At 38.8% G+C, this 72,089-nt stretch overlaps 4 protein-coding genes, 1 long non-coding RNA gene and 4 pseudogenes across 6 annotated transcripts; 5 read left to right on the plus strand and 4 right to left on the minus strand.

Annotated features, from left to right (window-relative positions):
- The first annotated feature begins 11,635 nt into the window (after window positions 1-11,635).
- Window positions 11,636-16,134, plus strand: LOC149099762 (uncharacterized). The gene is made up of 2 exons (XM_089277851.1): window positions 11,636-12,099; window positions 14,284-16,134. The coding sequence occupies exons 1-2, from the start codon at window positions 11,751-11,753 to the stop codon at window positions 15,282-15,284; spliced, it is 1,350 nt and encodes a 449-aa protein (XP_089133977.1). The 5' UTR covers window positions 11,636-11,750; the 3' UTR covers window positions 15,285-16,134.
- A 3,531-nt stretch (window positions 16,135-19,665) lies between these two features.
- On the minus strand, window positions 19,666-21,974 carry LOC110062095 (uncharacterized). The gene has a single exon (XM_020768951.2). It carries the CDS (start codon window positions 20,575-20,577, stop codon window positions 19,699-19,701), a length of 879 nt encoding a protein of 292 aa, XP_020624610.2. The 5' UTR covers window positions 20,578-21,974; the 3' UTR covers window positions 19,666-19,698.
- An 8,257-nt stretch (window positions 21,975-30,231) lies between these two features.
- Window positions 30,232-34,796, plus strand: LOC149099763 (uncharacterized). The gene is made up of 5 exons (XM_089278392.1): window positions 30,232-30,451; window positions 30,700-30,735; window positions 31,083-31,136; window positions 32,689-32,756; window positions 34,197-34,796. The coding sequence occupies exons 1-5, from the start codon at window positions 30,370-30,372 to the stop codon at window positions 34,314-34,316; spliced, it is 360 nt and encodes a 119-aa protein (XP_089134518.1). The 5' UTR covers window positions 30,232-30,369; the 3' UTR covers window positions 34,317-34,796.
- A 625-nt stretch (window positions 34,797-35,421) lies between these two features.
- LOC149099764 (uncharacterized) lies at window positions 35,422-36,975 on the plus strand (annotated as a pseudogene).
- Window positions 36,976-37,678: 703 nt separating this feature from the next.
- LOC149099765 (uncharacterized) lies at window positions 37,679-38,836 on the plus strand. Its single transcript, XM_089276908.1, has one exon. It carries the CDS (start codon window positions 37,679-37,681, stop codon window positions 38,834-38,836), a length of 1,158 nt encoding a protein of 385 aa, XP_089133034.1.
- Window positions 38,837-42,757: 3,921 nt separating this feature from the next.
- On the minus strand, window positions 42,758-47,685 carry LOC149099766 (uncharacterized). 2 transcript variants are annotated; one of them, XR_016203651.1, is made up of 5 exons: window positions 46,741-47,022; window positions 46,517-46,640; window positions 44,601-44,728; window positions 43,958-44,161; window positions 42,758-43,628 (listed from the first exon to the last, which is right to left on the minus strand). It is a non-coding gene; the product is annotated as an uncharacterized LOC149099766 (long non-coding RNA). The 2 variants fall into 2 exon arrangements; XR_016203652.1 differs by lacking the exon at window positions 46,741-47,022 and adding an exon at window positions 47,029-47,685 and having other exon boundaries at window positions 43,958-44,728.
- Window positions 47,686-51,163: 3,478 nt separating this feature from the next.
- LOC110062076 (uncharacterized) lies at window positions 51,164-53,657 on the plus strand (annotated as a pseudogene).
- An 894-nt stretch (window positions 53,658-54,551) lies between these two features.
- On the minus strand, window positions 54,552-56,641 carry LOC149099767 (uncharacterized; annotated as a pseudogene).
- A 2,800-nt stretch (window positions 56,642-59,441) lies between these two features.
- On the minus strand, window positions 59,442-60,869 carry LOC149099768 (uncharacterized; annotated as a pseudogene).
- Window positions 60,870-72,089: the final 11,220 nt, after the last annotated feature.

Below are 72,089 nucleotides of genomic sequence, written 5' to 3' on the forward strand. Positions count from 1 at the left end.
TCTTATGTAAATTACCCATACATGCAAACATAAACTTTATTTCTGTTCGGAATTTTTTTGGAAATAGCACTGTTGTGCTAGTATCTCCAAAAAGCACTTAATCATTAAATAGAAAAACTAATACATTTAAATGAATTTATATAAAAAACTAATTCACAGTGATTGTCTATTCTTAAATTATTTGAGTTTGTGTTTAAACATAGAAAGGGTGTCAGCCTTCCGAGTAGTGTCCTGTAGTTTGTTCCATGCATTAGAGGTGAGATGACGGAAAGAGTTAAGACCAAATATTGCTGTCCTAACAGCAGGTGGCTTCAGTTTAGCATAACCTCCTAAAATATAGGAACCGATTTCACGCACCTGTAGATAAGTTTGTGAAATCGATGGTGCGGCACCGTGTAGGCATTTATGCACTGTAACTAGCATGTTCTGTACTCTCCTTTGTTCCAATGTAACGATATGTAGTTTGCATAGTAACTCTTTATACAATCGTGGACAAAAGTCCTTGGGACACTTACGTAATTTAGTGAATTATCTGTGGTTTACTACTGAAGTTTGAAAAAAGCGCTGCTTTCCTTTTAAAAACATGTTACTGTTCCCCCTCCCCACCCAATACAATGTTGAAAATCAGGAGAAATTGCAGCTAGTAGTTTTCAACATTGTATGGGGGGGGTGGGGGGCGAGGTTAGGCTGGTGAAGTAGTATTTGTGTCTGGCGTGTGCGCAAAAGCATCAAAAGTGCAAATTTCTCCCAAGACTATTGTCCATGATTGTCTGAATTTCAGTTAAGAAATAAAATGCCCCTTTTTGTGCTTTTTCACATTCTAAATGTTTTTTCTCAACTCTGTGAATAGATTAAGAGCTGAGGAAAGGGGCTTGGGCATCATGCCACCCAAACCCACAGAACTTGAAAACTTGATGGAAGAAATTGTGGCACTTGAAAAAAACAGCTGATGCAGAAACAAAAGAGGACTACGAAAGTGTGAAAGGAGAGGCTCAAATAGAGAAGGCAAAGGCCACAGATATGAGACTTAAAGCGCTAAGAAAGCGTGGGGGATGATGAAGAGACATTCAGGCAAAAATGATCACAAAAAAGTTAAGTGAAGAGAACAGAGAAATGGCAGCGAGACCATGTTATTCCTGTCCAAAAAAGTGGGAAAAGATCAGGAACTTGAACTTGTGGAACTCCAGCTGAAAAGAAAAAGCAACACGATTTGGATGCAAAACATCTACAGGCAGGTATTGATCAGCAACAACAAAGTGAAATGATGCAGCTGATGCAAGACCAACAACAGCACCAGCAACTCTTGCCATCACAACAACTAATGTTGAGGCAGCAAGAAGACCAAACTGATGAGTTTGTTGGACAAACTTGTGAACAAATAGCCACTTAATTCACTTGAAATTCACCAGTATTGCTGGTATAACTGTCGTTTGATTTTGAACTGTGCAATTACAAACCAGCTTGTATATCTTATTAACTTTTGTCCTTGCTTTGACAAGAGTATTTCAACAGTGGCACCACATTTTTCTTCTTCTGAGGAGCCCTCCCTAGTTATTTACTTTAATTATTGTTATCTCATTGGATGGCAGACTTGTTGCTGTAAAAATTGCTTTTTATATTTTCATAAATATATTTAGAATAAGTATAATTTCTAGAGGTGAATATAACAATCGCACATTCTGATTAGTAGAAAAGCTCATCATATGACGATGCTATATTCACCCCGCTAGAGCTTAGTTGCTAAGCTTGCCATCTTTGCCATCTCGGCAAGTAAACATGGTGGACAGTTGCTGAATGAAGTTTCATTTATTTGAAAGACATCACTCTAAGTCCAGGATATTTGAAAGGATGGAGAATTTTCAAAATGACTGCTGTCGCCCTAGGACCAAAAATCTTTTCAAGAACTTGTATTCAAGGCTTTTAAGAATCATAAACGTAGTGGTACGTCAATTGTTAGCATGTCAGATCAACTGAGCAAAATTTATTTTTCTTCAAACTAAAGGCTTAAGCTACTCATTTTTAGGCAAAGAAAATAACTGTGAATGAAATCAACAATGATAAAACAAAGGTGCCAGATGAATTTATTTTTCGTAGTATTTCGCTAGTTTGTTTTGCCACTGAACTCGATGATCGATGTACATGTAAGCTTATTATTAAAACTACAGCTACATGAACGTGTGTGCACACAAACAATTGCGTCTGTGTTTTTATGTTTTTGTCTGTTATTTTGTAGTCCTTGATATTCACATCTGAAAATTATACTAAGACAATTACTCACCTCAGACTCAGTGACCATAGGTGAAAATTCACCAATCTTAAAAAAAATTTCCAGCATTTAAGAGCCAATTCCTGTAAATACTGAGAATGAGATGACAGTTGCCAAATTTCGGATTTCCTCATATTTTGCCCAAATAACCTCTATAGTAAGTTGTTTTTGAAAATACCATTCAGGGGTCCTGAAGCACTTTAGTTTTTTTGAAATCAAGGAAAGTCTGAAAATCACCATTTTAGCTGCCTGCCGCCGCCGAAAATGGCTGAAAATTGGGCATTTTCTTTTTTGCTCATACAGATCAATGTGATGATACCTATTAATATACTTTGAGTAGCTCATAGTGCATGTCTTGCTGTTTCTAAAGCATTAATTTGATTAGCAAAAGCTCCAAGTGTTATAATATTTTAGGCCGATACAAGTACCTTCATCGAAGCTCGTGAGCAAGAGGGCTAATTTTAGCTAATTTCAATACCATCAAAAGCCCACTGGTACATTGAATTTGAAACTAAAATTTTCTGAAAGCCCATACTCCATATTATGTTGTGTAAAAGTCTCTTTCGCGGCCCGAAAAAAGTACCCTGTCAAGAGCAATAAACGTGTGGTACATTTTGAGAAATTCGTCATTCATGAAACCAACATGGAACTTGGAAAGCTACCTTCATCAACAACAAAAATAAGCGAATGGAAGCCTTTTTCGTCAATAAAGATGCTTGCAATCTGTTTTTTTTCCTTTTAGATTGACCACATGATTAACTTTGGCAAACATTTGCAATTAAATAAATATGGACGCTGCTTTTGGTACATTGTAATATTATGCAAATTTATTTCGATAACCAGCACGTGCATATCGCCCGAAACTGATTTTACTTCCACCTACTGTATGTTTCTTTTTGAAGGTTACAACTGTAGCACTCATTATTCGTTCAATATTGGCAGTTTTATGTGGAAGACCCACAGTTAAAAAAAACATTTCAAACATGGAACTTGAGTAATCATTCAATCGATTACAGTTGCATCCATCATGTTTGGTGTAAATATTTGAGCACAACCATTTCATGTAAACAGGCACACTACTTTAAAAATAACCATCTCATTGCAGCATTTCTTGAAATCCTGGTCTGAGACCAGGTAATGATAACAAAGTGCGAGCAGTTGGCGAAACCTCATGATCAACTGTCGCAGAGTTGTGGCATAAATATTACGGCAAGATAATTCGACTGTTGTATTTCTTACCTGTGGCTTGCAATTCTAATGGGTACAATTGCCCCTGCTTCTTACCACCAGACTTATAGATGAATCATTCGTTTCCTGTCACCTAATATGGCACATACCTCTGAATAAAACATACTGTGACATCATTTTGCTTCAAGTGTTCCAACAGTCAACCGCCACTTATGAAACATACAAAGTAGCAAGACAGAAAAGGCACAAATGTTTCTTCGCCAATTGCACTACGCTCTCCAGATTTCTTCCCTTACAAAATTTCCAGACTTTGCCCCCTTTGAAAATTCCACGACTTCGCCGTTCTGTTAGCCAGTACGAATAACTGTTGTGGCGTTAGTTGAGTAAGTACTTGACTTTTGTTTGGTGGTCCCAGTTCAGACAAATCAGCAAATGTGGGTTGCGTGACAAACACATGACAAACGGCCACTTGCGAAGTGAGTGAAGACCGTGGCGAGTGAATCCAAACTGTTTGCTTGTGCAAGTAAGGTAGTTCACATTGTCAGTCTAACTAAACATTTTTGGACGAAATTGGAAGATGTAGGGGGGAAGGGGGTGTTGTTTAATTCTGCGAAAGGACAGAACTTGACGAATCACAGAGCCACAGGTCCTGTTATCACGGCATGTCTACATAGATTAATGGAAAGTATTACCACATTCACAAGAGTTGTACAACACACCTTTCCTCTCTACCTTAAAAATACATGTTTGTCATTGTCGTTTGTCGTTTACACAACATAATATGGAGTATGGGCTTTCAGAAATTTTAGTTTCGACTTCAAATTCAATGTACCAGTGGGCTTTCGATGGTATTGAAATTAGCTAAAATTAGCCCTCTCACTCATGAGCTTCGATGAAGGTACTTGTATCGGCCTAAAATATTATAACACTTGGAGCTTTTGCTAATCAAATTAATGCTTTAGAAACAGCAAGACATGCACTATGAGCTACCGAAAGTATATTGATAGATATCATCGCGTTGATCTGTATGAGCAAAAAGAAAATGCCCAATTTTCAGCCATTTTTGGCGGCAGCAGGCAGCTAAAATGGCGATTTTCCTTTCAATTTTTATTTTCGAAAACAACTCACTATAGACGTTATCTGGGCAAAATATGAGGAAATCTGAAATTTGACGACTGTCATCTCATTCTCAGTATTTACCGGAATTGGCTCTTAAGATTTTGATGGGTCATTATAACCACTCTTTATCACTTGATGCTAAAATCATGGTATCAAAAAACTTAAATGTTTGAAAACTTTCAGGTGGTTCTGAGGTAGCATCCAGTGATAAAGAGTGGTTATTATGACCCATCATAATGTAATTGCTAGAAACTGTTTTGAGCCACCTTAACTGTTATTTCTACTACATAAATACCCTTAATGAATGTGTGCCGATTTGCTTGTCTTTCTCTACAAGTTTGTGGTTGAATGATTGCCACAAACTTAGTTATTTTGTTATCGCTTATTCATTAGTTATATTAATTAGTTAGGGATTAAGCGGTCCCTGGACACTGCTTTCTCGTCTAATGAAAACCTTGTGCTTGTTGGTTAAAGACAATCCTTACTATGTCTGGACATAGTGAGCTTGGCAGTCTGTTAATTCCTTAAGATTCAGCTTTGCAATCATGCATTTCATTTTCACTTTCATTTCATTTTATTCCTTCCATCACTAATACATTGTTTATCTTATTTTAGAGTCACTGCTAAATTACATAGTGATGGAGTCTAGAAAAAAGCAAAAAATTACTTGTAGTTATAGATCCCTTTGAAATTGAGGTCAACTGCAACTTAGCTAGCTTATCGTGTCATTATGATAGACTTAATGATGAGAAATAGAGTTTATGCCAATTTTGAATTCTTCTCATCTGCCATTATTGTTATTCTAATTCTCATGAAAGTAAGCAAAGAAGCCATAAAATTAATGTACATTTTTTTTTCGGGGATAGTTCGCCACTGCTGTTTTGTCAATTATATTACTTTTCATCTTTCTCTTAAATAAATGTAATGATTTGATTTTATGTGTTTTGCTATCTATACTGTTCCATATATTTGGACCTTTGGTAGGCCAATGAGTATTGTCCAAGTCTCGATGATTTACATGGTCATCTGGATGCCGTGTATCATAACTACGTATTTGGGAATTAGCTGGGAAAAGATTTGTCATATTTTTAGGAAGCTGATTGTCATAAAATTTAAACGTAAAAAGAGATATTTCTAGGTCTTAATTGTACTCTCTCCATACTTAATCTTTAAGCTTACATTCCTCAGTGCTGCTCACAATTCTAGACAAACTTGTTCGATAATTGTTGGTCCAACTAATGTTACAATTGCGGATATATGGGTAAACAAGGGAGTAGTATAAAGTGTTGATTACTTTTTCAGTTAAACATTGTCCCTCCTTAAACAAGATTGCAATGTTTTTTTATATACATATGTCTGAATTTATGAAAACCGTGTTAAAGACTTTGCACCAAAATAGCGGGCATGTTTTTGGAAAATCGGTCAGACTGGATTTGCAAAAACATAGCCATAGAACTTTACTTGTCACTGATAACCTTGATACAATTCTGTCCTAGAGCTAGCTTTCCACAAGGCTTATCATAGCTCAAATAACAGGAAATAACTCTCCTGTATGCCTTTTGAGGCCAGGAAGATTAAATTTACCGTCTTTTTGTTGAATCATGAATTGTACAATTTAATTAAGAGTGCTTTTAACATGAAATTGGAGTCTAACTCAACACGAACGTACAGATATCAAAACCATGGTGGAGAGCTAATCTATCGCTTTCTAAAGGCCTGCATTGTCCTAAATGGACTGAACAAGAGCTTCCTACATTGAGAATCAATTGAACCTCAAACAAACTAGGGCATAGTTAGCAGTAAGTGAACACTCAACAGTTGTCGTTACGTCAATTATTGCCGGAAGCCACGCAAATAAATTTCTTCCACGCTAGCGAATCAGACAGTTCTGATAGTTAGCTAAGCTGAGAACGCCTAAAATTGATAAAACAATGAAATTCTACTGACAATCAGCGCTTGACCTCATGTTCTTCTCTCTGCTTGTGGCCATGTTTTGCTCGCAAATAGCAATGTCCCAGATGTACTTCAATTTTGTCGAGAGCGCAATGGCACACCCAGATTTCAACAAATGTTTTTGTCTTAAGCTACATCAAAGTTCAGAGCAAATGACGCCAACAGCAGCTAGAAATGTCTAGTCCATTGCATGTCGAAGCCCTAAATTGATGTGGCTAAAGATTTTTGCTGTCTAAAGCAAGCACAACATTATCGCCACAGGGCAAACGGCCTACTGTTACAGGACTAAATGTGACCCATACAGTTTACACATCTCAGGCCTGCCTCACGTACAATAATGGATGACGCTTACTAGCAAATTGTTAGAATTGGGCCTTCATTGGACTTAATGATGTCCTCAGGCAGACTTCCTTTAGACAGCAAATACAGAATGCTAATCGGCTGCTCCTTGTCAGAGTCACTGCATGAACTGAATTCAGATGAGTGCAGCCTGCGCTAAACTTAACACAAATCGAAAAGGGGGTGGGGGGAGGTGGTGGTCGATAAATAATGAAAAAAACCCTAAATAAATGAAACATGTGGCAAGGAGTTTCTACATTTCATGCTAGGTGAGATTTACAAGCTGCCGTCATAGCAAAAGCAAAAAAACAAATTAAAAAAACAAATAAATCAAAAAACATGATTCAGTCTTTAACACCGTTTTCATAAATCCAGACATATATATTTTATTAGTTATCAAACTGATGTGAACCTAGAAACTTGCATTTGCTAGCTCTGTTTATGATGCTTTAATCTATCTTAAGATTGATGGTCTTCGTTCTGAATATTTTTCCTATTTGAGAATAATAATATTTTTTAGACATATTTAAAGATAATTTATTTGCTTTGAACCAAACTGAAAGCTTTGCTAGCTCATTATTAGTCACTGAGAGTAACTGATTCAAACTTGTACTATTACAGAATATGTTTGTTGTCATCAGCAAATAATGTGAAAGAAAACACTTTACTTGAAGCAGTTATGTCATTAAGGTAAATCAAAAATAGAGGAGGGCCAAGAACAGACCACTGTGGAACCCCACATGCTATGTCCATCATTTGTGAGTCTATACCATTGTATATGCTACTGGAGCTGAGATTACTGCGGCTGCTGGCACCAGACTTACCCTCCAGTGGATCCTTCATTTGGTGTTGTGGCCTTGACTGTTCTGCTCAGCCAAACGGTAAAACAGGGGCTTATTTTAGATGAAAAGTGACTGAGCTAATGTTTAACCGGCTTGGAACCGTGGTAAGTACATTTTATAGTTCTGTACTAGTGTGCGTAAGTGGTAAGACCTAGCTGTGAGTTATTCAAGCAGTAAAGCACACTACCTCTTTATGCCTTTATAGGGGTAATACAAACGTGCTTATGCTTAGGAGAACATGAGGAAAGTTTTAAGTGGGTTGTTACCGCCTATAAACCCATAAAAAGTGGGGTCTGTTGCTCTTATAAAATAAGTATGGAAAATGTTTGTCATACTGCGTAAAATTCATCATACGTTTCAGATCAAGTTGCCTCTTCTCAACAAATTCCTCAGACGACGGAGTAAAACTTAAGGTAATCAGTTTTACATAGCTTATAAGTTGCTCAATAGTTGTAATCAGTCATCTGATGTTTCATGGGATGTTTGATCTCACTTAATGTATTCCAGGCAATAAAGACAGTAGTGTCTGCCAAAAAATTGAGTATATGTATTGAGTTCTGAGTGATTTGATATGGACAGAACGAGAACGTTCACTGTACTGAGGATGAGAAAGAGTTGTCTCTGTTCTGTTCTTTACACTCACTTACAAACTCTCACTCTTCTTATCAAAATGTTTCCTTTGGATATCTATCTATGTGACAACAAATGTCTTAAAATCTTTCATGTACACTTCAACCCCTATTAAACGGCCACCCTTGGGAGATGGATAGTAGTCATGTACGAGGTGTTTGCCACCTAATAGAGGTAAAAAAAATAGAAAAGCCGATACTAAAACACCTCACGAGTACATATGAGTACATACAAGTGACATATGAATAGATATAGATGCATAGGGATACAATAGTAGTGGTTACACACACCTTGGGTTTGGGGCCTTCCGGAAGGTAAATGGCTTGGGTTTGGTTCAGCTCAGGTTTCATGTTACCCTTGGGGATGTGGTTACACAGTAAAAGACACCCCTCAGGGTAAAATATAATTAGACATGAGTCAACTGACCTTGCAAATTGGTGGGAAAAGTGTGGATCAACATGAATGACACAAATCGAGATCTAATAAGCTTAATTTCAGTGATTCTCCTGCTTATTATTCGACAATCCTCCATAAATATAACCATCCAGCAGTTTTTTGTGAGAAGACACCAAAGAAGGCGCTTTCAACTAGGCTACCTTCAAGGTTTGTCGCCATTTTATTTACATTTACGACCTCATCACGAACTTGCTCGCCAGCCAAGAAGAGCTTTGTATTTCCACGACCACAGAATTGGTTTCAGCAACTTCTAAATAACAATGCACTGGATCACTGGTGGAAGGAAAACCTTCAGGTTTCTTGCGATACCTTTGAATAAGTATGCCAGCTTGTTGGACTGGTGCTCCAGTGACAAAACACTAGGACGCGAGATGCCATTCCAGTTCCAAAGCGCATCGGTGCAAGCCTGTGGCAACGAGCTACTGGAGAGTGCTACCATTCGTGTGGACTGATGGTTGGGTTGGCAAAACTGACTCTCATAAAGTGTTGCCATGAATTTGTTCAAGAAATCTGCCAACATCAAGATGAGTTTATCAAGTTTCCATCTACTGCAGCAGAGATAGCTAAATAAATTGAAAGGCTTTGACAACATAAGTAAATTACCTAGTGTAGCTGCAGCAATAGATGGAAGCCATATACCTATTAAGGCCCCAAAAATTAACCGTGAAGACTACTTTAACTGGAAACATTTCTACAGTTTTTTTAGTACAGAGAATAGTTGATGCCTCTGGCCTCTATTTATCCGTTGCCACTGGTTTTCCTGGAAGTCTACACAATGCTTGGATGTTACATTTAACTAACGTTTATTGGGTTGCTGAAGATGAGAATATTCTAATGGAACCCACATTTGACTTAGGGGGAACTGTAGTGCACCCACTTATCGTGGGAGACACTGCTCATCCAAACAAAACCTGGCTTATACGACCATTTAAGGATACTGGTGGGCTAATGTGCGACCACAGGAAGTTCAACCGAGAGGTATCCAAGGCGAGAATTGAATGGCTTAGTGCAAGACTGACGTAAGTGACTTTTTTGGGTGAAAAATAAAATATTTGCCTGCGAATAGAATTTTTATGTTTTATCCCTCTGGTCTTTTGTTGGTTACAGTCACGTAGCATTGCGTGACACAGGGTAGGGGTGGAGGTGAAGGTCAATACATCGCAACCCCTCTAGGCAAATGGCTTGCTTAGTGACCTCGCTAGCAAGCGTGGTCGTGCATTCACTCAGTTTTTATCAACGAGCGAAGACACTCATTTGAACTCTGCGAAAGTACGGTAAGCATTTTTTCATTTTGCACATCGTTTAGGCATTCTTTAGTTTTCGGATCCTTTTGTTTCGTTTCCGTATCTGTTTTTCTCCCATTAGGAACGTACAATTCTTTCGCGAGTTCAATTTCACGCTTGTTGTCATGGCGAGCGCCGTCCCGAAAGTCCTCATTTTGGGCCATTCATTTGTGAAGCGACTACAATCCGACTTGCAGGCTCCTTTCGATGCTTGTGCGGATAGTAATTTTCACCTTGAGGGGACTGCTACGGTGCATTTGTTCGGTGTTGGTGGTCGAACTGTTGAAAAGCTCCGTCGCTATGACCTCCACGTGGTCACGCGCCTTGCTCCAGATGTAGTCATTCTGGAGGTCGGTACGAACGATCTTTCGAACGTAAGACCGGAGGTTGTTGGTTCGTCCATAGAGGAGCTTGTCAGGTCGCTTTTGGACGTTTTTTCGGTGAGTATGGTCGGAGTTTGCCATGTCATTCCACGCGGCGTTTCCTTCACAGATTGGGAGGATTTTCTTCAACCCGCTGCGATTCTGAACAATTATGTTCGTGTTGTGTTAGAGCCCTTTCCCAACGCTTTCTGTTGGACTCACAAGGATTTTTCTAGTCCCCATAGGGACTTGTATTTAGCGGATGGCGTTTATGTTAATCCTTTGGGGCAGTATTTCTTATATCAGAGCTACCGGGGCGCCATACTGCAAGCTTTGGGTCGTCTTAGGTCTTAGGCTGCATGTATTTCATCATACCCCCTCCCGCCCTTTTATGACATTAATATTGTTTTGGTACTTGTGGCACAATCGATTATTGCCAACCATGAATGCATGTGATGTAGCCTCCTTCATTGATACTTCAGTTGTTTTACTGGCCTGTGATGGGTATCTATAAATGTATCTATCATTTTTGAATGGTTTTTGACTTTTATAAGGCTGATGTTAATGTTTACCTCTGAGGTTTCACCCTCGAGGCCTGTTATCATTATATACCTTTGAGGTTTTGCCCTTAAGGTTGTTATCGTTATTTACCTTTGAGGTTTTCCCCTCAAGGTTTTATATTTGCCTTTGAGGTTTCGCCCTCGAGGTTGTTGTTGTTATTTACCTTCGAGGTTTTGCCCTCAAGGTTTTTATTTACCTTTGAGGTTTTGCTCAAGGTTGTTATCATTATTTACCTTCGAGGTTTCGCCCTCAAGGTTGTTATCGTTATTTACCTTTGAGGTTTTCCCCTCAAGGTTTTATATTTGCCTTTGAGGTTTCGCCCTCAAGGTTGTTGTTGTTATTTACCTTCAAGGTTTTGCCCTCAAGGTTTTTATTTACCTTTGAGGTTTTGCTCAAGGTTGTTATCATTATTTACCTTCGAGGTTTCGCCCTCAAGGTTGTTAGATCTTTGCCTTTGGGGTTTTGCCCTCAGGGTTGTTATAATTATTTACCTTTGAGGTTTCGCCCTCAAGGTTGTTTTATTTTTGCCTTTGAGGTTTCACCCTCAAAATTATTTTTATTTTTGAGGCTTCGCCCTCTGTGTCTTTTGAGCATTTATAGGGCTTGCTGGTGCGTCGACTCTTTGTCTGACATGGCTTGTCCCTGCCCTTCACTTATTTACATTTTATTTATCCTTTAACAGTTTCTAAGCTTAATTTTCTTGTTTAGAAGAGCTTCAGTTTCTGCCATTATGTGAGTTCTCTTTGCAGTTATGCCGCCTAAACGTTCAGTCAGGCTTTCAGCCTCTACTGCTAAACCGCAAGCTGCGAAGAAGCAGAAGAGTGGCAGACGAACATCTGTGAAGTGCTCAGGAACCGGGGCAGCCCATTCAGAACCAGAAGCTCCCGTGGTGTCTCCGGAGTCAACTTCCATACTTCCCCCTGAGTTGATTGACCAACTTGTCAACAGGGTGGCTGACGAAGTGTCGCGTCGGATGGATGCCAACAACAGTGTTGTGCCCCCTCCAGATGCCCTAGCTGAGGTTCCCTTCACAGACCCCTTAACTGGAGGCAGTTCCCTTGTCCAGGGCTCCATCACAGCTGTCCAGAAGAGCCTAACAGGTGAGACCATCAGACCTGACCAGTTGTTTGTATCATCCAGTCTACCACTTGATGCTCGTGTCTCCGATAAGATCAGGGCCAAGATATGGAATGAGGAATATATTGATTTTGGAACCCTTATTGCAAATCCTCAGTTAGAAAATAAATATAGTGTAACAGTAGATACATGTAATGCTGAGAAGGGTTCCATCCCCTCTCTCTGCCTGGAGCCAGTCTCCAAACCAAAGATTACGACCATTGAAGCATGGAATAGCTGCTTTTTAATTTTTGTAGGGGTTTACACCTCTAAGTACCCAGCCGAGGCCCCTGCCTTGATGAAATATGGCGAGATCATCCAGGACTTGGCGGCCAGGGGTCACAATTGGAGTTATTATGACCAAAACTTTCGTTTTCTACGGCAACGACAGGCCTCTTCCTTTCCTTGGGGGGTTTTGCATGGGGAATTGTGGCTTCGTGCTCAATCTCCTATAACCAGGAGGCCACAACCTGAACATGCTGCTAAGCCCCGGGTGCGGGCAAATTTGCCTAGAGTTCCTGCCGGTTTTTGTTTTAAATATCACCGGGGCCTGGTTTGTCCAGGCTGTTCTTTTAAGCATTCCTGTTACAAGTGTTCAGGGGACCATAGGGCAACTCAGTGTAATTTTCGTCCCCCAAGTAAGCCAGCCAATAATAACACCCAGTCTGCCAAGTCCAAATCTCCCAACGCCAGTAAAAGTTGATAGGTTGATTTCTCTGCTGTTGGGGTACAACCATTCCACTGCGGAATTTCTTTACTCTGGTTTCAGTTTCGGCTTTCCAATTCAATTTCAAGGCGAAAGAGTGTCTTCAACAGCCAAAAACCTTGTTTCTGCTTTTCTACACCCCACGGTTGTAGACGATAAAATTAACAAAGAGCTTGATTCCCATAGGTTAGCCGGTCCTTTTCATTTTCCTCCACTTCAGCCATTCCGTATATCCCCATTGGGAGTTGTGCCTAAAAAGACCCCAGGTGAGTTTCGTTTGATACACCACCTGTCTTATCCAAAGGGCTCCTCAGTCAATGATGGTATTGACTCTGAGCATACTAGGGTTTGCTATGCTACTGTTGATGATGCAGTTCAATTTATCAAAATGGCAGGTCCGGGATGCTTTTTGGCGAAAACTGACATTAAAAATGCCTTTAGGATTATACCAATTTGTCCAGATGATTACAATTTGCTTGGTATGCAGTGGAGGGGCTTGTATTATTACGACCGGTGCATGCCTATGGGATGTTCTAGTTCTTGTCTCACCTTCGAGACTTTCAGTTCTGCAGTGGAATGGATTGCAAGACAGAAATTGAACATTGATCACATTTTGCATCTTTTAGATGATTTTCTGATTGTAGCCTCGTCAGCTAAATTATGTCAAGACCAATTAAATCAGTTTTTGAGTCTCTGTTCTTACTTAGGCATTCCCATGGCACCTGAAAAAACTTGTGGCCCTGCCACTACCTTGTTATTTGCAGGTATTGAATTGGATTCCATCTGTTCAGAGGCTCGCCTACCTCTTGACAAAATTCACAAAAGCACACTGTTGATTTCAGAATTTTTGAAGCGTAAAAAGGCATCTCTGAAGGAGGTCCAGTCATTGATTGGCCTATTAAATTTTGCCTGCTCGGTCATCAAGCCAGGTAGAGCCTTTTTAAGGAGCCTGATTGACCTTACGGTAGGGGTCAAGTTGCCTCATCATCTTATTCGGCTTAATAAGGAGGTCAAAGAGGATCTAAAAGTTTGGCTCTCATTCCTGGCTGAATTCAATGGCCGGTCCTTTTTCATTGATGATGCCTGGCACAGTTCTGGCAAATTGAGCCTTTACACAGATGCCTCAGGTGCAATTGGTTTTGGTACAGTTTTTGGTAGCAGATGGTGCTGTGGGAGATGGCCACAAGCTTGGGCTTATTGTAATATTGCTATCTTAGAGTTTTATCCGATCGTCTTAAGTTTGTACCTGTGGGGACATGAAATGAGTAATCAATGTGTCTTGTTCTTTACCGACAACGAGGCACTTATTCATGTTATCAATAAGCAATCATACAAAGACAAACCATTGATGAGTTTTGTTAGGAAGCTGGTTTCTATTTGTTTACGACATAACATTGTCTTCAAGGCAAAACACATCCCCGGAATCTACAACAATTTAGCGGACTCTCTGTCTCGATTACAGGTACAGACTTTCAGACGTTTGGCTCCAGCTCATATGGATCAATGCCCCACAGAGATTCCCCGGTTTCTGCAGCCTCAGAACTGGCCACCATAGTCTCAACCCTTGTGAAATCAAGCCTTCAGCCATCGTCCCTTCCTACTTACAAAAGGGCTTGGAAGCTATATAATCAGTTTTTACATTCAACTTTTCATGGGGTTCCTATGGGAATTCCTATTTCACCCCCTAATTTGGCACTGTTTATTGCTTATTTGTTTGATAATCATTATGCTCCATCGACAGTTAAAAGTTATGTTTCTGCATTGGGATATTCCCATAAGCTGTCTGGATTTCCAGACCCTTCTCAAGCATTTTTTATTATGCAAATGCTCAAGGGTTACAGTAAACTGGGCACCCGTCTGGATAGCCGGCTTCCAATTACTCTTCCAATTTTGCACAAAATCATTGAAGCGGCTTCTAGATTTTCATGTTCCCGGTATCAAATTTGTCAATTTCAAGCCATGTGCTCGATTGCCTTCTATGCCTTTCTGAGAGTCGATGAAATGACTTCCACTAAAAGGCATGGTCCTCAACCTTTACAAATCCATCAGGTAGTGAAGCTGGTGAATGACTCCAATGGCATAGTTTCATTAAAGCTTACATTTCATGATTTTAAACACAATTACAACCAACCCCCTTTTTCTATTGTTATCACTCGTGCTCCTACTTTTTGCCCAGTCCAGTTGATGTTAGATTATTTAGCTCTGCGGGGTAATAAACCCGGCCCCCTTTTCATGACATCACTTGGTCATCCAGTTTCTCGTACCACCTTTACCGACCAACTGTCTTTAGCGCTTAAATTCTGTGGGCTCAACCCGGCACGTTATAAGGGCCACAGTTTTAGGATTGGGGCTGCTTCTTATGTTGCGGACCGGGGTTTATCTGATACCCAGATACGGGTTTTGGGCAGGTGGAAGTCCAATGCCTTTCATAAATATATTCGCATTCCTTCGGTATCAACCTAGTTCCTTTTGTTGTAAGACCTGCAGCTTACACTGTCTTTTTATTCAGGAAATATGACACTGATTAGTATGAGTACATGTAGCTGTTTCGGTCATTTATAATTATGGTTCTGTAATAATTTCCTGGATATACGGGACTGATTAGCAAGGGCAGCAGTTCCTGTATCTTGTGTGGTTTAAAACCTATTCTCTAATGGTTTATATCCAATTGATTAGCAATGTTCTTTAATACTGCTTGTTCAGGATTTATGGCACTGATTAGCAAGGGCAGCAGTTCCTATATCTCCTGTTGTTTAAAACCTATTCTCTAATGGTTGCTATCGAATTGATAAGCAGTGTTCATTAATAATGCTTGTTAAGGATTTATGGGACTGATTAGCAAGGGCAGCAGGCTCCATATTTTCCTTCTTTTTGATTCAGTAGTTTTGACTAGTTTCATCGTTTAAAACCTGTTCTTTAAAGGTCATACTCCATTTCTTATTATGTTCTTGTCATAATGCTTGCTTGGGATTTATGGGACTGATTAGCAAGGGCAGCAGTATCCATATCTCCAGTAATTCAAGGACTATATTGGACTGATTAGCAAGGGCAGCAGTCTCAATATTTTCCTATATAGTGAATAAGTATATTTGACCAGTTGTGATGTTTTTATTTTTGCCACTTTTTGTGAGTGCTGTATTTCCTGGGGTGGGGCAGCATCATAATTTTCATTATAATGCTTTTGGCGTTTTGGTTGCCCTCACCTTTACTGGGCCAAAATATTTCTAACAGATTGTAAATTTTTGTATGAATTACAAATTGATTATTTTAATAAATCCGGCTTTGGGCTTTCCCTCAGCCATTTAACTCCAAACATTTGTGTGAGAGTTCAATTATTATTGGTCAGTAAATGAGCTCAGTTAATACAGCGCTCAGTTGATATGTTAATACCAGAAGCCCAGAGGGGAAAACATAAATAAAATATTTGCCTGCGAATAGAATTTTTATGTTTTATCCCTCTGGTCTTTTGTTGGTTACAGTCACGTAGCATTGCGTGACACAGGGTAGGGGTGGAGGTGAAGGTCAATACATCGCAACCCCTCTAGGCAAACGGCTTGCTTAGTGACCTCGCTAGCAAGCGTGGTCGTGCATTCGCTCAGTTTTTATCAACGAGCGAAGACACTCATTTGAACTCCCACCTCCTCCCCTGATCCTGTCCACCTTGTTTATGTTTATACAGGATGTAAGCCATATGGTTTGGCGTTTTGGTTGCCCTCACCTTTACTGGGCCAAAATATTTCTAACAGATTGTAAATTTTTGTATGAATTACAAATTGATTATTTTAATAAATCCGGCTTTGGGCTTTCCCTCAGCCATTTAACTCCAAACATTTGTGTGAGAGCTAAATTATTATTGGCCAGTAAATGAGCTCAGTTAATACAGCGCTCAGTTGATATGTTAATACCAGAAGCCCAGAGGGGAAAACATAAATGATTTTTTCGTTCAAAAGCGCCCAAATTTTTGCATGTGGTCTCAAACGTAATAGGAAAACATTGCCCTGTGTTTGTATTCCTTGTTTTTTTCGCCTGATGTACAAAACAAAGTGGAAAGTTTACTCGCTCAAAGACGGGATCTGGAAATGAATTTCTTCAACTACGTTGTGACGTAAGCTTGCGTTTGCATTATTTTGGCGCGCAAGACAACGTCAAGCTTTCGATCAGACAAGTTGAAACCTCACCTGTTGCATGAAGTCCGCTTATTTGACTCATATTTGCGCCCGCCTGGCGGTGAAAGGACTTCATTAAGCCCGGAAACCCGTTAAGTCACTAGCATATCTCAAAGAAGCGAGATGTGCTGCTGTTCCAAGATCGCTAAGCGGTCGAAGGCACACTGAAGCCAGGCGAGGAGTTTGAAAGCACTTCTCATACCAAAAAATGAGTCGATGGCGAGAAGTGGCCCATTTGCCAAATGTTGCTGTGCAGAACGTTTGGAAATAAAGAAGTGCTTTTAGACTCTAAAAAAATCTGTTTAGTCGGCCCGTAGGCCTTGCCGTGTTGAAGTTGCTCAGGGATATCCCATAATAATCTTTAATGCATCTCAATAGGTCTTGTCAGTCGATCTCAGTCGGCAATGGAAAACGTGACAAACTTACATTTCGCTCAGCCAACGGAATATTAATTGAAACAGAATTGACGAAAAAGATTTTTTTCACTGAGAAAAGTAATGTATTACTTAATTTAGACAAAAATACCCCTAAGCCCCGATTCTTTCCAGGAATAAATGGCCAATGTTTTCATGTAAGAGAAATGATTGATCCAAAGTCGCGATTGTTGACCATTGTTGTGTTAGTGTGACAGTTGACCTTTTGGGAACTGGGGCAAACAAACGCCAATCATATTATGGACTAGCGGCTTTCGATTGCTTGCCTTTATTATCATGGAATCCCAATGGAATGATTCGTTTGTGAGGTTAGAAGATGGCGAGAGAAAGAGACAACAGTGTAAGTCTTTTTTCTTTAAAAATGCCATTCCTTTTGCTATATATTTTCCGTTTGTTTTTGGTTTTCCCGCTTAGATTCAGTTCAGTGTTTTCACAAATATACAGGGTATTTAATTATCGCAGAGACGGAGCAATTTCAGATTGACTCAGCCGTTCAAGTACTGTAATTCGGAAAAATCGTCTCTCTTCGAATGTCAAGCGTTAATTCCTTCTGGCAACATTTCACGAAATATGTTTTATAAGGTATTTGTTGTTCGTCACGCAGTCAAAGTAATGGCAAGCTGCACTGTTATAGCTCATTGAATTTCAAAACACTTTCACTTTTTTGAAAGAATGCAAACCAAACTCTTTTTAGTTCTTAAGGAGTTTCATGTTTTCACTGATTGCAAAATGTTTCACAAAACATGTTTTATAAGGTATTTGTTGTTCGTCACGCAGTCAAAGTAATGGCAAGCATCGCTGTTATAGCATATTGCATTTCAAAATGTTTTACATCATCGCAGTAGCACCTATGAAATGTTGCATTTCGCTAGTGATTTTCACTTTTTTTCGAAAGAATGCAAACCGAACTCTTTTTTGTTCTAAACGAGTTTCATGTTTTCACTGATGGCAAAACGTTTCACTCTCAGAAGATAGGTAACCACCGCTAATAGACACTGGTCGTTGACTTTATTTAGATTCCCGATCATGCATGCTGTGTTTATGAAATGAAGCGTTTTCTTGTTTTATTATTTTCCCTAGGCTAGCACCAAAATAGAACTAACCCTACCACAAAGTGTTTAGAGACTCTAACCCTAAGCCCTAGCCCTAGCCCTAGCCTTAACCCTAAACCCTAGCCCTAGCCTTAACGCTAAACCCTAGCCCTAGCTCTAGCCCTAGCCCTAGCCCTAGCCTTAGCCCTAGCCCTAGCCTTAACCCTAAACCCTAGCACTAAAACGGTAACCCTAACACTAAATGCTAAACCTAGGCCAAGGGTTAGGGTTTGCTTTTAGGTCTAACGCTAGCCGTGGGGTTATGTTACCTTTACTGTAACTGTCAAGCTATAGGCTCATCTTTCTCTAAAGCCCATGTTCATCCATTTCGTTTTGCGGCCCTGTATTATTGTTTTGAAGTCACCGTTGTCCTAATGTTTCTTTCTTTTTTTCTGAAGACAAAGCGCAAACCAGCTAAAAAAATATACGGGGCTATGCTCTTCTACTCAATTGAAGACGACACGCAAAAATTCGGGCGCTTTTGAACAAAAAAATCATTTTTCACCCGAAAAAGTCACTTACGTCAGTCTTGCACCAAGCCATTCAATTGTATCCAAACACGCATTTGGTATGACTAAAGGAAGATGGAGGGTTTTACTTAAGCGCCTAGACAAGGATAGTGACAGAATACCTGACACTATCATTGCGTGCTGCATGCTACATAACATTTGTTTTAAGAGGAGATGAACTCGACATAGATGATAGTGATGATGACGACAGTGGTCCCCCATCCCAGGCTGCAGCTGCGGTTCTACAAGCCCTTGTTCAATACGTTGCAAATGAATAAGCAGTATCCCCTTGATTTTGTCCTCATTGCGTCCTAAATTATACAAGGTTACGAAATAATTATATTTTGATTCGCAATTTATTTATGCAATTATATATCTGATCGGATTGATCCGAACCTGAAAGTAATAGCAGATTGAATAAAAAATATATATCTAGTAATATAAAATCAATCGAAAGTGTAGAAATTACACAGGATAATCTCAGGAAATAAAAAAATTATGTTTGCTAAAAAACTGTAACGTATATTATACTGAAGAAACAGCGGTTGTAACCATTTTTCAGCTTTGTGTTTTTCAGTGTCCAAAATGCTATTCAAGATCAATTAAAATTTATTTTTGCAACAATCAAGTTAACTGTGCTAGTGTTTTTCTTTGGAATAAAAGCACTGAGTTAAAATCTATTTATTGGAAGCAAATATGTCTCCAAGTTTTCCTAACACAGACACAACAAATTCTTTTTGTCGCTGCGCTTCTGCCTGAGATTTGAGGAGACCTTCAAAAACTCTCTCATCATTCTCCTCGGATCTTTGGATGGATTCTTGCTGAGACTTCATCATGTCGAGGATTGCTAGCTCCATGTCATTGCCGCTAAGCCTTTTCTTGTTCTCTTTTTGTCCTTTTTCCTCCTTTTGCCCAGTTTTTCCAGTTTTTTCTACATCTGCGCTGTTACCTTCAGCAGAGGTGGTTGGCCATTTCTCTGGTTTCTTACCACAATCTTGATTTCCGGTCGATAAAATATCATCACTATCATCGGAGCTACAATCTTGTTTGTGGGCTTTCGTTTCCGTGACAAATCTTGGATTTACTTTGTCTGATGAAGCCATAAATTCATCTATGTCTTTATAGTGTTTGAACGTTTTCCGTTCCCTTCCCGTGCGATTGTTGTTATCACATACACTTTTGTATTTATCCAAGAGCGTTCGCCACTTCTCCTTTAACTCCTTTTCAGACTCCACACCATTGTCAAAGCACATACTTTGAAACTGCTTCCGAATATCTTCCCATATGGTTTTCTTGCCTTGACTGCTTTTTGTGGACTTAAGGCTATCGTAGTACTCATTATAAGCAGCAATTAAGCATCTCTCTTCAGTCAACGACCAGCTACTGCGCTTGTTATGATCTTCACTTCGGTTTGAGGATTCACTTGGACTTGGACTGGCACTGTCCCTGTCTGGTTCAAACTGAAGGTGATTGCTAGTAGTAGGTACAGGGTTCTGGTAAATCGGGTAGGGATTTAGCATCGCTGGATAATGCAGTGGAGGCTGATTTTGAGCCATGCCAATACCATACAGGGTATTACCGGTGTAGTTAACTCCCTGCGGCTTTGTTTGATTTGAAAATACCCGTTGTAGTAGGGATCTTCATTTTGACCAGCGTTCCTATAAACAGATAAACAGAAAGATTATAACTTAATCAACTTTGTAACTGACAGTCTGAAGGGCAAACTCCTGAAAATAAAGTAAGAAATACTCACAGCGATGCACGAAACCCTGCCATGTTACCTCGTGCTACAAGTAGGTGCAAAATTAGCCCAGCACATCAGGTCACCTCACAGCACTGCAGGCAATTTCCTGTATTAGCTACGTTCTGCTTTATGATTGGCCAAGCCACCTCAGGGAGCAGATAAGCCGTACTTTTCAGTTCAGGAACCGTCATGGGAAGTTCTTTTGTTCTTTTTGATGTATCCATGGAAATAACCCTAGGGCAGTTTCCGTCTAGGCAAAGCAGTTACACACAAAAATGTCTTTGCCTGTCGCCCAGAAGTCGACCTTGTGTGGGTGTTAATGCGCAATTAACTGGCACAATTAACTGGCAGGGTTCTTTAGTGCTTGCCTTTTTGCTCTGCCTTTACTTATTACTTTTTAACGAAACAAACCACCAAAGAAAGTGGTGAATGTGGTGTTCTGCCTTTTAGTAATTTCTTTTGGGGAGGGATTTTATTTGGTGGCATTTCAACATTGTTTACCCTTCTCAAGATCGATTTATTCAAAGCAGATGTTCTTTTTGTAGGCGTTTCATCTTAGAAGCTGTCAATTACGATCACACCGAACACCCTTATTTAGTCAGTGTTAGAGTGCATTATTATCAATATACGCGGCCAAATTGAAAACCGCCCTCTTGAAAACACGCGCTTTGCAGGCTGCAAATGACTCCTAGCGGGCCGTTAATGTATTAACGGCCCTGCAGCTGATTGGTTCTCGGTTCATCATCCGATGAATGTTAACCAATCAGGTTACGTTTATTGACGCGGGAAAACCATTCAGGTGCGAACAGCTTGCGTAGTGAACGTTTGCCGTTTGGAAATTTCATTTTAAAATGGAAGAACTCCCAAATTTTCAGCTTTTTTCTAGTCAAAACTTGGAGTTAGACAACAAGCAACTGGATGAGATTGAGCAAAAAGCTCAAGCGAAAAACACCAAGAGAGCAACTGAGTGGGGAGTAAAAAAGTTCGAGAAATGGTGTGAGAAAAGAAAAATTACAGTGGATCTCAAAACAGTAAGTGCAACGGACTTGAGTGAAATTCTGCGAAAGTTCTTCGCTGAAGTGAAAACAGAGAAAGGCCAAGCATTAACTCCAAGTGCATTGACTGGAATTAGAGCGGCCATTCATCACCATCTAACCTGTGCTCCACTCAGCCGAAACATAAACATTTTGCAAGACAGCGAATTTGTCTGCCAACAAAATGTTTGAAGCGAAGGCCAAGCTATTTACGAAAGAAAACAATGCGAAACCAAAACACAAATCATCCATTCAGTCAGGAGACATGCAGAAATTGAATCGATACTTCATGGAAGGGCAGAACACGGATGGCGTTTGGAAAGATGCGGAGAAGTTAGTTGAGTTTATTTGGTTTTCGTTGTTTTCATTTTGCTCGCCGCGGCAGAGAGGGATGGCGGGAGCTCACAAGGCAGTCATTTGAAATAAAAACTGATGACACTGGAGCCCGTTACATCACCGAACAAACTAAAAATTACCAAGGAGGCGCTAAACAGTCTGAGCAGTCATACTCGGATGTTCGTATGTACGAAACTTCAACTGCACTTGATCCAGTGGCTGCGTTTGAATTTTACCTCGGCAAGACTCATCCCGACCGTAAGGCACTGTTTCAGACTCCAAGCAAAGCTACCACCAAGAATGTAAACTTTGCAAGCACCCGACACTGGTACAGAAATGAGCCTATGGGAAAAAATACTATCAGCAAGATGATGGAAAGGATTTCCATCAAAGCAGTTATCGGAGCGGTACACGAATCACTGCATTCGTGCATCGACTGTCACTTCTTTGTTCCAGCGCGGTGTGGACGCAAGGAAAATCTGTGCAATCACAAAGCACAAAGATGAACGGAGCCTTTCCCACTACATCAGCGAGACAACAAGTGCACAAAAAAGAGAGTGTTCAAAGATTTTAAGTGACACATTTCAGCCACAACTCGCTGTTCAGCAAGAAGCTTCAGGAATCACAAGGCAAAATGTCGTGGGCCCGTCAGCCGGTCCTAGCTCAAACTTAAACCCACAGTCTCTTCTCCAAAACCAATTTATTTCCTTGGCACAGCCGTACCAAAACTGCACCCAACATATTCAGATTGGAACAATGAACATTTATCACGGAAAGTATGAAGAACCGTCGCCATCAACCCGCAAACGCCGCCGAATAATCGAGAACGATGATAGCGACTAAAAGCTGTAACTTATTTGATAAAATTAGCAAAGACAGTCTGAGTCCATTGCCTGTGAACGGGAAGACTATCATTTTTTTAAATGTAAACTGTCTTTTTGCTAATCATTGTTACCAATCTTTTTAAAACTAGATTATATTTGACATTTTATTGTAAACAAAAAGGAATTTCATTTGGCTCTTGTTTAGCTGTTCGTATTGTAGCAACAACTTTCCATACCATAGTTTCATGCTACATCTCTGTTAAACATTTTTTTCTTATTAAATGAATTTGTACGATTTGGCCTTGAGTATTGATAATAATGATAATCGCATGACTTTTGTCGGTCATATAGTTTATTTGTGTCCCTCGTAGCATCATTTGCGCCCTTGCGCTTTGTGCTCGGGCGCAAATGATGCTACTCGGGCCACAAATAAACTATATGCCCTCCAAAAGTCATGTGATTGTCCTATTCTCATTTAGTAGCTGTTGCACCAACAGAGTGTTGTGCAGCAAGGCCTATCATTATCTCAAAGTTCCAGGACTGTAGCATGTTTCATGTTCCATCATTATTTTGCAAGCCACTTTATGCTTTCACTCAAAAAAAAGAGGAATTATGCAGCTTCTCTTGGCTTGTTACTGAGTTGTCTTTTGCCACTGTCTTATCCTGGAATTATGTCGCAGGAGTGCGACCACGTATTCCAGGTGAGAGCTTTTTGAACAGAGAAACACTCGATGGATTTAGTGCTTAATCAGGCTGGTCAGTAGCATTGAAATTTGTTTTTTTACAATGAGTGAAGTCTACAAGAAAGAAAAACAGAGTACTTGCTTTGTGGTTTCAAATAACTGACAGATTTTACAGGCCGGATTTTCACATTTTTAAGTTTGTTTAACATAAATGCAGCATTGGCTGATTTTGCAAGGTGTCCATAGGCATTTTACGGTTATCAAGGTGATCTAGGAAGTTTCTACTGAGCGCTGCCTATTTACACAACATTTAATGTCACTGAATGACCCACAAAAGACTGGTAGGGGTGTGACAGATGAGACGTTGAGGGCTGTTTTGGTTTGCTACCATAGTTCAATTGTTCACCAAACCTGCCAGCTTCAAAATGAGAAAGTCCTACATGTTATTAATATACATTGCCTGTTTTCTTTATCTCATTGACGCCATTGACTACAGCCAGCATTAACAGGCCTAACAGGGAATATTCTGACACAAAATGAGCCTCAACTCACCTCCAGCAAGAGAGTTTTTACAATACATGTCTCCTCACTGGATTTGACTTTCCCCTCTTCCGCCCATTTTGAAAGGATGCCAATAATTCTAAACCCACCAAGATTTGATCTGGAAAAACGGCAATACCTTACACCACTTTTCCGCATTCATTTGTTGGGGAAGTTTGTGCTCAATTTCAAGGCAATCCATGAAATTATCATGGCCCACGAATTTGTTCAGTACAGACACTCAGTGATAACTAATTTATACTTTCTCGCTTCCAGTGGCTTGTGAATGTTTCATGCCACGCTGCTCCTACCCTAACCAATGGAACACAGCCACTATAAATAGTGGAAATCTCTAGGGTGCCTGACCAACTATTACCCTGTAATTGTGTTTTGTAATTTGCAAGTTCTTTCGATCCCCCTCATTTCTTAGGGCTTTGTTACTTGCTGGCTTTGAACCATTGGCTCTTCCTCTCTTTAAAGTTTCCCCCATAGAGAACATACACAAGCCGACACGAGATATTATTGTCGTAATTCACTGAGAACAAATGTAAACAAAGTAGTGTAAAACCAAAGTGACTTGAAATATGAGGCCAAGGATGAGATTGCCGCGAAAGCAGCACCACAAGGCGATCTGTGGTAGACGCATTGTAATTTACTTCCGACTTGATAATGATACAAAAAAAAATTTCTCTTTTACGTCTGGCTGCTATCAAACGAGACTTATGCTTTCTTCTTTTATGTTTGTCTCAAACACACCACAGGGTTTGTTCCAAATGCCAGCCATCAGTTCAGTAGGGGTTGGTTAACATAATGCTCTGGCAGACAAGAGAAATGTCACGGTGTGGTAAGTCAATGTCAGTTTTAAAAAGGGGTCTATCTATGTAGTGTTGGTTTCTCTCAACATTGCTTTAAGTTAAACTAGTTCGTCTTCAATCTTATTTGAGTGAGAGAAAGAACAAATGTTCAAAGTGTCAGTTCAGTTTGACATGGAAATGTGTTGTTCGAGGGATATACCCTAGAATGTGAGAATTGCACTTCAAGTGCGTGATTTGCAGCATAATTTATTTATTTGTATTTCTTTTTCTCAGAAAAAAAGCACGAATCCGACGAGAACCGACATGTAGTGGTACAGAGACATCAGAGCTGGAAGGTCTGGTGAGTTGAGTGAAAACCACTGCTTGATTCTCGATAAAAATATTCAGGAAAGTCAGATTTTAAAGTTTTGTTTGGCAGAAAAATGCAAACATTTGTTGAATGGAGTCAGGGCGCACTCTTACTTCACTGCGGAATCAATTACGGTAGATTGAATTCCAAAAACATGGAGGCCAAGTGTGAGGTCTTAGCATGGAAAGTTCACTGTTTATTAGGCTATTATTTTTTGAAACTGGCAAAGAATTAATTGAGTGATATATTTTCACTAGTGTCAGAGAATTCTGGTTTTGGTGACGAATGTCATGAATGGTGAATTTGTTCATCATATCTTTTTCTTTCAGAGTAAAGTGTGGATTAGACACGAAGAGTTACGAAACTCAAGCTGGATGTCCAACCTGTTACTGGAAGATTCGGTTAGCGTGTCCACGTTGTTACGAAAAAAGACGACAAAAGCTGGGAGCTGCTACAATCAAATTCATTAACACACAGCAATCTCTGGAGACTAATGCCGTGTTTAGACTTGAACGGTTTACCGAGGTACCAGAGTTTACTTACCTAGGTAAACATTTTCCGTGTGTAAACGCCAACTGATACTTTGGTAAATGCCACAGAAGACAAAAGAAATTTAACCGAGGTAAAAGTTGTAATTACCCTGTGATCAGGCATGGTTACAGTTGGTAACCAAGGTCAAGATGACAGATATATCCGCTTGTGGCGACGTAATATTTCACTTCCCGTGGTGAGCAGATTGCACGATTGTCGACAAAGCGTTTCTATTCCATTTTTCACCAGGCGATCATGGCAGATAACGTGGAAAGATTGGATCGATCTTCTTACAGCGAACAATCCGTCATGTAAAAGAGAGCACTATTTTTCATTCTCAGTATTATTAACAACCTTCTCTAGACAAACTTCGATCCTATGTTGTGTAATTATTGTCGATATATTTTGCCACCAGGGAGGATGCTGCAACGTATCTATGCATACTCTGGGTATGATCAAGCGGCTGAATTTTCCCTGTAATATTATGGAATGAGGTCCTTGCCTATGAAAATGATGGCACCTCAATTTGCTCCTGTTCCACTGTGGTGGGATCCTCGTCCAAGTTCGATTTCATGACGTTGATAATGCAGCACGCACGAATGTTGAAAGATCAACTTGAGTAATTTGAGCCGGTATAAACACTGGACGAATGTACCAAGGTTAAGTAACTTGACCTTAGTAGCTGTTTACCTTGGTAAAAGTTCAAATGTAAACACAGCATAAGCACTTCCTATTTTTAGCATCAGAATTTAAGGGGACAATTTGTAAATCGCCAAGAACCATGGAAAATATTACTTCAAATGTTCCTATATAAGAAATGTGGGTACATTTTACTAAGCGATCACTTTGGTCAGGTTTCCATCAGACAGAAAATCTGGAAAACTTTGCTTAAAACTGAGCTTGTTGACTGAATCGGCTTGACATACTCCTAAAGAACCTCTCGTGCAAGAGACAGGGATCACTGAAATAATTTGCTCTAAAATGGTAACCCTGGTACACATTTGTGCCATTACCCCACTATAAGTTCAAGTTGACGTGTAGAACAGGGCTGTCTGATTAATTTATCATATTTAATTGCACCTATTTTTTTTACCATTTTACTGTAGATTAATATCTTTTAAACTTAATTATAAAAAAAGCGCCAATGGGGTGGTTCAATAAGGCATGTCTGCATTTACCCTAATATCTAAGAAAAGAACCTCGGATCCCACGAAAACAACAACAATTTATTGAAGTATTCCCATAACAATACATGGCATTACCTATTTAAACTAACAAAAATATAAAAACGTCCACAATAAAAACAAAAGTAATTTTGGAAACGAAATTTCTTGTGTAAGTGACATTGCTTGGAAAATAAAAGCAGTAGTTGATCAATATACGGTAGGATCAATGCGCCGTTTAAAGAGGAAATAACCGGCATAAGATAGAAAAGAAAGTGTATTTATTTTCAACCTCACTAAAATGGCAGAAAGAGCAGACTCAAATTTATAGGAATTTTTGGTATTGTGTGTCTATCTGTTTTAATATGTAATTTATGACTTCCTAATTGAAATATATTCATAGCAATTCTGTGATGGGGATGTTTATCACATCGAGGGAACCAGAATTTTTTGTATCTTTTCTAAAAGAAGGGTAGAAGTTTAATTTTCAGTTTATATTAATTCATGTTAACTGATGGGCTGCTTATGCTTTTCTAGTGTTTTGGTTTAATGTGGAAAGTAGAGGAAGTTCTTTCAAATCGTAGACACTGTTAAGCAATACTATTTTCTGGCAAACTTTGAACATGAATCCAGAATTTCTGTTATGGGAGTTTCAATGGCCAATTATATAGGCAGTCTAACAAGTTATTTTCTGGTTGCAACATTTTGTGCATTGTTTACTTATCCAAAGAAATTGTTTGGAAAAAGTATATGTCTGTTTTCAATATGGGTCTGCTATGGAAAGGGGATTGGTTCTTGAACATAGAAATCTCACTGTTGGCGGCAAGCTATTATTTTTTAAATGTTGTAAAAGGATTGATTGAGTGAAGCAATTTAACCAGCATCTGAGAATTCTTTTTTCGATGGTGACTGAGGATTTTTATTTCCATTGTTTCTCTTTCTGTCAGAGTAAAGTGCGGATTGGGCAGGAAGATATTCAAATCTCAAGACGGACATCGAAATCTTTGCTGGAAGACTCAGTGAGTTGTGTGTTCACACTGATTCGGAATTTTTGCTTAATGTTTGATTTATTAGGGAATCGTTTTGGGGAATTTGGAGTTGCTATATTGTTTTGATTGTGTTGGTCAAGGACTAACTTTTAAGACTAAGAAATGGGTAGCAATCTCCCAGTAAGAGTAAGCGTTGTCCAAGTCAGCCTTGTATGTTCTTGTTTTGATCATATAAGACAGAACAGAACAGATGAAAAGAGTTGTCTTTATGGTTCAATTACAAGAAAATACATTTCTGTCTTTTTCCAGAGTTTTACTGCGAAGTTAGCAAGTCAAACATGTGACATTTATAAGACAGAACATGACCAGTGAAGGCTGATTACATTGTTAGATTGTTGATCGCAAATAAATAGTTTTGTTTGCACTCAGTTGTGCTTGTCGTGATTGAAGTTTTTCATGTGGTTGATCCCAACGTGCTTTTTTTCAGTTCAATCTTCAGGATTGGTGTGGATTTCAGTCACAACACCTTTTAAGAGTCCTATCCCTTTTTCCAATTAAGTACCCAGTAACAAAGTTTCAAAATGGCTTTTCCCTCTTTTCTGTAAATTAAAGTAGACACATAACTGCGTGAACTTGGGTTTCTTTTGATTCAAATCCTAAAAACACACCTTGCCTTCTACAGCGTGTTGCCATGCTAAGATTTCACTGGTTTATCTATGTGGTCAAGAAGCGTGGCACTCAATTCAAGACGGCTGGTTCCTTTTCACACTACCTGTTGCTCATTTTTCAAGAACACCTAGGTTTTCCTTGCGCCTTCAGTGAAAGTGACAAGGGAAAAATAATTGAACGCTTGGTTATGAGCAGTCTGGCTGAAATATAGCCCCTGTTACACTCACTTGTAGTGACTAGACCTTGCTATGCACACCTTGATTTTGACCTACTTAGGGTCAATTTCCAAGAGCTTGGGCGATATTTACAAGTCCCAGGGACTCTAAACTAATTTGAGAAGACTTTGGTTTTCAGTGAAATGGACAGAGAAAAAATAATTGAATGCTTGGTTATGAGCAGCCTGGCTGAAATATAGCCCCTGTTAAACTCACTTATAGTGACTAGACCTTGCTATGCACACCTTGATTTTGATCTAGTCAGGGTCAATTTCCAAGAGCTTGGGTGATATTTGCAAGTCCTAGGGACTCTAAACTAATTAGAGAAGACTTTGGTTTTCAATGAAATGGACAGAGAAAAAATAATTGAATGCTTGGTTATGAGCAGTCTTGCCGAAATATAGCCCCTGTTAAACTCACTTAGTGACTAGGCCTTGCTATGCACACCTTGATTTTGAACACTTGGTTATGAGCAGTCTGGCTGAAATATAGCCCCTGTTAAACTCATTCATCGACTAGAGTGGGCCCGCTACGCCCACCTTGATTTTGACCTCAGGTTCGATATTCCAAGAACTTGGATGAATTTGCAAGTCCCAGGGACTCTAAACTAACTCAAGAAGACCTTGGTCTTCAGTGAAACGGACATAGAAAGGATAATTGAACGCTCAGTTTCGAGCATGCTGGCCAAAATATAGCTCACTTAAACACTGGAAAGTAGCGAGACCGGCTTATGTGCAATTCAAATCAGTGTTTACGCCTTCACGGTTGTCTGAGTTTCACAGTAACTTAAACTTATGTACTATTTTATAAAAAAAGCATGAAACAGGCTTTTTATTCGTATTTCTAGGCAAGAAATGAGTGTAGATATTTATTTGTGACCTAGATTTGTGTCTTCTTTATTTTCTTAATCACGATTAGGACTTCACATAGACATTTGTTTCCAAATTCTTTCTGTGATTGGTTGAAAAATTTGAAAGAACAATTTGTCGTGATTTTGTTGGCTGGGACATGGGTAGAAAACCAACCGTTTCACTGAAAAGACTGACTTTAAAAAGTTTTCTTCGACAATGGACGAGTACGTTCAATTGCTGAAGATTTTGTTCCGTGAATTTATTGCTCTTTGGAGACAGGTTGAGTCCAGCGCGCCTACGTTTTTGGAGGATGCTGAAGAGCTTACTGGAAAAGTTTCAGACACAATTGGCAAAATTAAAACTCAAGTGACCTCATCTGAATGTCAGAGCCTGGGTAAGTTTTAATAGCCATTAAATGTTTTGCTTGACTTCTCTCCAGAGTACCTTTTTTAATTAGGGACCAGACGTATAACATACCCCCAATTGAAAAGTGTTACTAATTTTAATTCATTAATTTTAATTAATGCAGTCTCGAGGCTACGTATAGTAATGCTTGTCCATACAGATGAGAAAATTTTTTATTCATTTCATATTTAGATACGGATATGCTACCAGCTACTGAAGTACCCCCTAGGGAGTTACTAGTACCATCTGTAATTAACAAGACACAAGAGACCGACACAACAGGTTGGTATGAAAAGGGAATTTAGCTCTTAGTGTGACAGTTGAATAATGTCAGGGGCACATCTTGGGGGAGGATGCAGGGGGTGTGCATCCCCCTCTGTGATAAAACCTTCTCTGTATTTGCTTTTAAAATTTGTTTACCTCACCAGTCAGTTACGCCATTCCCTAGTGGAGCACCCCTTCCTATGAAAACTTGTGGATCTACCCCTGAATTTATGCACAATTTGAAAATTTTTCATTCCTCTTCCCAGGAACCTCAACCAATGACCAGCCCACCAACCCAACAGGTAATTTTAAATGCAGCTCTGGGTTTTCTCAAAAACAAGTGTATACTAATAAGTGTGTACTAATGCTTGCCCATTGTGTTAAGTTAAATATTCATGCCACTTTTTGACACGTAGTTTCCAAGAAAGCTTGGTGTGAGGGCAAGCAGAAAGGGGTAAAACATTTTTTCTTCATTCACTTCATTTAATTCAGATACTCTGAGCTCTTGGAATACCTTGTAACTCATTTCTGCTATCTGAGGAATATTGACTTGTTTCATTAAGCTATGCACACTACTAACTTAATTTAAAAAGCAGGTATGCTAATTAGCCAGTTGAGTCCAACTGTTCCCAAATGATTTCTTTTTTAGAAAGTATGACTACACCTCAAGAAATGTCTCCAATCCCAATGGATACAACACCAGGTATGTTAAGAAAACAATACATTTTGTAATGACTTTTCAATGAATTTAATGAGTTATATTCCAGTGAACACTATGAGCCTATGAGCTGTCACAAAATAATAAGTGGCACTTGTACAGGTTACTCGTATCCTTAGCTGGTGATATCCTCCGTAAATATTGTTATTATTATTATTGTTTATTTTTATTATTATCGTTATTATTATTATTATTATTACTATTATCCTGCAACTTCATTTGTGATAGTAAGCGTGAAGGGAAAACTGTAGTTTACATGGCTTAAGCAAAAAATACTATGGGAAGGGGTTACAGGGCTTAAGTGTAGGACGGCCAAAATGGTTGATGTAGAAATGACAGATACCAGTGTACGATTTACGAGTTTATTGACAAAAATAGTGGAGACAATAACAACAGGAACAAAATAAACGGTAACGAGTAACACTGAAATACAATAAACAAACTAAAATAAGTCTAATGCTAATAAAGAGTAAAACTAAACAAAATAAGATAACTTAGCTTAGAAATAACAAAGTAATTGGGTGCAAATAACAAGACAATTGAAAAAGGAAGATTGCATGACAAAAATACAGAAACAGGAAATTGTGTGACAAAAACTGTCGACATTTGTAGAGTATTACATGAAATACAGAACTAAAAAGGTTCAAGTTACGGGATTACACAATAGTGCTAAGCTGTGTACAAACTAGTCACACAAGTAATTACAGTGATAAAAACAGGCTACAAAACATATAGAGGAACAGAAATGAATTTGGATTTGTGCAAACAATCACAAGTAATCAACAAGGATATGTGGTAAGCGAAAAACACAATATTTACTAGCAAAAACTATAAAACAAAGGGACAGAGATAAAGCTACATGCTGTGCTGATTAAAGGTCAAGAAAGCTAGAGGAATAATACCAAACAAAAACTAGTAAAGGCAACTAAAAGCGACTGCTAATTGAAACTAATGAAATAAAAGAAACGAACTAAACCTAAAGCCTTAAAGAAAAGTACAAAACAAAATAATGCATTACATACCAAGGGTTATTGAGAATATAGCATTCGAACTAAACCAGTGCTTTAGTATCGCTCAGAATAAACCAACTGAATCAACTGAATTTGCTAAACAAATGGTTGCCAATTTATAACAGATTTGAGGAAACTGTAGGAATAACTCTAAACCAAATAAGGCTAGGGAGTGTATTTGTTGCCCACGAATACAGGATTTACCTAAGGAAACTAGGAGGTAACTTCTCCTACACAACAGGATTTAGCTAAGGGAAGCGTGTGGGAATGAATCACCAACACATACCAAACTAAGGTGTGTAAGGAAACCAAACTAATGTAGGAAAATAACCCAAATAGTAAGAAGAAGAATAACACAACACTAATAAAAATAGTTTGAAAATTAGAACTGAAAATGAACTAAAGTGACCTTGTCACATAAGTAAAAAACACTCTGGGAAGGCTATGGAACTGATATTTTCTGGAACACATAACTTAAAAAGGCCTTAAATATTGATAGTGGCCTTCTCAACTTGCTTTGACTGCAGAGAGAGCAAGCACTAACAGAGTGAAAAAGAGGAAACAGAGGGTTCAGAAAAAGATGGAATGTTCTAAGGTAACCTTGCATATTAAGGTAATTCCTCTGAAATAAAAGTGACAATAGATTTTTGTCCACTGAATATTTGTCATATGATAACTTCAATTTTGAAATAAAAAAGGGGGGTGCCCATGCTCATTAAGGAGCAGTGAGGTATTGAAAATGCCCCATTTTGGCATTATTTGATGCTTATCATAAGAACGCGTTCCCAGTAATTGTAACATCTTTGTGACCCCGGACTCATAAGAGCACGCATTAAACTACAGTCAATACAATGTGTCGGACAAAAATAAACGTTTTAAGTTTGATTCAGATGGAAAGCTAAATCCTTGATTAAAAATTTGAACCAAATTTCTTGACGTGGTTACCGACTGCAAAATAGAAAAGACCACAGTGTATCTGCTATTTTTCTTATTTATTCAATTTTCAGCAATAGAAATTAAATCAGTCTTTTCTCACGCAAAGCTTATGATTAGTTGATTACAATGACTGGAAAAAAAATTGGGGTGCCCATGCTCGTTGGTGAGCTAGAGCCATTTTTCAACTGACAGAGCTCAAAATCAAGGCAAATCCGTCATGTTTTTAATTTGCGCGTGCATGAGCATGCGCTAATGACGCCATAAATTATACGCAGTAAGGATGCGCAATGCAAATGTGAGGAATGACCTTAATCGACTGAGTTGATGTACAATGTTGAATTTTTTAAAACGTTTAAGATGAAATCTGATGGGGAAATGAGCAATCTCAGTTTTTAGTAGAAAAAAGTCTTGTACCAATGCAATGTTAAGTATATTAAGATCCTTTTTACATTTTCTCAAAGCTAAAGATATAAATAATTGTCTGAAATAACACCAAAAACAATTTTCCAAAGGAACTTGAGAAAATGAATTTTAAAGTTCAGAGAAATTGTGCAATCACAGGTAAAATTTCATCATCAGTTTCATTTTCTCGGTACTTTCAAGTGTTTCATATGAACTTCAAACTTTGTTTTTGACATTTAGTGTTGTAAGAAATGATTTCTTTTGAGAAGATATTCAAAACAGTTACAGAAGTTTGCAATATGGTGCAAATAATCTCGATACAAAGTTTTTGTCCAGTTGTTACTTGAACTTCTGGTGTTCTTAATTCTTTGACACAATGGAGTAAAGCAACTACTAATAAGTTATTACAATTCAAACTCAAGCCATGTACAGAATACCAGAGTCTGGGTATATAAGCTGTCATGATTTATTAATTATTACATGTTGGCTAGCGAGATAAAATGAAACCTCTGAGATGCTTACAAACTTTCAATCTCAAAGGAATCTGCAAGTGAACTTTGCAAAAAACAAAGAATTCAAATATCTGAAGGAGCATTTGGCACCTATTATAGATCCATCAGTTAAAGCAGCCATTTATATAACATATCTGGCAAATTGTGATTTTAATACCACCATGGCACCCAATTCAATTATACAGTTTGACAATGATGATGTGACAGAACTTCTCTCTACTGAGGACAATCCTGACACAGCAATGCAGGTAGAAAACTTTTCACAATCTCAGTGTGTTAAAATAACATTTGTATCATCCTGTTAATACATTGGTTGGCTCTTTTGTAAATTGCTACTTAATCTCATGGAACCCTAATTGGTAATTCTCCCATAAAGGTATATACAACAATGACAAAGGTATTATGGGCAGTTCTACTTCACCGCAGATTGATCAACGTTTACAGCAGCTCATCAATATTATATCCCAAAACATTTATATTGAAATTGCCCGTCATCAGCCGTCTTCACAGATTCTAGGTATTTATGAACACTTACATGTTATAACCTAGAATACATTTTGCCATTGTTCCACAAGCTTTGAACTACCTTCTTGAAATGGCTGGATATGAGGATTTAATTTACGTATAATAATTAAAAACAATAGTATATTTAACATAAAATTCAAATTGTTACAGGGCTCATTAGCTCACACCCAATGTGCCTTACAATAATTTTACAAATTCAGAACTGAAACTGTTACTGAAACCATAGATAAGTGTGACTCTGATAAGCCACTTGGCTTGCATGCAGACAACAGCAAAGTTTGTCTGCTGTATTTTGATTGCTCCTAATTAAATAATATATAGATTTAGCCAAGCCTAAAAGAGGAGCTCCCGGGCCGGGTTGTTCAAAACCCGATTAAGCTAACCCTGGATAAGTCTGAGATTTGATTTGATTTTTGTAACTTTGCAGTGAGGTTTTCTATTTAAATAGTTTGGCCTCCTGTTTTGACTTTGAATAACCTCAAACCACACAAAACACAAGCAGGGAATTAAATATTATGACTATTACCTGTTAGGTCATTGGAAAATTACATCAAGCCATGCAGCAGAGGTATCAACTTGCCATACAGCAGGCTTATGCCATAGGTGGAGTTCTTACATAATGCATTGCCCAACGCGATCGTGAAAGCATGCCAGATGTTCCTCACCAGCGTTCTCGTGGAAGGCCAAACTACAATCCTTGATGGAATAGATGAACTTGGAGCATCATCATCTGGTCTCGAAGACCAGATTGCAATTTTCAATACAGTTTCCAAGTTCTCGTTGCTAAATTATGTAAATGAGCCAATGAACCATTTTGTTAGTGCTGAAGTACGCTCAGCCATAGCTAGTTTACCAGCAATACACAATATGTGTAATGTACCCAGCAACATCTACAAAGCTTACAAAAATACAAGTCCATACAGATCTGTGGTGTGTGATAATGGAAATGCAGAACTTTCCGACAAAATACGCTATCCCACCATTATTCCACCTTGTCACCCACAGAGGGATCACATGAGATAGCATTGCGCCTGCGTGAACTCAGTGCGTTGTTGCCTTTGTTGTGAACGGATTGTCTTTTCTGTCCTGCGAAAACTTGGTTTTTGCCACACACAATGCCGCCTGATTCGCCTACTAAAACATCGAAAGAAATTCATGTAGAGATACACCCGGTACTAGGAGAGACCTTCCAAGTCTTCGAGACACGGGAATGATAAAGACGGGAAAAAGGTCATAATTGACTCCCGTCAACACAATGAAGACATGGCAAGCGCTCAGATCAGTGCTTTGCAAAAATCTATGGAACACGGCTTTTCCTGGATGGCCAAGTCATTGACCACGGCCCTAACACAAACCCTTGAGAGGTATGTGTGTGAGGAGGTCACCGAGGGTGACTTAAATGACAATAACTTGCCAAACCCCTCACAAGACAAACCCAGCCAGAAGGCGGGAAAATCGTCTTCACCGAGCGAGCAGATGGATGTTGATGCCTCGGTCAATGACCTTTTGTCTGATGCCAAAGAACATGGCAATGGAAAGCAACATGAAGTCGACGAATCAGTTGGAGACTTCCTTAAAACTGTTCAAAATGACCTGAAGTCGGAGGAGACGGGACCCATCCCATCCATGAAGAGCTCGCTAAAATTGTGACGCGTCTCGTGCGAGACGGCATGTTAGAAGAACGGCTGCAAGAGAAGATAAACAAATATCCGCAGCCGGAAAACTGTGAAGGTTTGACGAAAGTTCAAGTTAACCAACTGATTTGGGATAACCTCAGCTCCACCATCAGGTCGCAAGACTTGAAATTCCAAAAAGTGCAAACGTCTGTCGTTAAGGGCATGACAACTCTTGCTCGCGTCACTGACGCCATCTTGAAACGAGTTAATGAGATAAATGGCGGGAAAGTGCTCGCCCAAGAGGCAATAGACAGCCTTTCTCTTTTGGCACATGCAAATACCGAGCTTAATAATAGAAGGAAAGAGCTCATAAAACCGGACCTACACACGGATTACAAACACCTTTGCTCAGCGTCTACAACAGTGACAGCTGAACTCTTCGGAGACGACTTGTCGAAGCAAGTCAAGGATATCTCCGAAGTAAACTGTGTTGGCCGGAAAGTAACTACTTCCACCGTCACTTGTCATAAAGGCCCGACCCACTCTAACTTTGGATACAAAAGCCAATCGTCTGGTGGCAGAGGGAAATTTTTTTGAGCAAGAGGAAGTCAGAAGCATTTTTTAGGCTGGCAACAGACCGCAAGTCGCGGTTCTGCCACACAGAATTCAGACAAGTTTCCCAAGTCGAAGGGTCAAAGCAAGTAAACAAAGCTTCTGAGGACTTACCTGAGGTAAGTCAAAAATTATGCCTTGTAGAACCAGGACAAACGGCAGGTAGATTGAAATTATATTTTCCTGAATGGAGAGAATTGACTTCTGATCCGCAGATTCTCAAAACCCTCAAGGGTTTTAATGTTGATTTTGTTGACTGCCCTCCTGTACAAATGCTTCCCCCAAAGGAAATCGCTTTTAATTCGGAAGAATCACAGATTATCAGTTCAGAATTAGACAAACTTCTGACAAAGGGGGTCATTGTGAAATCACAGCACTGTCATGGAGAATTTCTCTCTACTATATTTCTTCGTAAAAAGAAGACTGGAGGGTATAGGCTCATTCTCAATTTGAAGACCTTAAATCAATATATTAGCAACCATCATTTTAAAATGGAAAGCTTAACTTCAGCAATCTTGCTTATGACACCTGGATGTTATATGGCATCTGTAGACTTGCAAGATGCATATTATTCGGTTCCAATCAATGAGAAATGCCAAAAATATTTGAAGTTCTCCTGGCAGGGGAAGTTATTTCAGTTTACTTGCCTCCCTAATGGTCTTGCTTCTGCTCCCCGACTGTTTACGAAATTGCTTAAGCCTGTCTACTCCACCTTAAGGCAAATGGGACACACAAATGTGGGCTACATTGATGATTCATACTTATAAGGGCCCTCATTTAATGACTGCAGTAATAATGTTCAGGACACTGTCCACCTTTTCACCAAAGTGGGTTTTCTTCTAAATCAAGAAAAATCAATTCTTGTACCCAGCCATGAGTTAACATTTTTGGGCTTTATCTTAAACTCACTCAAGATGACAGTGAGACCAACACCAGAGAAAGTTGAAAAGCTGAAACAGAAATGTTTAACTGTATTGACAAAAACTCATGTTTCAATTCATGATGTCTCAGAAGTGATAGGTTTAATGGTTTCTATGTTCCCTGGTGTTGAATATGCACAGCTTTTCTATAGAAGTCTAGAAATAGACAAAATCAAAGCTCTGAAAGAAAGTAGGGGAAACTACAACTCTGTAATGACATTGTCAGTCACATCAGTCATAGACCTCAAGTGGTGGATCAAAAATGTTGAGAGCTCGTTTAAGTGGATATCCCATGGGGATCCATTACTCTCCCTGTATTCTGATGTCTCAAAAGAAGGGTGGGGGGCCGTGTGCAAGGGAGATAAAGCAGGAGGTCGATGGACTGTAACTGAGTCTAACTGTCACATCAATGAGTTAGAAACACTTGCTGCTTTTTTTGCTTTGAAATCGTTCTGCCACTCAATGACAAATTGTCATATTAACATTTACATAGATAATACCACTGCTGTCTCTTACATAAATGCCATGGGTGGGACTCATTCTTTGGAATGTAATAAGATTACACCTGAAATTTGGACCTGGTGCATCCAGAGAAATATCTGGGTGACAGCAATCTCATTACCAGGTAAAGAAAATGTTGATGCTGATAGGGAATCTAGAACATTTAATGATAACACAGAATGGTCTCTCAGTGAAAATATTTTCCACAGCATTGTTGAGACCTATGGCATGCCATCCATTGATCTTTTCGCATCTAGAATTAACAGAAAAGTTTCACGTTATGTGTCATGGAGGCCAGACCCTGAGGCACAATTCATGGATGCTTTCTCTTGCTCTTGGTCTCAAGAACAATTTTATGCTTTCCCTCCTTTTAGCCTGATACTTCGTTGTTTAAAGAAAATCAAAATGGAGAAAGGGGAAGGGATCATAATTGTTCCAGTCTGGCCCACCCAACCTTGGTATCCAAAGCTGATGAGTCTTTTGTTCGACAAGCCCAGACTGTTACCAGTGACAAGAGGGACATTGTATCTTCCAAGCAAGCCCAGTCAACCACATCCCATGGAGGGCAAACTGAAACTAATTGCACGCAAGCTATCGGGGAATCCCTTACGGAGGAAGGCATTTCTGCAGAAGCTACCAAGATTATCCTAAGTCGTGGAGGAAAGGCACATCTAAACAGTACCAATCCTACTACAAAAAAAGGCTTGACTTCTGTCATAGAGAACAAATTAGTACAGTTCGTCCCTCTTTAGCCCAAGTCATAGACTTTCTACTGACTTTATTTAACAGTGGTCTTAGTTATAGTAGCCTTAATACTGCTCGTTCAGCACTTTCTTCAATACTCCCTTCAATAGATGGTATCCCAGTTGGGCAACATCCTTTAGTTATTAGGTTTCTAAAGGGAGTATTTGAGTCTCACCCAGCGATGCCTCGTTATACAGCAGTTTGGGATGTAAACCAAGTTCTTCATTACTTAAAGACTTTGTCCCCTGTTAACGAGATTTCTCTCAAGAGTTTAACTCTGAAGCTCACAATGTTACTAGCTCTAGTCACTGCTCAAAGGGGGCAATCCCTTCTTTTTCTCAATGTGGACAGCATGATAGATTCGTGAGACGCGATACACGAGCACGGAATGTGACCATGGGTACGAAGCACAAGGCGAAAAAGATCTGCCTGTAGTCACACCATTGTTTATGCTCTACCACCTCCTTGAAATGATTGGCATGAAAGAATGAGAGAGAACAAAGCAATTCAATTTATTAGCGCAAAAAAATTTCTTAAGTAGCCAATTTACAACGCAAAACAGTCAACAGACCTGAACATCTAAAGTTAGCCAAATTTAAATCATGTGGTGCAGGAACGAACAAAGGAGGTATAAATCTAAACATTGAGCTCAGGAGATGAAAAGCTTGAACAAATTAAGGATGGAAGAAACAACTTTGAAGACATTGAAGGGATCTCTAAGATTCTCAAAGTAACACTACAGCAGTCTCTGGCGATGCCAGACAAAGCTAAATATGATCCATGGTATTAAATAAACAAGCCACATGACTTAACACAGTTTTAATCTAACAACCGGCCCCAGCATTGCAATATAGAATGCAAGTAATCAACATAATCACCAACTTTTTCCCTCCAGAGCGAACAATGAAAAAGAGATACAACATACATTTCTGCAACAGAAATGAGGCCAGACAAACCACACTTTATAATTTGGCACATGGCAAATTATAGAGGTCTCAAACTTTACAAAGCGATAGATAACTGCCGGAACCATGCAGAACTCTGACCTCTAACAGTTCAACAGCTGTACTCAACTTTTAAAAAAGTCCTACTGATAACACAACATTAAGTGTTCTTCAGAAACAAGTGAGAAGCAAAATAAAAGGTTGAGAGACTGGAATTTATAAGAGAATGGCAATGTAAAAATGTGACGAGCTGCAGGAGTCTGCATAGGCCTGTCACGTGGCTTAAAGCAACCAATCAGCAAAAACTGTTCGCCAGGCAAACAGTTGGAAAAGCATAAACAATGGTGTGACTACAGGCGGACTTTTTTGTCTCACGCTTCACGCTCATGGTTGTGCTCTGTGCTCGTGTGTCGTGTTTTGCTCCAGCGTTTCGCTCTCTGCCCTGCTAATCGGCCTGTTCTGCAGGCTAAGCAACTCTAAGTTCTGCCTTCTACATTTAAAAGTACCTTTAATGAACGATCTGCAAGGGGGTTTGGACCTCCAGGAATACCCCAGTTTTGTTGTTGTTCTTTCATGTTAAATTGTTTGAAGTATTTCATCAGAAAAAGGTTATCTGCATTTTGCAGCCAAGTTGGTCTGTTTAGGTTGTCTTTCTTAAGTAAGTCCAGGATCACCCACAGAGTTATTGAGCCTCTGGTACCTACTAGTAGCAGCAGATCAACTGAAACAACCTAATAAAGATATCTTTTTGGATTACTCTTATATATTGAAGAAAGAAACGTTTGCTCAAGAATTAACAGACAATTAATAATTTAAAACATGAAGATAATGAATTAGGTTAGTCTTGCAACTATGCTTACAAGAAAAATATTAAGTTACAGTAAGATGAGAAAGAAAAGTCTAGGGGTTTTTTTAAGTTGTAATTGTGTTTCACACTTCCCAAATGCAATGCTGGCTTTCAATGGCCCCCTTTCCTTAGGAATTTCAAGTTTTCAATTTCCAATGCCCTTCTTATTGTTTGCACACTGTCAGTATATTTCATGGTTACATCATGAGAATTTTAATTCTAATAAATTAAATTTTAATTTTAAAAACACGTGTTCTATCAATGCTTTATAGTTTTGTTAGTCTTAATTTTGGAAACTTTCATTGCTTTTATTGTATCAAGCTTCATTCCCAAGATAGAGACTAGAATTAAGACTGAAAACATTAACATGGTTAAGGAACACATTGATAAAATTTTAAATTGAAAGCTCAATTAACTGATACTATGGTAGACTGCAAAACAGTCGTATTTTTTGTGAACGTGAGCGACGGTCAATATTCGAACGAAAGGTCTGGAGCGAGTGTAAAAACGGCGAGGGAGAATGGGGAGAGACGCTAAAAAATGTGACTGTCTGCCATGCATATGCTAAATTCATTCAGAATTTCCCGTTCTTCCAGCAACGGGAAATTCCCATTGATTTAATTCTGACGCAACCTGTCATCAAATGTCACTCACACCTCATCAAAAAGATATAGATGCCTTATCAGTTTCACAGTGAAGACAGTAATTCTCGCGGGAAAATGGATGACATCAAGTTGGATGCGTTTGCGAGCGATTTAGCAGCGATCCACTCTAAAAATTATCATTTTATTTTCAGTATGAACGGCTAGCTCACTAAATACTTTGGCAATATTCCTTGAAATTTATTACTGACGAGTAGGTTGGGTTTCTCAACGGCCATTGACATGCATTAATGACCCCGAGAGCGGCCGTCGATAAAACCAGGAACATGGAACATTCCGGAATATCGAATAATTATCGTAATTGCGCAAAAAATATGTAAAATAAAATTTTAAAAAAATTAAATAAAACAAAAATAAACTGGTATCAGCTCAGAAAATGGAAAAAAACAAAAACAAAAAAAGGAAAAAAGAAAGAAAAATGAAAGTGACTGCAATGAGTGAAAGCTCCTCTTTCCTGCCAATTACATGACATCGCTTTTCAGCACTCTGTTTTTCAACACAAACATGGATGATTCTGACGATGAATGCCACGTAATTCATTGCGTCTCCTGAGGTGTTTGTCTGAGCATCATACAGTTGCTTGTTAAGTCAGTATTCATAGTTTTGTCCCTATTCCATCTTCACGTTGCTATTTATCATCCCTAGTTTTCGTGCCGCTCCGCTAGGAACACCTGGCACTATGACCCACTAAGTGCAGATTCGGCCTTTCCGGAAGCCTGAGTAACAAGCAAGTTATTAATATATAGATTTAGGCCAGCCTAAAAGCGGAGCTCCTCAGTTATTTTTCAGAATGTTGTTACTAATGAAAATAATCCAACATGTATGAGGTAAATTGCGAATGATTTAATAGTTTCAGCCAGAACTAGTATTACTTCAGCAGATCGAGGTGTAAGATGGTGTGATTATGAAATATAGAGCCACGATTTCAAGGATTTCTGGGAAGCTACCAAAAATCTTGATCACATAACAGAACTGTCTTCTGTGCTTTTTGGCGGCATTTCTTGTTCTTTCCTACCTTATTCAGAAAGACAAGGCATTGTCATTAATCATTAGATTCTTCCTTAGTTAACATGGGGACTCCCACACAAAAGAAGTTTACACATTTTTTTTGCTGTGGGGACTGATTGAAATGCAGTGGTTACAATATACTCAGTCCCTGAATCTCTACCAAATGAAATCTCACAAAAATACCAAAACAGTATACATATGTGAAAAGTTGGAAAGTTTTGTTTTCTAACTTGTCCCCAAAGATACATTTAGCCATCTTCACTATTGTATGGAGTCTCCTCCTGCTGGAAGGGTTTGCAATAAGCAAAATCACCCTCGCATGAATGGTAATTACGATATTTTTTTTTGCTGATCATGAATACTTGCATAGGCTTCTAATAATAATTTTATTATTCAATTTCAATGTGATTTGTTCTTTTTCTCGACTGGCATTGTGGACTACAAGAGCTGCGATTGGGTTCCATTGATTAATTTTGCTATGATTAAATTATACATAGAATTATCAGTGAGCTAAGAGGAAGTTATATTATGTACATGTATTTTGTCTGCACTACACAACCAAATGCACTCAAAGGTTATGAGGCATAGGTATATTTGTCAGAAGAGCCCAGCATATCCAAGATATGTTTTGATTGACACATCAATTAAGATAATTTACAGCAAAATGGATAAAAAATACATCAATATCCTACATGCACCAAAGCCAGACATGGGTTTATAAGGCAATCGTTTAAACAACAGATTGAAATAATTTATAAATTAGAGAACACTATTTCTACAACAGAATGGAACAAATTAACCTTATCAGACATTGCGAATGGCAAGGCTGTCTGTAGAATGTCACAAATTTCTCAACCCTTTCTTTCTACAAAAATGCTAATCCTGCAACTTTGCTTAAGACCCAGTTCTCCATTTTGTGTTGGCAAAATATCAATTTATGCCATGTCCAATGCAGATTATCACAAAATTGATTTAAAAGCTCAATAAATATCATTTTAAAGCCAAAAAGCCAATTATTTGAATAAACCATGAGTAAATTATCTCTAAGAAAAACTGATTAAATTAACAGGCACTTAAAAATAATTAGTTAATATGTGTTTCTTAATAATGTAATGCAGTGTATCTGTCACAATGTTGCAGCTATGATATTACTACAAACAGGATGGGTTGCAGAACTGAACCTCCAAGTCAGTTTATTCAATGAACTTGGTGCAGAATTTATAATCCCATCAAGTTGTCTGTAAATACAGAGAAACCAAACAAAGCATTACAATCATAAGTAATGAATTACTAAACTCTTTTACATGTACTGTATGAACAGTGTATGTTCCATTAATATTGGGGATCTCTCAGAAGCTGCATCCATGATAAATTAATTTGTTCCCAGATGCATTTGTTTATAGAACTTTTCACAAATTAATATCTCTGTCATAACAGTGACCTCTGTGTTCTCCAACAATTAGCACACAAGAAAAATACACTCAGTAAGATATTGTTTACAATAAAAATCAATGCCTATAAGCAATCATAAGGACCTTAAATTTATATTACCTCAGAAGTATCTCACCAGGCCATGGTTGCTTTGAAAATCTTTGATGTTTTAATACAGGCTCCCCATCTGTAACCTGTTCATATATTGACTGACAGGAACAGGCATGTAATTCCTTTCTTTGATATACAGTGTACCTCACTGTTAGCTGTTTACTGAGTGTTAGTAGTGAATCAAATGCTAGGGGTTGGTACTCCAACTTTCACTGTGGCAGGCTCTGCCCTGAGATACAAAGCAAACTTACATAACTGTTATGAACTTCGCCACTTGCTTTCGAGAGCAAATGCAATTTGCTTCAAACAAGCAACTGGAACATTGAGGGTTACAACAATGTGCACAGTCCCAATCACAGGGTCATCCAGGCTGTTTGGTTGTACATATAACTGTACAACTGTATATGAGTTCAGCTTCCAGAAGAAAATCAGAGTTTGTCAGGATAAATACTGATGTTCTTGCCTACTCAATGAATGAATGTGCAGTTCCAGAAGATACCACACCCAACACCCATTCACGGCCAGTCTTTAGAAATTCCAAATTAAAGTATCAGGAATCAAGAGCTCTAATAGAGAAAAAACCTCCATGTGGGGTATGAATCTTTTCTTGAAGAAAACAATGTCTGAGAAATCATTAATTACAAAATAATGTTTAAGAAACATCTTACCTTTCAGAGAATTTTGTAATCTACACTGTCTGGCCAGTTCATATACATGTATTTGACAAGTTGACACTGGGCATGTTTGTGAATTTGTGCACTTCAACATCACATTACTATGTAGTAGCACTGGCCAACTAAAAACAAACAGCATAATTTGGTTAATTAATATACACTGTACATTATTAGGTTGAAATATTGATGTAGATTGTTGCACATCAACAGATACAGAAACTATTTGTACCTGAATCATGAGTGAAAAATCGTGCATGAGACATTTGCATGTACATGTAACAGCCCTCCACCTCAGAACCATCACAGATATGATATGATATTTTTAAACTCTCTGAAATTTCAGATTATTCAAGATTAACATATGCACATACATCATCTGGGGCAACCCTAAAACACTGAATTTGGAAACCGAAATCCGGAATCCAGAATCTGGAATCCAGAATCCGGAACCAAAAACCAGAATCTGGAATCCAGATATTATGAATGATGATAGAAATAATTCACTTCAGCAATGCCTAATAAATAAATATGAGCAAAAATCATTTTGTTGTTATTTATTTTCTTGGCTTTACTTCAGCCACAGACTGTAATTGCTAAAAAATTATTGACTAGTTCTGAACAACCCTTAGCTATATATCTGGCCCCGTTGTTCAAAAGCTGCATAAAGCTATTCATTCGGTACATCACTATCCAGTCAGGGTTACTGATTTTTTGGGTGGATAGAGTTACTCATAGCCTGCGAGCAGGCTCTAGTATCTGTCTCTATTGTCTGAGCAGGCTAAATAGGTGTCTAGTGTTTTTCTGCATTGGCATGTCACCAAGAGCCTTCATGCGGCTTTGCCAATCACACCCCCTGCCCAAACACGAGAGCCTGCTCATAGGCTAAGTTACCCATCTTTTGTTCAAGCTGGCCCTGGTGAGAGCCCGGTTCTTGTCTAGATCAAATTGCTCTGAGAAGACTGGTGAGCAGCACATTAACAAGCTATTATAGGCTATTGCAGTGAGTTTCTGGCAGTCTTTTAGCATCTTTGAACAGCATGTGGTCTGATCTGTCAGCAAGTGAGAAGCAGACGGAAGTAAGTGTGCAACATTTCTACAAATTGTTTTAATATGATGGCCGCCAAGAATATGAAATGCTGATTTGTCACAGTATGTGTGGAAATTGTGTTAATCTGGAATTGGTCTCGTATCTGTTGGAAAAATCAAATTTCATATTTAGACCAGACGGGTTAGCTCTTGGACTTTGAAATTGGGGGGCGTGACCGTCAATGTACAGGGGGCTGCCACTGATGGATATCCTGTTCTCTATGACATTTTCTATCTTGTTCAGTATGTACTAGACATAAAGGATAAATCTATACTTCTGGTAAATTGAAGATCACTTATTAAACAAAATGGCAATTACCAGCAAGCTTATTTTAGACACTCTCGAGGTGCTTGGAATAAAATTAAGATGCACTTTACTGAGATTCTCATAATCATAGCCCTCACTAAAAATAATGGTTGCACAATTTCAACAGACGGGAAATTTTTGTTTCAAAAAAGGTTAAGTTTGAGGTCCTTTTTACTTGGCAGCTTACTTTTTACAGTCGAAAAGCTAAGCAAAACAATTTTCGCGTACTTGAAGAACTTATTTTCTTTGATTTGTGGATTCCGGTTTCCAGTTTCTGGATTCTGGTTTTTGGTTCCAGATTCCGGATTCCGGTTTCTGGGTTTTAGGGTTGCCCCATATTTAACATATTGTTTGCTTCACATTCAGTTTACACATGGCTGTTATCCAGCATAGGCAGACTTATAAGTTTTCCTTCAAAAATATATTGCAACAACTATTGCATCTTTCATTACCTATTCTTGTGATGAAATGACACAAAATTCAAGAACAAGAAGTCATAAGCATAAAACTAACTTACATGGTAGTGCTTACAGTTCCTCTTATCGTCTGCATATGCTGTCCATAAACTGATGCTGCCTGGACAATGTACTCATTATTTTTCTGATCACACCTTTTAAAACGTCACTGTTATATAATTTGTCCTGAAAAAGCAATACACAAAATGTTATGCCTTTGGCACTCACCAAATGCCTTTACAAGATGTATAATGTACACCATATCAACATTCACAATTCTCTTTACTTTCATTGTAACTCTTTTGTGTCATTTTCCCTCACTTGAAGACAGGACTTCCACATTAGGTTATAATTGCCTCTGGAATCTCTATGAATTCACAGGGAGTGATAACAATTAAATCATGACTAATTTTAGCAAAGGAGGCATTCAAATGTCAGATTTTAATGCTAAGTTTATACAGTAACTTTACATTACTCTTCGTACATATATATAACCTCTCAATTATTGCACCTATAGACAGAAGGTGTGCTGGGGGAAGAAATGTTCTAAACTCTCGGAACTTTTCCCCCTTACCTGTAATAGGATGACTATTATGAACTACAGTTTGTAACCAACACCAACATCAGGTTATGTATACACATGTATATTTGTTGTCGTCTGTAATCATAAAAAAATAAAAATTTAAAATCCCCCATAAAGTTCACACTCAATAACACTGCTACATGTAGCGCTGTTACTGGAAATCAATTTAAGTGAAACTGTTGAAACAGCTCTGCCAAAATTTTTCCTAGCAGTTAAGGCAGGATAACAGAATATACATGTAGCACACAGCAAAGGCTAGAGATACACACATGTTAGTTATCAGTTAGGACTTGGTGAGCTTCTGTGCTGTAGGTATGGTGGAAAATAATAGATTATCAGAAATGAAGGTTCCTGAGACATTTTGACAGCACTGAGAGGAATTAATATATAAATTCACAAAAGAAGGAGAAGTTCTTGCCCTGTCCAGTTCTCTGTAATAAAAATATCATTTACATGAGTCATTTATAAAATGTGGTTTGTGTTTAAAGCCGATATAATGCACACTCTGATTCGCCAATTCCAGTGCATTATTTACATTTACATGGTATACCTCGGTAAAACCATAAAACATTGCGTGGGACTAAAATAAAAAATATAAAAAATAAAAAGAAATGCCTAATTCATAACAATTTAAAGTACTCAACACTAAAACGAATGTAATTCTTTTCTTGAAAATTATTCTCCCGTAATGCCCATGGGCCAATTACAGGCAGGCTAAAAAGTCCTAACACAAAGTAAAAGGAAATTAAGAAAACTATTACTTTTTTCCGGAAAATTGTAGCGACTGAAGACAATGATGGAACACTCTGAGAGTGCATTCTATCAACCTGAGGAGATAAAATTTAAGGAGAATAGAGAATTCACGAAGTTATATCACAAACAAATTGGTACAGGACAGGAGAAAGGAAACTGTACAGCCAGGAAGAAACTGAAACTTTCTCCGACCAGCAAAAAAGTATGCATGCACAACAAAGAAAACAGTCAGTGACATTCATTTAATAAGTTAGTAAATAAAAAATTATTGTGAAGAAGAGAGTAAAGAGAGAGAGAGTGGAGATAGGAGAGCACTCTCTCCAACTAAATTGTGTATATATGTATGTAAAAGTTCTTCTTATTACTGAGAAATGGTCAGGGCAAGAACTTCTATTACACTGTCCAATTTACCGAGTCAATTAGTACTATCTCACTTTTCGGAACATTTCCATATTAAGTGTAAATACCGCATTGGGGAATAACCTCTTATTAACAAAATACGGTCCATGTACCCCCAACCAAAAGCAATGGCACAAATAACATGAAATAGCCAATCAAAGTCAAAGCAGAGCTTCATTTGCAGACAGGATTGCCATGCATAATCGTCTACTCAACATTTTGGACTATATAAGCATTTCACCAAACCGAACTAATTGGACAGACAACAAAATAAAACGAGGAAATCTACATTATAAACACAAGATGCATATCACTACATCTGAGCTCGAGTATCAACAGCAAATCCCTTTTCAGTGAACGGTGACCGAATAAAAGAGAGGGTAAAGAAAATTCGTTTAAGCTTGCGGTGTTAAAGTTGAAAAATTATTCACGCTTAAATTTGAATATTACTGAGAGTCTGTATTTTTGCCGACGGCTTAATTTAGCTATGCAGTCATTTCATTGGCAGTAGCTTTACCAGTCTTCAACCAATTTAACCTCGGAATTCACAAAAGCATTTCGCCAAACTGAATAAATTGAACTAACAAAACGAGGAAATCTCCATACTTTGTAATCACAATATGCAAATATTCACATCGGAACAAAAGTAAATTTAGCAAATCCTGTTCGCTTCGGCTTAAAATGGTTTGTAGACCTTTCTTGGTTCAGTTTTCAACAACAGAAGAACAAATTTTAGCAGTCTACGAAGCGGCAGTGCTAACTAAATCAGAGAAAACTTCAAAACTCGCCCGGCCGTGTTTACAAGTACGATTTTGGTTAAGCTTATTTTTAGATGTGAGGTTATAAGCTTAAATTGACGACGAAAATCGATAGAAAACATAATTTGTTTACAACTTACAGCAACCTCCAAAGCGACCCACGTGTTATTGTTTAGAGACGAGCGAAATTAAAACGATGCAATTTTTAAAATGTCTTACAGGATGGCTTCAAATAAGGAAGACTTTTAATGGATTCCAATTGAAAATAAGCTTATATCGCCGAGGAAACTTGTTAATTTTGATACCAAACGCAAGAACAAAAGTCACTTACTGCAAGTTGGCAATTCAGTTCGGCCAGTGTAAATCTTCCAGGCAGAAACTTGCAGCAAAAGTTGTGAAGACTAAACTGAAGTTATATTTTCGATAGATCAACGAATCAACCACTTCTTTCCGCTACGTTTAGTGTTTTGCAATTTCTCTAAAACACTCGGGTACGTTTGATTTCTCTAATGTTCATCACCTGACCAAATCAGGTGACTTTTGAATTTTCTTGCACGGCTGCACAGCATCACGTTCGCGCGAATTTTGAACTTGGCCATGGGGAGTTCGGCAGTCTTCTGAATCAATTTGTCGGGTACTTTCGCCTCCTTTCTATAGCCCTTGTTAGCTTTGGTTCACGGCATTGTTCGGTATTATTTCACCTCCTTTCTCTAGCCCTTGACTAGCTATAATTCACGGCATTGTTCAGTACTGTTTCGCCTCCTTCCCCAGCGCTGGCCCGCTCAGTCTTTTTCGCGATATTCTTCGCTACTTCTTTGCCTGTTAATTCTTGCTTTCTGTCTTTTGCTTCAGCGCAACCCTGTCTTAAAAATATTAAATCAACCTCCGCTATCATTTTTCTTTAAAAATCCCGCCAAGAAAAATGGCATTCACCCGCTACCAACTGAGGGTGCATGTCTCTGTCAACCTATTAGCTGGAGTATGGCCGCCATCTTGCGCGACTCCGTCGTCGCCGTCGTGCGTACGCGCCCACGAGCAATACCGCTAGCCATGACAACCATGAGAAAATCAATTCATGGGTTTCCTTTTCTCCCCTATATGGGTATGGGGCTCCGCCGGAGCTCCGCTGTTAATAAACTAGTGGTAATCAAAGATTTATAGAGCAGTGCGTTCACGTGCGGTTTTCGCATGTCTGGTTTACTTTGGTGGTGTTCGAATGGCTCAATAGAAAACTAAGTTTGATCGAATGTCAGATAACGATCTGCATGTGAAGTTGAACTAGCGATGAATAGATTATAACCTGCAGTAAAAGTATTGTTAATCAATTAAGTATTAACTTGTACCGGACAAACATTTTCCAGGAGATGCATTTGAACTGTTGGCGACACTTAGAATTCAATTTCAGATCGCCAACACTTGTAACAAATATTTTTAGAGACAATAGAGTCTTGACCAGCGACCCCACAGGACAGCGCGCGCGTCGCCAAATGTTTTTAAATTTTGTGTTTGTATTTGTTTACACCGTCATCAGAGGTCGAGCAGTCCGAACTAGTTTAGACAAGAAACTCGATACCGAAGAGTTTCTATTTCTATCTCATGGAGAAACTATTTCTTCATGAGAAATCGTGTATACACATCTTTGTATTGATGTAATGAATTGAATAAAGAAATCACACTCGTGTACCCAACCTCGTTCCCAGGGTCTCTCATCTTACCGCCCCCGCCGATTTGACTGCTGTTCCTAGAAATAATGATTCTCTCACAGACATTGCCAATTATCCTCGATTTCCTCTCTCTAATGATGTTGATATGGTTGTACCTTGAGTCCTGAATGATGCAGAGAAATCACTTCTTGCAAATTTAACTGTCGATAAGGACAAAATCCATGCTATTGAAAGTAACACATGTGATCAAGCAGGCTGCACTGAGTGGACGGAAGAGCGTAAATAGAGATTTACCGCTCTAAGTTTTCAACTGATTGCAAAAAGGCAGAGGAATCATTCAAATTTTGCACAATCAATCATGCATCCCAAGCCCTTCAAATCGAAGTATGTTGCACATGGCATTAAATACGAACCCATAGCCCTACAGGAGTATGAGAAGTTTATGTTCAACAGGAAAACACCTGTTGCTTTTCTTAAAAGTGGCCTTGTTGTGTCCAAAGGCTTCCCAGTACTTGGTGCCACCCTGGATGCCAAAATTGTTGACTTTGGATGTTCAGTGTGCTTTGGCTTAGCTGAGGTTGTGTCCACAGACAAAATTTCTTGTGACACCATACACCGAATGCAAATATGGGAGACCACTTGGGCGGCCCGGGCCGAGTTGCATAAAGTCGAGGCTAGTTAGGCCACGAGCGACTTTTCCCTGATGTTTTGATCGTCACGAATGGCTGCACGTGTGCTTACCGAGGATGATATTCCTGGCGCTTCTCTCCCCGGTAGAGCGCCTGCGACTTTAAAGAACGAAGAACTTCGTTTCTGGTTGAAATGCAGAGGCAATTCTTTAAAGGGTTTGAAAACAAAAGCGGCATTAGTAAAGAGGTAAGGCACAAGATTGCTCCGGTGAATGTCACTTATCTTGTGAATAATTACACTTGATTAACCCCAAAACGTAGCCTATGCTGTAGCCTTCTAAACTCAGAAGACTATGACTTTTTTTAATTGAAGGGTTGAAGAGTATATCAGAACGGGCCGAGATCGAAACATAGTAGATCCAGATCCAAACAGCATTTACACAAGATGCAAGGAACACCAAGATGTAAGCAATGGTAACAGTTCAAGAGCTACGTCCCATTCGCAACCTCAGCCAAGCTTCCCTTCAGATGGATGGTCGAGCGATATAAAATGAATGCCTTTTTTTACCCGTGCTGAGATGAACAATCACATGTCAAAGTCAGGTAAAAACATAGACTCGAGTAGCAGTCACTCTGTACCAACTAGTGTGAGAAAAGTGACAACCTTTCTGAACGATGAATATTTGAAGGACTTGTCAGCAGCGAGCGATGAGAACTATTTTTATTTCCGTTGTCATTGCCATCACAGTTTCAAAAAAATGATCCACCACACAACTTAAAGGTTGTGTTGTGTATTTTTAGTGGTGAGGTCACAAATGCCTCTTACTCGTGTGTTGTTGGCGAAGTTGGGTTTTGCAATCACAACTTTGCTCTTTTGCTGAAATTATGCAAGTTCACATTATATGAATGCAAGAGTGTATCTGACTTTGACAGTGAAGAGGACATGCAGCCAAAATGTAGCTGCACGTCACATTTGCAGCAATGGCACCGCAAGGGAAGAAAAGATTCGATTAATCTGCAACCGATAATGGAAGTTTTGGTTACCAAAACTTCCTTAGATCAAGACCAGCAATCAAAACCCAGAGATCCTGGTGTTAAATGTCTTCTATACGAGGCAAGAAAAAACCTCAAGAATCAGCAGGAAGACGAATCCAGATTACTGGAACATTTGAAAGAAATCAACCCCAAAATGGCCCTGGCACAAGTTATGATGCTTAGGACAGAATCAACTTCAATGTTAAAAACTAAGTTTGGTAAAAGTCCTCAGGGACCTTTTGCCAGTTATCAACTATCTGTTACTGAAGATAACTTTTAAGTCTTTTGTGACACTACATCTGTCACCAGGTTAGATCCAGACAACCTTAATGACTTGCAAATAACTGTGTTTCCCAGATTCCCCCTCGACCAATCAAACAAGCAGTTTGAAATATCAGCTGACATTTCTGGTGACGAAAAATCTTTGTTAGAAAAACTCCTGGTAGATGATGACAAAGTAAATGAAATTTAAAGAACACATGGACAGTCAAATTGCCAAGAATGGAAGGATGAAAGAAAGTTCAGATTCACTGCTTAATAATAATCATAATAATAATAATAATAATAATAATAAAGATCTTTCAACAGGGAGCCCACTTCACATACATGTGGTTTTCAGTGGGGCCCTGCAAAAATAAAATTCCAAAAGCTAAAGAAATAGTAGATTAAAAATAATAACATTTAACCATTGTACTAATAGAAATATAGAAAACAGTACAAAAAAAGAAATAAAAGAAATGAAATCCAAAAAAGAAGAAGAAAGAAATCAACCCCAAAATGGTGATCCCTGTGGACTTCAAATTTTGGCCTGATAAGAGACAGGAAGAGGAATCACGAGAACCTAGTGAAGAATCTGCTGAATCCGAAACCTTTCACTTCAAGATACACAAATCATGGGCTCAAATATGAGCCAATTGCACTGGAACAACACCAAAAGTACATGATGTCTATTCACAGGCCTGTGCAGATTTTTAAGTCAGGACTTGTAATTAGCCCAGATTCCCCATACTTGGGTGCCTCACCTGATGCTAAGGGTATTGATCCCGGGTGCTCCAACCCATTTGGGCTTTCTGAAGTGAAGTGCCCTGAGACCAAATATTTAGTGACTCCCCTAGATGCATGTTCTGACAATAGTTTCTTTTTGGAAGAAGTGAATGGGATGCCAAAACTGAAACGAAACCACAAGTACTATGCTCAAGTCCAGGGATTGATGGGGGTAACAGGAGCCAAGTGGTGCGATTTTGTTGTATACACCAGCAAAGGAATGAGCATTGAGCGCATCCCATTTGATGTTCAGTTTTGGAATGGCTTGAGTGAAACGTTTAAATCACATTACTTCAAGCACTTTTTAGCTTTAGCAGCAAGAGAACCAATGTAACATTTTAGCCCTATTGATGTAATTGGTGGGTGGGGGGGGAGTGTATAATAAAGACAATGTAAATTAGTTTTAACTCTTATTCAACAAAACTATATAGAAATATTGTTCTTGTTTTATACAGTGGGTCATCTCATGTATCCACTTATATAAGTACTTGTGTGGAAGAGAATTAAATAAATGTAAAAAATCAGTAGCACTAACATTCTCAATGTTTACACTGGTTTCAATGGACTCTACATTTTTGTACTGATTTGCATGAAAATTTTATGTCAAGTAAATTGCTTGCATTCAGATCTCTACATCACTTGCTCTTAAAATGTGTTCTGTTAGCATTTGTTTCAGTTTTGAGATACAATTTTTTTGATCTGCACATAAACCCCCTTTATGTAATATACTAATAAATAAGCAAACAAGGAGGTTATGAGAATGAAAGTGATCATCCACTTACAATATAATCATTCTAAAAAATACAAGTGCACAACTAATTCAAACAGTGTGGTAAATGTACGTGTTGATAACAGGCACACTAAACTGACAGAATGCTCCCAAAAATGACAAAAGTTGTAATAAACTAGAAAATTAATATAGAGAGTTTTTTGATTGAGTGTAGTAAAACCAAACCCAAAGTAATCACTCTGGCCAATCACAAACGTGTAATGTAGTAATGGCAAAACCAAAGCAAATGTTAATTACTTTCGACACTCAAGCAAAAACTGCTCTATCCTTAACTGTACAAATGCCTGTTTGTCACTTTCAAGAAAAATAATCTGCTTAAATATGCTATACCTATCCAGCTATTAGTGGATCCCGAGCATTACAAAGGAATGCGCAAACACTCCACATTTGATTCACAACTCCAAATAAACTCAAAGGAACAACTCCCTCCCAAATACGAAAATTCTTAATTTTGTTGATTGCTCTTTCCACGAATCCTTATGCTTGCAATTTGCTGGGTTCTGACCACATCCTCTGCTGTCATTTGACTGTTGCCTCCTAGAAAAGGCAGGATGTTTAGGTTAACACCCAGGGGCAAAATGTCTTGAATCTGAAAGCCTTTGTCAGCCATCACTGAATCGCCATCCTCAAATTCCTGGGACAAGATCCCACTTCTCAGCAGAATTTCCCGATCAGAAATACTTCATGTATAAAGCTGGCTCACAAATATGATTGCCCCACTTGGGGAAATTCCAACAAGTCCTTTGAGTGTCACATGGTTCTTGTAAGAACTGAACAGCTCAGAGTTCAGAAGTAAGCTACTAGGAATTTCACAAAAAACTTCTGTGCAATCGATTACCATTCTTGTTGAGGGGAATTTCTCCCTGAAATCAGCTGGCATAGTTTGCTGTACTACTGCCTTAGACGGCCAAATGCATACTTGTCCAAATTTCAAATACATGAAATTGATCCGAGGTATAAACAATCTGCTTACAGTTGATTGTGCCACACCATATAGGTTGGCTAAATGTCATTCTGAAAACCCTCTTCTCAAGCGACACAGTACAATAAAAAATTCTTCTACTGGCCTGAGTTTTCGGCGACGATCTTTCTTTGCTGCTTGCACATTTTCCTCCTCATCAGAGCTGTCTGTATTGTAAAATTCCTCTGGGACATCTGAACTGCTCCGAGGGTGAGTGTTTTCACAATCCTCACCAGGATTAAAAAATTCATAGATGGCTGTGAAAGTAGAATAATTAGGGAGGCCTGTGTAAAAACTAATATCTGCATCTGATTTGAAGCGATCAAGACAAAATATGTGAGAGGACATTGCCATCTGTTGACTGGTGCTTTCAGCTAGCTTTCTTTTAAGTTCAGTGTTCTCCAGCTGAAGACTTGTCAGCTTCTGTTGTGCTATTAAAAGCTGTGCTTCAAGTTCCTTGATTTCTTTCATTTGTTCAATTGAGGACGGTTCGGAGTTGAAGACTGGCTCACTTGTTTCTTTGGACTCACTGATTACACTAGAGGATGCCTCTAGCTCGCGTGGAGACTCGACAACAAGCACGCTTTCAACTTCCATATTGCTAGAACTCGCACATTCGTCAGACATAAACAGCTGTTTCTTCGAGCTCCCTGACGATATCCTTTCAGTCGGTGCTTTAGTTTTTCTTGCGGAAGGAACAGACCAAGCAAATTTTGACGGCACACCACCTGTGCAACATAAAGTCGCCCGTTTAGAAATTTCCTGAGATCTTCTTGCCTGAAATGCAGCGAACATACTTTAGTATCGCGAGTAGCATGCCACTGCTTTCCCTCGTCTCGGTGGATCGCACGAATCCACTGTTTTCGTCTAATTGGCAATTTAGGAAACTCAAAAAAGACACTTTCTCTCCTGTTGGCGATATTACGCCTTTCTGATTACACTGTGGAACACAGCAAGCCGTCGGCATTGTGAAAACTTCCACAAGAGATGCTTTGCTCGACTTGTTGTCAAAACAAATTGTGGCCTAACTAGCCTCGACTTCGTGCAACTCACCCCGGGCTGTCCGAGTGGTCCGCCATATTTGCATTCGGTGTATTGGATGCGTGCTCTGATCCAACCTTTTTCATGGAGAAGATCAGTGACAATAAGTGTAGACTGAAGAGGGACCATGCATACTATGCTCAGGTTCAAGGACAAATGGGTATCACTGGGGCAAAGTGGTGTGAATTTATTGTGTACACTAGTAAAGGTCCGTGTGTTGAAAGAATAGCATTTGATACTATCTTTTGGCAAGACCTGTGGAGTAAACTACTTTACTATTATTTTGAACATTTTCTTAGTTTTGCAGCAGTAGACTTTCAAAATTCAGCAACAAGCCACTAAGACAGTAAATGATAGGGGTTTTCCTTAATGATCTCCTTACTGTGAAGTATATATGAAATAATTCATATTGAACTGCGGTAGTAGATGAAAGTGAAGTATGATCATCGCAGTAAATTTTCCAATTTAAGCAACTGGAAAGAAGAAGCCTGAAAAAAATCAGGGCTTCAACGGGATTCGAACCCGTGACCTCCGCGATACCGGTGCGATGCTCTACCAACTGAGCTATGAAGCCACACATTGGGAGCGAGGTCAATTAATTGAGTTCATATATTCCCGTGAGTGAAGCCCTGATTTTTTTTTCAGGCTTCTTCTTTCCAGTTGCTTAAATTGGAAAATTTACTGCGATGATCATACTTCACTTTCATCTACTACCGCAGTTCAATATGAATTATTTCATATATACTTCACATTATTTCACTCACGGGAATATGTGAACTCAATTAATTGACCTCGCTCCCAATGTGTGGCTTCATAGCTCAGTTGGTAGAGCATCGCACCGGTATCGCGGAGGTCACGGGTTCGAATCCCATTGAAGCCCTGATTTCCAGTTGCTTAAATTGGAAAATTTACTGCGATGATCATACTTCACTTTCATCTCCTTACTATTGCCAGGGTTTGTTTACAATGATAGTGTCAATGTTGTAACTTAAAATGATTGCAGGTTAACATGATTTTCAACTAGTTTAGCTGTATTTTCCTTTGTTCCAGATTTCTTACCGTAATCCTTAAACCAAGGGAAAATGCCTATCAAACTAGTTTGCAATCATTTTGACCTGAAATTCAATTCAAATGACAAACATCAAGGAGGTTGGTTTCTTTGGTGGAAATTGTAAAAAGAGTTTTGTTGTTGATCATTGTCTCAGCAGAAGTAGGACAACTAAAACAGTTTGCAATCATGAGTTTATTTACATGTACATGTCTGTCCAGTTGCTATCTGTTGGTTGTGTTCATTGGGCAATCTCTCAATTCACAATACAATAATTGTTTTTGTGCAAAAACACAGTTAAGAATGTTGAAATGGGTTCTACATGCAAAATTATTACTCCATACATTACATTGACTTTTAAAAATTAGCAACAAAATATTTGTCACTTACAGAATAAGCAACAACCAGCATTATAGAGAAGTACATTCATGTACTTCTGCAGATATCAGGGCCCGATATTTTGAAAAAAATGTTGCTAAGTGTTTGTTATTGTTTCATCAGTAGTAAATAACAAATCATATACATTTGGTTAAACAGTATGTAAACAAAGAAAAGGCATATGTATAACTGTTAAATTGCAGTTTACATTTTTACCTTGAATATTGACTTGTTACCCAGGCAGTGAGGCCTGGGTTTAAATTTCGGCTCTGTTTTATTTCCTTTTCCTCATTCAGTGGCAAATCGCCGTCTGGTCTCTAAAGCACATGCGTCACCCGTTCATGCGTACAGCACATGGAATTTACAGAAGTTGCCGTCGTGAAAAGTTAGCACTGATTCTTTGATTTCTTGGGCGATGAGATCATGTACAAACGCAAACACCGTTCGTGGTAGACCAACACTAAAGGATGTTAAGCATTTTTGCAATGGGTCGGTCTGCAAGCCTTACAAGAGATCAATTTACTAGTGAAAATTTTGAGTGAATTTATCAACAATCATGTTATACCAAAGGGGCCATCAACCGGGGCCATCAACCGGGGCCATCAACCCTTCAACTTAATAGAGCATCTGCAGAAGCGTCAACATATTTTTAGATGTGACTGTGAACCAAGTAGAATCCCAGCACAAACTCAAGAACTTCTGAGCAACAAGAGCAGAAAGGTTAGAGAATTTGTTTACAAATGTATCTGTTCGAATACACCTAAGTAAAACTCCTTGAGAAACTTCGTAAAGTATAATAAAGATAAAATCTCAAACTAAACGATATTCTCTTGTTATTTTCTTGTAACAGAGTTATGTGTCTTTAAAGAGTTAAACACATGTAGCGAATTATTGTACATTTCAGCTGAAAGAAACTAATATATGTTGACCTCAGCAAAACAATTCTTGGCTTGCACTGTCACGCAATCTGGACGCAATAAAAAATTATTTGAAAACCATTTAGTGGATAAAATCAAGAAATTGTGATGTTATAGGAGGTTAATAAAGATGGTCACTTCTCTGATTTTTAAGTCTGTGTTTTTTCCCAAGCTCAGATATTCGTCAAAATATTTTGCACAAATTTACAGAGCCCAGTATGGAGCCGCCATGTTGGTGTACCTCCGTGGTACACCAACATTGTGGCTGGAAAATAGTGTAAACATCTGGAACTTACTTTGCCTATCTAGGTGACTGATTATCTGTACTGAACAAACAAGCATTTACATAAGCTTTTTTCTTAATGCTTTAACTTCTGAATGGGCTAAAAATCACGAGATAAGTACATGTTTTTAGACAAACGTGTTCGTAGGTCTATGTCACGCACCGCCATAACTCTGAAATTCATAGTCTCGCTTGCTTGAAAAATGCAAGTAACAACGACAAAGGCTAAGGAAAATAGACTGAAACGTTTATAGGCTGACATAAAGACCTTGACTCATTTCTTGCCTTAAAGACCTGCAAACGAGTAATAAGCTATTACTCGATTCCAAGAAATGCAATCAAAAGCAGAATAGCTTGAGCAAATCGATTCGATTGAATTTTGTACGACTTCAAGTGCAGAACATTTAGCTCAATTGCAATATAGCTAGTGCTTCTCAGTATAACAACTGCCTGGGTACACACAGCAAAGCATCTAGTTTTAAAATGCTCTTGAGCTGGGTTGACTCTGTCAGTTATGGATAATACCAAATCTATTTACAATATTAATAATAATAGTGACGCTGGATTCAAACTTTGAAGCAATCAGATTGAACCTCAACATATGCATTGCAAATGGAATGTTTACAACCAGAAGCCAATATTAAAAAGTTAGTGTTTTCACCATCCTTACTGGGGTGACTTAATTAATTAATTGCAAACCCAAATTAGTGACTACAGGTTTATTTTTTCAAAATATAGCAGAGTCAACTACAGTTTATCTGAATCATACATTAAAGTACAGCTGTACATGTAGGTACTCATGCAGTTAATAAAAATAGTAATAAAATACTTTGTATATAAAAATGTTTTTGTCTCCTTAATAGGCCCATTGTAGTTGAAAATTGTCACCTTGAAAATAACAGCCAATGAGAACACTTCATTCAGCAAATGACCCTTTACAAAAACCAAAAGGGCAAGCATGCAAGGCCACTTGGATGAACTTAGGCCTTTAAATCTTACTTACACAGAAATGATATTTGACTGGGCATTACATAAAATTGCACAGACTGTCCACATTTGATTTACAACTCCAAACTGGTGGAGAGGCACAACTCCATCTCAAATATGAAAGATCTTAATTTCATTTATTGCTCTTTCAACATGTATGTGTAGGCTGGCTATTTCCTGGGTCAAGATAACATCTTCAGCTGGCATTTGACGTGACCTTCCAAGAAAGGGAGGGACGTTTAAAGAAACTCCCAGGGGCAGCAAATCTTGCATGGTAAAACCTTTATCTGCCATGATGCTATCATTTTCACTAAGAGGCAAATATAATAGTCCACTTCTTACAACTATTTCTCTGTCTGAAATGCTTCCCGTGTAGAGCTGACTGATGAAAGTTACAGCACCTCCTGGAGAAATGCCAATTAAGTCTTTGAGGGTTGTGTGGTGTTTGTAGTTACTAAACAACTCACCATTCAAGTGTAAGCTGCTAGGCACCTAACTTCTGTGCAGTCAATGGTGACTCTTGTTGAACTGTATTTCTTTTTTAAGTCTTCAGGCATTGTCTTGTCGATCACCTATCTTGAAGGCCAGATTTTAACTTGGCCTAATTTCAGAAACATGAAATTAATCCAGGTAATAAAAATTCAGCTCACTGTTGATACAGAAATTTGGAAGAGATGGCCCAGATGTTCCTCGCGAAAGCCTTGTCTGTTTCTACACATCACAAGAAAGTATTCATCGAGTGGCTTCAGAGTTTTTTTCCTGCCCCTCTTGCTCTCATTTCTGCCTTTCTCGAGACTATCTAATGATGCACTTTGTTTTGAAAGCCAGTACTTTATATTTTCACCCGAAGGCCTTAGATTTAAGTATCCGAACACTGCAATAAATGCATTCCAGTTTGGGAACCCGGTATAAAAATTTAAGGCAGAGTCGTTTTCCTTAAATCGTTCAAGAGTAAATAGTTGACTTTGGAGTTGTTCATTTCGTCATCGAAGGTCTTCAATTTGTGCTTTCAACTCGATAATTTGCTGCTTCAGCTGGTGTATGCGTCTTTCTTGACTGTTGTCAAGGTGGTTTTCCTTGTGTAGTGTTTTTTCAATGGAGTTTTGTGCAAATGCTCTAGTGCCAAGCTTGTGTTTGGATTTACGTCACCTTCAACTCCTTGTAATTGAGTAGTTTCCACGCTAAAGAAATTGTCATCGGAGACATCCATGACAGTTTCCTCATTTGGTTCCTTTTCAGGACTTATTCTCAAGCTGGTTCCTACGCCAAATTCCCGTGGTGTTGGCGCTTTACACTTCCTTGGCGAAGTACAAGTCCACGAAAACAGAGAAGGGACGGCCCTGATCTCAAATACATCTTCCCCACCAAGGATTTCTTGAGGTCATTCTCCCTGAAATGCCTAAAGCAGACTTTTGTAGATGTCTTTATCTCAAAATTCTTCCCTTCGGATGGCATGTATCCACTTTTTCCGTAGCTTCTTTTCGGTGGGAAATAAAAAGTAGGACACTTAGCTGCCATCATCTTCAAGGTACACAGGGTACACAGGAATGCGTAGGCATTTTCCCTCTTCTCGCGGGTGAATTTTAACAAAAAATGCCAATCAAAAAGTACAGTAAATGATAAATAATCATAAACAGATAATGACCGTTTAAGCCAGTTTTCATACGTATCCCAAAGATGTGGAAAACATTACTATACAATTTACCACACGAGGGACGTCGTGTTTATGGAGGCCTTTCTAGCCTCGATTTGATGTTTTAGTCACCACTCCGCCCGAGCAGTCCGCCATTTATGAAAGTTGTGTATCAAAGATCTCTCTCCACCTGGCGAATACCAAGTGCTGACAGAACAAGGGATAGCTGAGTGCAAAGAGCTCCAGTGTGAAACGCGTCACAAAAACTCTGAGTGTATTTTTTCTGTGCCAGATGGATCGAGATTCATTCATTTGTCTGTTTTTGATGGAAATGTTAATTATTTGTCAAAATTTGGCAGGGTAATTGTGACAGCTGACACAGAAAATGGTACCCTTGATTGTCGCTGCTGCCGTAGATGAAGATTATGCATTCATAAATGCATTTGCTTTTGGTATTTCCGACAAAATAATCTCATAGATGCCTTCAGACAGCAATGCACAGAGATCAAAGAAGATGAGCCTGCCGAAGAGGATTGCCCAACACCACACATTCAGTCGGCAAACCAGATATACCCTCCCAACGATCTGAGCATGGTGGCAAAACTGTGTAGATATTTACACTCATTTAAGCGCAAACCACTAAACGATGCTTGTTCGAAAAATACGGTGACTGCAACCCTCTGCAGAAAATTTATCCCAAAGGAAACACTTTGACAAAATTGCAAGTCGCCCTTCAGTTCCCCTGTTTTAATTTCAAATAAGGCCACTTTGCTCACAATGAATGATGTGATTGAAGGAGTAGAAAACTTCAAACGGTGTGAGAATTGCCATATGTGCTATAGATACCAAGAACATGATTGCAACATCCACAATTTCAATGATACATTTCTAACAGGATTCGATGTTTGTCGCTTTCTTCAACAACGCTTACAAGAGCATTTGCCTATTGGTAGTATTGTGAAGGTTTTGGAAAGCCAACTAGGTGAGCGGTTAAATTCTCAGTGTCATTAATGCTTACTTGCATTTTGATACCTTAAGTAAGCATTCCAATGAATACAGCGGTTCACTATGTCGATACCATCCGAAAATTTTAATAATGGATTTGAACAAAAAGGTTGCATTTAATTGTAATGTTTCAAATTTGGAATTGCCTGAAAATTACCAGGTGGATGATGCCGGCTACATAGATTGTGATGATTTCTGGGGCAAAGTGGAGCTCTCAATGATTCTGCAAGGATTCTCAAATCGTACAATTCCCGAATTTGAGGTGAATCCTAACCTCCTGTTCTGGCCTCCTTTCATTGGACGTCATACAAGGAAAGGGCCATTGCTGCTAAACACCGAGCACAGAAAGGTCAGCAGGAGCACTAGCGAACTGGAAAGTGACTGTAAAGAAATTTCAGAGGAAAGATTTCTTGAACTCCTTCATAACTCCACCTACAAAGAAGTACAGAAATTCACAGTCAATTGGCACTCATCTTAAGGGATCAAAACTGGATGTTATCATGCAGATTAAGCAGGCCATTTCCAAGGACGACGAAAAGTTTAAGAAGGCATTTAACAGGATTTGGGGTCGCTCTGGTGGATGGGTATCTGTTACGCCACAAAATGTAATAGTAACGCAAAGTGTAATAACTTTTGCCACAAAATGTAATAGTAACGCAAAATCTAATAACGTCGGTAACGCAAAATGTAACAACTTTTGACGCAAAATGTAATACATCAAAGTAACGCAAAATGTAATAGCACAAAATGTAATAATGTTTTGGTTGGTATATGTTTGTTCGAAATATAAGGAATTACATGTGGGTAAGGGACAGAACATCTGTCTTTTTTTAAAACTGGCGGACGCCACGAGTTTTTCCAAAAGGCTACTTTGATTTTTCCAGGGGAAAAGGGGTGAATAGGTGAACTCTCGTGAAATTCCTGTAGAAAAGTATTTTTTCATACAAAAAAGCCCTCCAAATAACACATGCCTTTCTTTATTTTGAAATTAAGGTACAAAAACTACGATTTGTAATGGTATATATGCTAACTTTATATAGCAACAATGAAATATCATTCAATTCTTTATCTGTTATATTGTCACACTAATTAACGTACTAACAAACAAGCGACTTTGTCCAATTTAACGTCTTGCAATGTCACGCTAGAAGCGAGTCAGCTCCTTTTTTTAAATAAAAATTGGTAAAAGAATTATGCATATATATTTTAAATTGATGAAAATCTTATTTCAAACGAAATCTAACTGCAACTCTGAGGAAGGAAAAATGAAACTTGAAAATGTAAACTGAAACTTAACTTTAAACTATTTCAGGGCTCTTTTAATTGCGGGTTCTCCAGTAGATCTTGGAGACACCGTACCACCACAGCTGTAAGCTACTAAGCGAACCCAGGCGTTTGTCCAGTTCTTAGCATTAATTATGTGTTTTAGAGCGATTACTGCTCCACTGTTCTTTCCCTTTATGTTTATTATTTTTCGTATGCTTAGCTGGTGTATGTTCGCAACATCTGCTAGCTCTGGAAGGTAAATTTGTGGAAGAGGTATGTTGTCGACGATCCGTTTGAAAAACCTCGAAACAGCTCTCAGGGTCTGCCGCATCTGTGGATATCTCCCCACTGTTGTTTCTATAATGTTCTCCAAAGCATCTGGATAAAGGAAAGTTTGTCATACATGGATGGAAAGTTGCGTTTCGTGCCACATAAAACAATTAACGTTAACAAAATGGCAATGTTGCTCTAACATTGTCTTAAGCAGATATATTTTAGATATATTTATATCCCTTACCCTACATTGATAAAATGGCATATTCTTTTATATTCTTTCACAAGCCATCCCTTACTTCCAATTATTTTCCGAGTTATCATTTATGTATAAAATCAGGTTCTTTAAGATCTTAGTGTACAGCTTAATTTAAAGATGTGCATGGGAATTCAATCATTTTAAGTGAGAAGATTTTGCTATCAATTGTGCCTTGATATTGAAACTCTTGCCTAGAGCAAGTCTCTGATGGGTGCCTATTACGATCTTACTAAATAAAAAATAATTAAAAAATAAATAAATGAATATTTCCAACAAACATATACCAACCAAAACATTATTACATTTTGTGCTATTACATTTTGCGTTACTTTGATGTATTACATTTTGCGTCAAAAGTTGTTACATTTTGCGTTACCGACGTTATTACATTTCGCGTCGAAAGTTATTACATTTTGCGTTACTATTACATTTTGTGGCAAAAGTTATTACATTTTGCGTTGCCATTACATTTTGTGTCAGTTATTACATATTGTGGCGTAACACACCGAGCACAGAAAGGTCAGCAGGAGCTGTTACGCCACAAAATGTAATAACTGACACAAAATGTAATAGTACCGCAAAATGTAATAACTTTTGCCACAGAATGTAATAGTAACGCAAAATGTAATAACTTTCGACGCAAAATGTAATAACGTCGGTAACGCAAAATGTAACAACTTTTGACGCAAAATGTAATACATGAAAGTAGCACAAAATGTAATAATGTTTTGGTTGGTATATATTTGTTCGAAATATAAGGAATTACATGTGGGTAAGGGACAGAACATCTGTCTTTTTTTAAAACTGGCGGACGCCACGAGTTTCTCCAAAAGGCTACTTTGATTTTTCCAGGGGAAAAGGGGTGAATAGGTGAACTTTCGTGAAATTCCTGTAGAAAGGTATTTTTTCATACAAAAAAGCCCTCCAAATAACACATGCCTTTCTTTATTTTGAAATGAAGGTACAAAAACTACGATTTGTAATGGTATATATGCTAACTTTACATAGCAACAATGAAATATCATTCAATTCTTTATCCGTTATATTGTCACACTAATTAACGTACTAACAAACAAGCGACTTTGTCCAATTTAACGTCTTGCAATATCACGCTAGAAGCGAGTCAGCTCCTTTTTTTAAAATAAAAATTGGTAAAAGAATTATGCATATATATTTTAAATTGATGAAAATCTTATTTCAAACGAAATCTAACTGCAACTCTGAGGAAGGAAAAATGAAACTTGAAAATGTAAACTGAAACTTAAACTTTAAACTATTTCAGGGCTCTTTTAATTGCGGGTTCTCCAGTAAATCTTGGAGACACCGTACCACCCATAGCTGTAAGCTACTAAGCGAACCCAGGCGTTTGTCCAGTTCTTAGCATTAATTATGTGTTTTAGAGCGATTACTGCTCCACTGTTCTTTCCCTTTATGTTTATTATTTTTCGTATGCTTAGCTGGTGTATGTTGGCAACATCTGCTAGCTCTGGAAGGTAAATTTGTGGAAGAGGTACGTTGTCGACGATCCGTTTGAAAAACCGCGAAACAGCTCTCAGGGTCTGCCGCATCTGTGGATATCTCCCCACTGTTGTTTCTATAATGTTCTCCAAAACATCTGGAGTAAGGAAAGAACCATAGTCTGTATTACACCCGTTTGACTGACTTGCATGATCATTTTCCCGCTGTTCATATCCAAATTCGTTATTGGTATCTTACTCTTCATTTTCACCCAATCCGGTTCGGTCACCATGGGCTGTGTTGATGTCTGGAGCGTGTCGATCTGTTTTGGTATGGGACTGATATGCCCCATCCAATTCGGACTGTTGATCTTGGACGGGGGGACACAATTATACTCTGTGTCGGGCAGCTCAGAACTTCGCATTTCTGGATAACTTCCCCCTGTTGTTTCTGTAACGTCCTCCAAAACATCAGGATTAATGTAAGCACCATAATCTGTATTACACTCGTTAAACTGACTTGCACGATCGTTTCCCTGCTGTTCATATCCACATTGGTTATTCGTATCTTGCTCTTCATTTTCATGTAATCGGGTTCGGTTACCATGGGTTGTATTGATATCAGGAGCGGATTGATCTGCATCGCTCTGGGACTGATTCCCTGGTTCATTTAAACCTGATGTGCTACCTAAATCGGACTGTTCATCTTGGACGGGGGAAAGACAATTGTACTCTGTGTCGGAGTGATCAGAAATTGTTTCGTCTGCCAAGCACACATAATGCTCTCCAGCGCCCTCAGCGAAGTGACCTAGATAAAATGTCGCAATGGGACAGCCATTCGTAGGGGGAATTGTCTGCGTAGCCGTTGCACCGAGAGTGGAATATACAACAATTTGTATATTAAATATATCAGCTGCTGCTTGGAGCGTTAAGTGATCACCATGTGTTCCATTGCGTGCCATTCATCGCAGATATTGGCTCCAAGGTGTGCCAGCGAATAATTCCAAAGGAGTCCCGTCTGGAGAGTTTGGATGCGACTCCAGAAATGACACAATCTCTTTTCTTAATGTTTCTGCAGACCGGAAGACGCCAATGTTCACAAGCTCATGACAAAGTGCAGAAAATTGGCAGTTGCCATCTTTGGGCGGGTCATAGCTGATTAAAAAATTCATCTCAGACTGCATGTCAGTGAATTTCTCCCTATGATTTGAGAAAGGTATCAAATACTTCTTTTTGTGCATTTTCTTGCTACTCTGGCATGCGAGCTTTCTCTTCCTCTTTTCTTTGTCAAGTGTTGTACTTGTCATGTCATTAACGGAAATCCATTTAGTCAGAATCTTGGAAGAGCCAGCTGGAAATGTAAATTGAACTTTGTATTTACAAGTTTTCAAATTTCTCTTAAGTATTCTTGCTGTTAAGATAGACCTCTTGCTACCTATTTTTTTCGCCGCAGGGTAGCGAATCAGCACCTTTTCACCAATATCATAAACTGAAGGTGGATTGTTCCTCAGTCCCTTCTGGATCATGCGGTTTTCGCATCTTTTACTTGCCACGGAAGCAGCTTTCCGTATTCGATTAACTTGTATATCATGGGATTCGTAATCTTATGGTAGCGAAGATATCATCTCCTCGTAAGCTTCGTTCTCGACATTCCATTCTTGTGCAGTAGTGACCTCTGATAGTTCATCTTTCCTGAAAGGTTTGCGCCCATAATAAACTTCAAAGGCAGACTTCCAAGATAGCTCCTCCTTAACTTCTTGATTTAATGCTCTTGTGTATTCTGGTAAACATTTTGCCCAGTTCACTCCTGTTTTCCGCATAGTCAATAAATCGTACATAATCTTTTTCTTAAATGTTCTGTGGGTCCGTTCTACTTTTCCCTGTGACTGCGGGTGGTATGGACGCCCTTTAATTACTTTAATACCAAGCTTCTTGCACAGTCTATTGACAGCACCGTCGAATTCTCGCCCCTGGTCGTGCTGTATGACGCGAGGAGGCCCATGCTCTTTGTAAACGTTTGAAAGCGCCGCTGCGATCGAGCTGCTTTTCTTCCCCTCCAGTGGAAAAAGCCAATGGTACCGGCTAAATACATCTAAAACGGACAAGACATACTTGAATACTTTTCCTTTCCACTTGACTGGCATACTTTCCATGCTTACTAAATCCACCTGATGGCGGATTTGTAGAGCTTTAGCGCGTACTGGCTTTAAAGCAGCTTTGTTTTGGAATCGAACATTCAGTCGTTGATGTAGGCGCGACTTTCCAAGCACACTTCTGACGTCTCTTTCTCCCACGCCACTACAGACATCTTTTAGATTGTGATAGATTTTCCTCACACCCGAACCTTTTGGTGCTTTGAATGCTTTCGCTACAATGCTCGATACAGCTGATTTTTTCATTATTGGCTTACCATCGTAGCATACCTTGCCCCCTTTCAGAGATACATGGTCGCGATTTCGCCAAAACCGTACAAGAGCGGATTTCTGCTTGGTGGTTCTTTGCTTCAATGGGACGTTAAATTTTCCTTTGAGCAACTCGAGAAATGTCTCATACGTCTCATCGTCGAGTGATGAATTGCGGAAATTTGTTTCACGTTACTGGCAATGGTTATGAATAAAAACCAATACCACAATATGGTGTTCATGGTCGACTAGAATGAAGACGTGACCAGCAATGGTATACTAAGTCTTATCGAAACGACAGAGGAATGTGTTACTTTGGTTTCAGATTACTACTGATAAACAGTGGCCTGCAGTCGGTCAACTGACCCCTTACTGACCTCTACAAACTTTTCGTGAAAAAAAAAAATTTTTGCCAAGTTTGTCATACATGGATGGAAAGTTGCGTTTCCTGCCACATAAAACAATTAACATTAACAAAATGGCAATGTTGCTCTAACATTGTCTTAAGCAGATATATTTTAGATATATTTATATCCCTTACCCTACGTTGATAAAATGGCATATTCTTTTATATTCTTGCACAAGCCATCCCTTACTTCTAATTATTTTCCGAGTTATCATTTATGTATAAAATCAGGTTCTTTAAGATCTTAGTGTACAGCTTAATTTAAAGATGTGCACGGGAATTCAATCATTGTAAGTGGGAAGATTTTGCTATCAATTGTGCCTTGATATTGAAACTCTTGCCTAGAGCAAGTCTCTGATGGGTGCCTATTACGATCTTAATAAATAAAAGATAATAAATAAATGAATATTCCCAACAAACACATACCAACCAAAACACTATTACATTTTGTGCTATTACATTTTGCGTCAAAGGTTGTTACATTTTGCGTTACCGACGTTATTACATTTTGCGTCGAAAGTTATTACATTTTGCGTTACTGTTACATTTTGTGGCAAAAGTTATTACATTTTGCGTTACTATTACATTGTGTCAGTTATTACATTTTGTGGTGTAACAGGAGCACTGGCGAACTGGAAAGTGACTGTAGAGAAATTTCAGAGGAAAGATTTCTTGAACTCCTTCATAACTCCACCTACAAAGAAGTACAGAAATTCACAGTCGATTGGCACTCATCTTAAGGGATCAAAACTGGATGTTATCATGCAGATTAAGCAGGCCATTTCCAAGGACAACGAAAAGTTTAAGAAGGCATTTAACAGGATTTGGGGTCGCTCTGGTGGATGGGTATCTGGGACGTGTCAGCACGGCGCTATCCACGCTTTAAAGTTTGTTCTATGTGCAGAAAGTCCAAGGAATTACATTGATCTTATTTTGTCTATGGCACACCAGCCAAATATCGTGGTAAGTGATACGGCCAACATGCTAGTTGCACACGGACAAAAGAGAAACAGAGACATGTTTGGCCTGCACAATGGTATGGTTGCTGAACCGACGACCTGCAAGAGGCACTTGAAGGAAGACTGGAAGTATTGCTGCCATGGTTAAACGACAACTACATAGATGGAGTGACAAATGCAGTACTACAAAGATGAACCCGGTGCCTGGAAGCGATAAGCATTTGTCTCTGATTGATTGCACAAAAGAAACACAAAGAAAGATGAAGAGGCGAGTAAGGAATAGAACGTTTTCACGTGACGTCATCAAATTCCAAAATCCAAAACTAAAGAGCCACGAAAATTTTTTATCCTCATAAGGCATAAGGGGATCTAAACTTAAATCTGTTTACAACTTTTCAGCTCAATAGTGTGCTTGGTTTAGAAACCAGTGCCGTTTGAAGTTCAGAGTTATGTCGGTGCATGACATACCACCCCGATCGCGTTTGTGGAGAAATGTACACTTATCTAATGATTTTTAGCCTTTTTAGGAGTTAAAGTGTTAGGAAAAGTGCTTGTGTAAATGTTTGTTGGTTCAGTTCAGATAATTAGTCACCTAGATAGCCAAAGTAAGTTCCAGATGTTTGCGGTATTTTCAGACCGCCATGTTGGTGGAGCACAGAGCTCCACCAACATGGCGGCTCCATACTGGGCTCTGTAAATTTGCGCAAAACATTTCGACGAATATCTGAAGTTTGGGAAAACGCAGAGACCCAAAAATTGGAGAAGTGTCTCCTTTACCTGTCTCCTATAATATCAAAATTTCTTGACTTTATCCACTGAATAGTTTCCGAGTTATTTTTTTGTTGCGTGACAGTGAAAACCATCTATATTAAGGGATTAAAAGGAAACCTTAACACGCAGAAAGATGAGCAGCTCCATCTCCTAAACAATCACGACACTGGATATTTAAACCAGATGAAACCAGTAAACCACAGTTTTCTATTTTATTCAAATATTGATATTCATAATGAAAGGATCAACAGATGTCAAAAAAGACAGACTTAGAGCTGCTTTTAAACACCAGATCAAAGTCGATGAAAATGGTTGTGCTGTCCTAGATAAAATGAACAAAATAGTTGTGAAGAGGAAGGGACATCAGAAGTGGAAGATTGCAGGTGACATTGATGACGATGCTCAACAAGCCACTCCAAAGAAGATGAAGCCTGAATCATCCGACCCATCAGGCTCAGGTTCAGGAAATCAACCAACAGCTGCCCAACAAGCCACTCCGAAGATAACAAGGCCTGAATCTTCCGACCCATCAGTCTCGGGTACAGAAAATCAACCCACTGATAACCAACAAGCCACTATGGAGAAGATGAAACCTAAATCACCTCAGTCATCAGTGTTAGGAACTCAGAATCACCCCATTGATGTTGATGCAACTTAACAGCGCCTGCTATCTTTGGCAGATTGTTACTGGATCAAAGATTTGGGGCTTAAGAATTGGGACAAATACCTCATCATGAATGACTACTGGAAAAACGATAGAGTCACCAATGCGACAAGAAAACTGATGAGGAAGATAGCACCGAATTTTGCCGGTCTGGAAAGATTCTTACAGGCCACAGTGGCAGTGCAAACCGTGCCAAGATGTATTCGAAGGGAGCAAAAGAAGGAAACTGAAAGAAAAAAAATGAAGACAAAGTGCAGCAACTACGGCGTGTCGCAGCAAATTACCCAGTAGAAAGTAAGCGTGTTCAAGCACTTTACACAGCAATTGCTGGAATTTACCAAGACTTTCCTTTCCCAGATAACAAGACTCACATTGGATGCATGTCTGATGAAGACCACATGAGCGTAACCAAAGACACGACTAGGAAGCTTGGTTGTACGCATTATCTCCACATCCCTAAGTATGACTACTTCATTGTCATCTTTCATGAGGAGTTAGAGACAGATGCATCATTTTTGAGTGTTGTCATACATGAAATGGCACACGGTGAACAAGGTGCAATTTCTACATCTCAACAACCTCACGGAAAATTATTCAAAAAGATTGGAAAATGTCTTATCCAGCATGTAAAAAGTCAACAGGCCAAATTACCAAAACCTTACTGTAATGTCAAAATAAACGAAGTCACTGTTCTTACGCAAAGTGTTAAGGGTTTCCATCCTTTTAAGCATTCTCTTGATCTGTGCAGTAAAGACATGCCCACTGTTGAGAACACCAGAATGCAGAAAAGTGTACATAGCTGACTCCTGAAGTGCTTATTTAGCCTTTAGTTGAGAAGAACAGCAGAATAGTGCTGACTCCTGAAGTTTTTTTTATTAACATTCAGTTGAGAAGAACAGAAGACTTGATTACACTTTAAAAGCATTGCAATTGTGAATGACCAAGACCATCCAACCATTCTGCATGATGGATTATGCTCACCTGCCATGGCTTGCATGTAAAGAAGAAAGACAGGTTTCACGGGCAAGGAAAAACAAATCAAAATGTTCAATTTCACACTGTCTTTATTTCAGGTAAGCAAGACCTTGCAAATTTTGGGAGTCCAAGCGTGTGAAAGTAAGAAAATTGATTCCATTCAGTTCTGCCACTGAAGGAGAATACAGTGACTTTAGTTATTGCCAATTCATACTCTTCTCAGCTAAACTTGTCGCCAAGTGCATATTTTTCCCATCACACTTTTTTTAGTCTATTAATCGATTTTTTTCTGTGA

This window comes from Orbicella faveolata, unplaced genomic scaffold, assembly GCF_042242905.1.
Source record: "Orbicella faveolata isolate gen_17 unplaced genomic scaffold, um_ofav_v1 contig_46, whole genome shotgun sequence".
Lineage (NCBI taxonomy): Eukaryota > Metazoa > Cnidaria > Anthozoa > Scleractinia > Merulinidae > Orbicella > Orbicella faveolata.

What these genes read in the sequence shown, in the direction of transcription:
- LOC149099762 (XM_089277851.1), top strand. Translation starts at nt 11,751, where the DNA reads ATGCCGCCTAAACGTTCAGTCAGGCTTTCAGCCTCTACTGCTAAACCG. An exon ending in TGTCCAGAAGAGCCTAACAG is followed by an intron (nt 12,100 to 14,283) that starts GTGAGACCATCA and finishes TCTCGATTACAG; the next exon opens with GTACAGACTTTCAGACGTTT.
- LOC110062095 (XM_020768951.2), bottom strand. Translation starts at nt 20,577, where the DNA reads ATGGCTCAAAATCAGCCTCCACTGCATTATCCAGCGATGCTAAATCCC.
- LOC149099763 (XM_089278392.1), top strand. Translation starts at nt 30,370, where the DNA reads ATGCTACCAGCTACTGAAGTACCCCCTAGGGAGTTACTAGTACCATCT. An exon ending in CCAGCCCACCAACCCAACAG is followed by an intron (nt 30,736 to 31,082) that starts GTAATTTTAAAT and finishes TTTCTTTTTTAG; the next exon opens with AAAGTATGACTACACCTCAA. An exon ending in CCCAATGGATACAACACCAG is followed by an intron (nt 31,137 to 32,688) that starts GTATGTTAAGAA and finishes CTTTGACTGCAG; the next exon opens with AGAGAGCAAGCACTAACAGA.
- LOC149099765 (XM_089276908.1), top strand. Translation starts at nt 37,679, where the DNA reads ATGACAGTGAGACCAACACCAGAGAAAGTTGAAAAGCTGAAACAGAAA.